At 42.9% G+C, this 60948-nt stretch overlaps 2 protein-coding genes and 1 long non-coding RNA gene across 7 annotated transcripts in view; 2 read left to right on the top strand and 1 right to left on the bottom strand.

Annotated features, from left to right (window-relative positions):
* Nucleotides 1-2181: 2181 nt before the first annotated feature.
* Nucleotides 2182-10739, bottom strand: HIGD1A (HIG1 hypoxia inducible domain family member 1A). 2 transcript variants are annotated; one of them, XM_032408869.1, is made up of 5 exons: nt 10602-10732; nt 8164-8252; nt 4872-4986; nt 4093-4227; nt 2182-3200 (listed from the first exon to the last, which is right to left on the bottom strand). In XM_032408869.1, exons 3-5 carry the CDS (start codon nt 4966-4968, stop codon nt 3151-3153), a joined length of 282 nt encoding a protein of 93 aa, XP_032264760.1. In that variant the 5' UTR covers nt 4969-4986; nt 8164-8252; nt 10602-10732; the 3' UTR covers nt 2182-3150. The 2 variants fall into 2 exon arrangements, with proteins under 2 accessions (XP_032264760.1, XP_032264761.1); XM_032408870.1 differs by lacking the exon at nt 8164-8252 and having other exon boundaries at nt 10602-10739.
* A 3413-nt stretch (nt 10740-14152) lies between these two features.
* Nucleotides 14153-17130, top strand: LOC116635112. The gene is made up of 3 exons (XR_004300106.1): nt 14153-14191; nt 14330-14373; nt 15183-17130. It is a non-coding gene; the product is annotated as an uncharacterized LOC116635112 (long non-coding RNA).
* A 37215-nt stretch (nt 17131-54345) lies between these two features.
* Nucleotides 54346-60948, top strand: part of ACKR2 (atypical chemokine receptor 2) — an 11387-nt gene continuing 4784 nt past the window's right edge. Inside the window, exons 1-2 of one of the 4 annotated variants that reach the window (XM_032409222.1) lie at nt 54391-54429; nt 59996-60079. The gene's annotated coding sequence lies outside the window, so the exon portion shown is untranslated. Of the gene's footprint in view, nt 54458-54602; nt 54711-59995; nt 60080-60948 lie in introns of those variants that run through there. The other 3 variants (XM_032409223.1, XM_032409221.1, XM_032409224.1) reach the window with 3 other exon arrangements.

Below are 60948 nucleotides of genomic sequence, written 5' to 3'. Positions count from 1 at the left end.
GTAGTTTTCCATGGTATGGATATGCCAGTTTATTTAACCACTTACCCATTGGAAGACTTCTGGGTTGTTTCCAGTTTGGGGATATTATGAATAAAGCTGATATGAACATTTATTTATTTATTTACCAGGTTCCTCTGAGACGACCAAGTGGACACTGAACTCCAACCTAGAATCATTTATCACTGCTGAATTTGGAAAAAATTTTCTAACATTTACCTTGCTAAAAGCTAATTCCTTATTTCAAACAGAATCAGGTATATAAATAATAATTGGCAGTTCTATCATTTGACACAGGAGAACTTTAAAATACTTTATATTCATTCAGCTTTGTTCTGGCCTAGTAAGTATGTTACAACGGGCTTTAGATTTACATGGAGATAGAGCCTAAATTACAAGTTCCTGAAAACTCTCCAAGTAGCATTTCCTCAACTGTGAGGCAAGAGGCTTGCCGGGACTGATCCTCTACTCCAAAATCCTGACGGGGAAGCAGTGTACTTTGAAGATTTCAGTTCCAACTCTTACCACCAGATGTCACTGTTGCTCATCAGAAATAGGGAACCTCCAGTGACAGACTCATGAATGTAAAAAAACAAAACCTACTTCTTCCAATTAAACAAATATTTATTGAATATTTATATGAGCCAGGCACTAGTGCCAGGTGCTTTGGATGAAAAAGATCATCATGGCCTCAAAGATACTAGAGGAGACATGGAAGCAATCACACACCAATGCCCCAGTAACATATAACATTAAGCCAAGGAATCAAACTCTCAGTGAAAATCAACATACCATCTCTTTAAGGTACAACATTGCTTCCTGAGGGATACTTTCTCTGACTCCAACCCTCGATTAAGTCCGCCCGCTGGATGTTACTGCTGCTACCTATACCTAGCATTCAACCAGCTTTTCTATAATCACTTAATGACGGCCTTCCCTGCTGGACTGTCAGTTGTGAGGACAGGGCCCTCACACCGGCCCTGCTGCTTTCCCAAGCTTACCACAGTACCGACGGAAGTAGCGGTCATTTGCTGAGTTTACTTATGCATCAGGTGCTATGACAGGCTCCTTACAGTCACCACTACATTTTATCTTCCCAATGACCCTTAGCCACTGATACTGTCCCTATCTTACAGATGAGGAAGCCATGGCTACTTGACTAGTAGGTGGCAGAACTGTGAACCCAGGACTGACTTAATAACATGTAATATCACATTCACCTGAGCCACTTTTAAGAATTTCCATTATCTGATGCCAATCTATTCATCCAGCTAATTTACCACTCTCTTCCTTGAATGAGCAACCCCACCCTTAGTAACATAATGCTCAGTACCCTTTCAACACTTCACTTTTGTTTGGCCTATCCTCTGGCATTGGTCTAGATCAACTTCTCTCAAATGAGTAATTTAGTTTAACAAATCAATAATGTAGTCATCCATTAGAACAACAATTTTCTGAAAATTGTTCCCAAATTTGTTCTACAGAAGGCTTATCCTTCATGAAACAATTGTTGGGACTGCCTACCAGGATCTCCTATCAGGTCTACTGGAACCTGAGAAAATAGTTCCTAGTAATAGCTTTATTTTTAAAGCACTTTTCAAACTCATATAATGACCTATAAGCTATATAGGACTGTAGAAATTACCTAGCTCGACTTCTCATTTTATAGCTAAGATTGAGAAAACTTGGATTTGATCCAAGTTATAAAGTCAGTGGTGAGTCAAGACCATGCTGTAACCTCCTGCCTAATTTTATTAATATATGGTAATTGCTGCCACTCCAGTATTAATTTCACAAAGGCCAACACTGCTAATACCTGTTAGCATCTACGACTTGACTGCCCAGGTTCCAGTCCCAAACCTACACCCCTCTCTAGCTATGTGATCCTGGGTTAGATATTTACACTGTTCATGCCTCAGCCTCCTCCTCTGTTAAATAAGGATCATAGTTCCTACCTCTTAGGGTTGTTAGGAAATCCAAATGACATTATACATGAAAAGCACTTAGAATAGTGTGTGGCACATAGTAAATACTCAATAGATACTATTATTCCTATTTGATAAATATTCTTTAACCATAGTTCCTACCAAAGGTACAAAACATTCTCTCTCTTCTTGGAACTTAATCCTTGTGTTACTTTGAGGAATGATTGATTTTTTCCAAACGGAAATAAATACAAGGCAATTGATGTGTTCACTGACTTTACTAACACTACATTTACCATGTTATCACCATGGAATGTAAATTCAGGTTAGACAAGAAAATTTCACAAGTGTAATAAAGCATTCTGGAGTATACCAAAGTTTGTGTATAATGTCTGACCAAACCACCTTGCTGATGAATCATTAATCACTTCAATTATAGGTAATTTGTTAACATTTATGATTCTTACAGAGAAAATAAACGAACTTCATACATTTAAAAAGTTTTTCATCTAACCTTTGCATTAGTATTTAAAATACACATTTCTATTTTAAGGTAACATTTAAAAATTATTCTAATACAACAGCAGCATAAATATAACTCTGCAATTACAAAAAAAGCTAAACTGGGATCCACAGTTGAGTTATTCTCACGTTTACAAGTATGATTCTGAAATAAATACTACTTCTAAGCAGCTGTTATCGGCTTTTTTAGGTTTGGTTTAAATACACGTATTTTCGGTTTTGGGGAAGCTTATTATATTATATTCCATGCACTGTTTTGAAAGGGTTAAGAGCCAACCAGCCCTAAAAACTGAAGTACTCAGTCTGCAAAACAGGCAGAAAAAAGTTAAATGGGATTCCTACATAACATCAAAAGCATTCTGCAGCAACTGGGAGTACTCAGAATTGGCAAATTGTCCTCTTTTTAACTGATTTTATCAGAAGAGTTTAAGAAGGAGCATATTTTACCACTATCAAGTACATTTAAAAGTGACATGTTTCTTTTGTTCTAATTTGACTCCGCTGAATGACCTAGCTAGTTAACTGGTCACTAGTAATTTGGTTACCAGGCAAATCAAGCCTGCAAGAAAGGAAGCCAATATTTAAATTACTATGTTATTGTGTGACCCATTCAAATGATTTATTTTCAACATAAACATATAAACTCAGTATGAGATGCCTAGCTAAAGCAAGCACCACCAACAAAACCAAGACAGTTTCTCTTCTTCTAAGGTTTAGGCTTTGCCCAGAATTCCTTATACATGGAATAGCCCATACCTAAAGAAAAAAAAAAATGTATTTAAACATTTAATATTTTCCACGATATTAAGAAAATTGAAAACAGTTCATAAAATAGCTAAAAGTAGCACCCTCCTAGCATGCAATATTTACAAGAGGAACAAGACCCTAGGCTGCTTATACTCTTGCCTTCTTAAACTATTTAAATTTCTGAAATTCTTTTTATATAGGTTCCCAAGCAGCTCAAGGCTAGTATGACTAGTTCAGACTACTGAAATATTTGTTTTAAAGATCAATATTTATCTTACAACTTTAAAAGGAGTCACTCTTGCTATGTAACAATAAGTAAAGTCAACGAATTATAAAGCCAATAAAAGAGTGTAATACCTACATCAAAAAAATCTTTTCCAGGGCACCTGGGTGGCTCAGTCGGTTAAGCATCCGACTCTTGATTTCAGCTCAGGTCATGATCTCAGGGTCCTGAGATCAAGCCCCGTGTTGGGCTCTGCGCTGAGCATGGAGGCTGCTTAAGATTCTCTCTCCCCCTCTCCCTCAGCCTGTCCCACCCCTCTCAGGCTCTCTCTAAAAAAAAACAACAAACTTTTCCACTTCCAAAAATTCAATAAAATAGTAGTCCTATGTCTCTCCCAGATAATGGATCTTACTACCAACCCTATTTACATATCTAGACTCCAGTGAAATTATAAACTCTGTGATGGACAGAATTGCTTTTTCTTTCTTTAAAACAGTGGTAAGATGTATCACAGACAGTAAAACTTTGTCACTACTTGAACTACTAATCCAATTTTTATGTGAAAATAGATGTAAGTGACATTTCAAACTACTTCAAAGTCAGCAAAAAGTATCTACCTTGATTTATAAAGTCTATTAATGGGAATTACAAACTTGAAAATTTCCTCTAAGAACCTACCGAGAGTCATTGCTCCCACAACAAAGCCTTGGGCTGCCACACGCATGTGGATCAGGTGAACAGACATTTTAGTATTTCCCCTGCTCTTCAATTTATATAATCCATATGCAACGATTGCTGCAAACCCCGCCATTCCTGTAAAACAAATAGTCACAAGTATGTCATATGCATGGGGTCAGGGAACCAAGATGACTTTACTATCAATCAGTGTACTTTCTACTATTTTTACAAAGATGTTTCATTGAGACCATTAATTAACTAACATACAAATTGAGTTTTTAATTTTCCCCCTCAAAACCCAAAATCCATAATCGGTAGCAAACAGCAGATTCAGAAAGTTAAGATCATCTTCAAAATGTGGGCTGTGGAGCCAGCAGGTGCTTTAAGAGTGCCAGGGGAACTCCTCCTCTCAGTCCTACTTCCTTCCCTGAAGGGAATCAGGTAACATAGCAGAGACTGTAATAAACCATAACTGTGAGTGTAAGCTTTTTTTTTTTTTGAGTCTTGTGAGTCCTTCTAGCAAATCACTGAGACTGAGGGTGGTCGTGGGGTCCCCCAACACATTCACTGAAATAAGAGTCAATAAACAAAGGCTTCTGAAGACACACAGAAGAATTTTTATAGAGAGAGTTGTATTAAGCCAATCTTACATATTTCAACATATGAACAAAATATATGAAAACAAATGCTTTCAGAATGTGCTTGATGAATGAGTTGACCACACTTCTGAGTTAAAGCTTACAACAGACAGATTATTAGAACATCAACGTCAAACTTACCAATGGGAACAAACGGTGCTTCTCTAGCTTTTCGGATAAGTTTAGATCCCTGATCTTCATCATATGAAGAGAGAGAAACATCTGTGCCGGTTGACATAGTGGCTGAAGAATCCTCCTGAAAGAGAATTTCCAGGAGGTTCTATAATTAAAAGCAACTACTACACTGAACGGCTGGATGTATTTAAAATACTCCTAGTTTCCACATAAATACGTGGTATGTTATCCATGAAGTTTAAAAAGTATATTTTAGAAACTAACTGTATTTTTAACCCACAGCTACTTTTAGGAAGAGTTGTATTTATACCCCCCCCCATTGTTTTGATGTTTATCCCATACAACCAATCCCTTTTTATTTTTATTTATGTTTAAATAGGCTCCACACTCAGCATGGAGCCCAACAAGTGGCTTGAACTCACAACCCTGAGATCAAGAGTCAGAAGCTTAACCGACTGAGCTACTGGGGCACCCCAACCAATTCCTCTTTAGCACCACATCGCCGATAACAGTGAAAGTTTTTTTTTTTAATCAAAATAACTTTTGTCAATTAAAATAGTAGCCATTGATTTTCTGGCTATTTTCACACTTAGTCAGTTTAACTTAACGACTTCACTCAAACCAAACCAATACTCCTTACTGCCTCTTCAAAACATGTTGAATATCCTACTAAACACTTTTGAGTGTAGTTTTTATTGGTTACAACTGAGACTGACTTATCGACTCCAACATGCTACATGGCTTCAGTTCTCACCTTTGAATAGCTTCCCCTATTACATTAATAGTGGCTGTTTTGGGGAAAAGATTACAGCTGTTCTGAATAACCAAAATTTCTACTTAGCTCATTATTTACTTCTTTATAAGAATAAGCTTTTATTGGGGCGCCTGGGTGGCTCAGTCAGTTAAGTGGCTGCCTTCGGCTCAGGTCATGATCTCAGGGTCCTGGGATTGAGCCCCACCATTGGGCTCTCCGCTCAGTCAGCAGCGAGTCTGCTTCTCCCTCTCCCTCTGTAATCTCTCTCGCTCAAATAAATAAAATCTTAAAAAAAAAAGGACAAAGCTTTTATTTTAAACACTATTGCTAGAAATGCCTCTTTTTAAGCATAATTTACGTTCCACTGAACATAATACAGCCTTTTAGTTTAGTTTTTTTTTTTTTTACTTAGGGTTACCATTTTTAACATCACTGCAGCAAAAAAACTGAACAACCCTCAGGGTCTTCTTAATGACTGAGTATCTCCTAAGCTTCAGCTCTACTTTCCCTTACAGAACTTACATTCCCTGGACCTCCCTCTTAAAATTCTCTACCTCCATTCTCCCTTTTTCGGTCATCTCTCTTTACACAGGAAGCTATTTAATAGGTGTTTCATCATAATGAGAAAATAAATTCAGCTTCACCTTAGTCACAATAAATATGTATATACTTCCTTCTTCCCTGAGCGGATTTAAACCGCCAGTAAATGTGATCCATAGATAAAAGGGAGTCAAACACAGTATGTTAAGTGTACAAGTCTGATTAGTGTCAGTTATAATAACTTCAAAAGTCAATTGCCCATCCCACTACCTATATAACATCTTACGTCCACCTCTGGGTTTTTCATGTGCATCATGCATCATACTCCCTTCAATAATAACTCTCATTCAACACTTTGCTATTCCAGGAGTGTTAGTAGTAGGTAACACCCTCAAAGGAAATCCAACTCTAGAGGGAGGCGTAGTGCTTAGTTTGAAAAGTGAAATCATCCTTCTCAGCCCCCATCCCCATTGGGAAGAATCCAATTCTGTTATCTGACAAAGAAAACCTTAATCCAGAGAGTTGTGCAGCATCACACAGCTAAATAAGAGGAAACAGATTCGAACTAGTCTTTCTCTTCTTCTTTTGTACTCCGTTACCTGCTAACTGAATAAACCCCTACTTACTGAGCTTTTATTATATACAAGGTTCAACAAGCTCTAGGTTCAGGATGCTCACTATATATGTGAAGAGTTAAAACAAACACTAAAATAATTAATGGTTAAAAATTAGATCCTTTTTTTTTTTTAAAGGGACAGAATAGAGTATGATTACTTTCAAGAGCATAACAGAGAATGAGAACTGAATTTAGAGTGTGGTATCTTTTAGCTAAAGTAGGTTTGGGAAATATTTGAGACTGGCCTTCAAGAAACTACATAAATGGACTAGATGGAGATATTAAACATTATATTTTAGGTGAGTATATGCTTATTTGTTGCTTTCAAAACTAACCTTAAGCTTCTCAAAGTCATGAGGGTTTATCACAGATCCTCCTTCCACCTTTCTGGCCATGAACCCCATAATCTAATCACATTAAATTTCTTAAAGATGTTCTCTGTACTTCAGTGCCTATGTACAAGCTGATTTCTCTGCCTAACACTTTTCCTCCCTTTTCATCTCCTTCAGACACTTTTTCCTAGCTAACTCCTCTCATTTTTCAGGTTCGTAATTAACTTTCATTGGAAGTCTCCTTTGACTTTCTAAGTATGATCATTGCTTTGATTATGCAGTCTCTAAAATACGCTTTCTCTAAAATAATTCTTTCTTATAAATGCCTGTTCAATTGTCTCTCTTGCTAGAATCCTTGAAGTTAGCAGGCCATACATGTCCTGCTTGTATCTATATCTCCACTGCCTGGCATGATGCTTTGCATGCAGTAAGCATAGCACAAAATATTTGTTGAATAAATTTAAAAATAATCTATTTCAACAATTAAAATTATTGTTAATTTAGGAAAATTTGGTGAAAACAATAACAAGTAAACACATTTGTAGAGTTTAACTGGTCAGTAAGAAAAATGCCAAACTGTAGGTACCTAAGTGCTTATTTAATTTTTATATTTTATTTATGAAAGAAGAAATGATAATTTGAGTAGGTCTTAGTTCCTTGCAACCACAAGAGACAAAACTATTATATAACACAATCCACTTTTTAAAACTAGCACCTTCTTGGGGCACCTGGGTGGCTCAGTCGGTTAAGCGTCTGCCTTCAGCTCAGGTCATGATTCCAGGGTCCTGGGATCGAGCCCCACATCGGGCTCCCTGCTCAGTGGAGAGCCTGCTTCTCCCTCTCCCTCTGCCTGCCTCTCGGCCTACCTGTACTCTCTCTCTGTCAAATAAATAAATAAAATATTTTAAATAAAAAAAATAAAAATAAAACTAGCACCTTCTTTTGCAGATATATGCATGTTTTCTTCCTTTGCCTTAATTATTCCTAAACTAAGAAGTCATTTGGGAATTATCTTTAAAAACAAGAAAGTCAGTGGTCTTTCCTCTAATCTCTCACCTCTGGAGCAGTGTAAATTGTTCAACTGGTCAACGGAGCAGAAGTTTTTTCTCCCTCCTTCAGGAAGGAAGGGGATGGCAATCTCTCTCCTGTATATAAAAGAAGAAAATCCACTCATCTCCATTCCTCACCTATGATAGAGACTCTGAAGTTTGTACGGGTAGGACATTTGATCTGGTTTTGAGAGAGTAATCCTTAGGGTAAGAATAAGGGTGTGGGGGAAACCATGTGGTCATTATTTGCTTTCAGTGGCTAATGATAACCTGTTTCTGATCGAGAACACCTTGTGGCGCATTTAAAGATAAAATTAATAAAGAGGAATATAAAAAGTCCAACACATCACAGATTTATTATACTATACTTCAAATTATATTTTTATACCTAATATACTATATATTCATAACACTCCTTGCATATAAAAATTTGATAATTCTCTTCCTAATTACCATCTGAAAGTTTCCCAAGTATTCATGATTTACAGCCACACAAATTGAAAATGGCTAACTTTTAATGTATCAGGATCAATAACTATGAATCATATAATTTGAGAATAACAACCCAGACAATCCTTGCCAGTAGCCCAATTTTACAGATGGAAAAAGGTTATATGAATTGTTCAACATCAAGAATGTATCTCTGGCAGGGGAGGATTAGAACCCAGATCTCCTGATACATTCCAGAGTTGTTCTGATTGACAACATATTGCCAAAGCATCAATCTTTTGCTGGTAATGTATTTAATCTGAAAAATATTAAAATCCATTCCTTAACAGAAGCCTGCCTTTCTTTCTTTGAATTGTAAAAAATATGCAAGTCATGCCTAAAATTAAATGGAACTTTCTTCCCCAGTGACTTAACTCATCCACCAATTTCAACTGTGCTTTGAACAGATCTTTTTCACTAGCAGGACTTCTAGATTTCCCTTAAATTTTCTCATCTGTCCATAGCAATTGACCCAGATCTCTGCCAAAAAGTTGAACAGGTAGAAAAAGAGGCACCAATGACCAGATGATATTCAAAGCCAATCTGAAAACACTAATTATTCTCTAAACTTAGTAAGATACTACTGCAGACCTTTCCAAATGCATGGGAACCTAGAAAAGATGTCAGGGAAGATGAGCTGCCCAGCATGAGGTGATGTAACAGACTGAAGGATCTTCACAGCCTGTCATTTTGGTCACAGAACTACTAACAGCAAGGACTTCAAATTTTGATTTTCCAATAGTCACCTGTCAGCTTGTTTAAAATGGCTGCAAAGGCCCCACCCTGGAGATTCTGGTTCAGAGGGTCTGGGGCAGGGCCCAAGGAATCTGTATTTTAAGAAGCCCCCTTCAACCGCTTCTGGGGCACAAGAACTAAGAGATGCCCTGGTATTCAGGACTCAAACTTGTGTGTCACGCTGGGACCTGGTGCCTCTTCAATCTGTCTGAACTTTTCCATCCAAACCGGTCAAACTCGAAAGTGCCTGGGTACTTCTGGAAGTATAAATCCTGTGGTGGGGATTACCCGACAGAAGGAACTAGGTGCTGCCCACACCCGTATATAAGAGAGAAAGGCGAGGGCGCCTGGGTGGCTCAGATGGTTAAGCGTCTGCCTTCGGCTCAGGTCATGATCCCAGGGTCCTGGGATCGAGTCCCGCATCGGGCTCCCCGCTAGGCGGGGAGCCGGCTTCTCCCTCTGCCTCTCTCTCTCTGACTCTCATGAATAAATAAATAAAACATTTAAAAAAAAAAGAGAGAGAGAGAAAGGCGAGAAACACTGCCGAATCATTTCAGCTGCTCCCAATTCTAAACCCGCGCTGTTTTCTAATCCCTAACTGGCGGGCTTAGCTTTCTTGAAGAAATTTAAATTCCGTTACAGATGCTTTATACAGGGCCTGGGGCCTTCTTACCTTCCCAGGGTAGGAGGAAACCCGGGGTCGTGGAGAAGAGTAAGGTCGTGTGGTTTTACGCCCTCAACCTTTCGAACCGCCCCCCTCCCTCCCGTGACCTTGTCGGGACTCCAAGGCCGGAGCGCTTGCCCTCCCAACCCTTCCCTCCTCACCCACCGCGCGGGCCCGCTCTCCGGAAGGCTCCCGGCTCCGGGTACTATCCGCGCTACCGGCTCCCTGAGGTCGGCCCCAGCCCCCTCCAAGGCTCTCTCATTACTGCCCCCTCCGCGAGTCTTCCCTCTCGGCCACGATTCACTCCACAAGCTTCTACTTCATCCCCTCACCCGAAAGGCCATCAGACCCCCCAACTTTCCCTGAACCACGAGGTCGGGCCCGAAACGCGCCAATTCCACCTCGCCCCCTTCAACCCGGGCATCTCCCCCCTCCTCCCAGCCCCGCGGACCCCACCACTCCCAAGGCGCTCTCGGCCCAGCCAAGCGCTGCCCGGCTTCTTCCCGCCCCGCGGTCGGGTGTCGTCCGCTCTCATGACTCCCTCAATCTTCACTTACCTACAATGACAGGACTTCGGCTCCAGCTGGTCTCTGGCTCTCTCCCACACTTGTCGTCCAGCCGGCTTCTTCTCGTCCCGCCCACACCTGGCCCTAGCCAATCAGAAGCCAGCGGCCCGCAGGCGAGGGTCCCGGTGGGTGCGTGCGTGTGCGCGATGGATAAGGCGGGTCCCGGATTGGCTGGGGCGACGAGCGCGGTGGGTGGCTCCGCGTCCCCGGCTCTCGCGTAGGGATCTCGTCATGGGTGAGAGTTCATGAGCAGGGCTTCGCGCGAGCGCTCTTCAGCGCCCCTGGCTCCTACCGGGCGGAACCTCGGATTTCTCTCGGCCCTTTCTCCTCGTGCAGCGGCGGCGAGCACCGCGAACGTTGCGTGCTCCGTGCGCGGGTGGGGCGGGGCCGGCCATGAGGGGTTTCGGCCGCAGCCGGCCCTTGGGAGACTCAAGGGAGGACGTTCCTGCCTGCTGGGGCGCCGGCGGCGGTGGGGCGACGGAGCCCTCGTTCCGTTCCGTTCCCCTGGTGGTTATGTGCTGCCGCGAACGTGCGCTGTCGGGCCTCTCGTGGAGCCTTTCTTGGAGTTTACATTGTGGTGAGGGGCAGCCATTGGTCGCAAGCATGGGTTCGCTAGAGGAGACCACCCAGAACGGGGGGGGGGGGGGGCTTCTCTGAGGAAAGAAGTGTCAGCGGCCGCTGGTGACAGTGAACTTCCGGAGACAGAGGCCCCAGGCTCGTTGGTATGACAGATAATTATTCAGTATGGCGAATTGATGCAAAGCATCAACGACAGTGCCATAGGGAATATGTCTGCGACTAAATTACAATCCCTTAGTAGAACCGCGAATTGAGGCATATTGCCAACGCTGTATCACACAGGTTGGAACTAAGTGCCATGGGCTCCGGATTTTGAAAATCTTTTGTCTTATAATTAAGACACATGTAGAAAACATTCATGCTACACTTGATCTTAGCCAGAAGGCCGAGAAGCGATGAAAACATTCATGCTATGGATGATGAATTAAAAACCCCATACCTTGATTATATGGTATGCTTTCAGCTACTTGAAGGCACATATTTTTTCTGGTTCATGCCCATCTCTCCCAGAACACTGTCTTTGGGCTCAGTAGGAGCCCGGTGATGTTAAATGAAGAAGACATAACCGATGCAGTAATTGGAGGGCTGCAAAAATAAGTAGGGATGATCAGGGACTTATTTAGGATAATTAAAATGACAAAAGAGCCTAAGAGACTTGAATATGAAAGCAAGTCATTAATAAGTCCTGTGATTCTGGAAATACAAAGGCTAACATTAGTAGTGAGCATATTCATTCCTGAAGGGGATTTCTATAAATCAAAATAATGTTAGCTAATTTGCTCATTTCCAGAGAATGAGATTTGGGATGAGGGAAACTTGGGTGTTAGCCCCAGGCTGAACACGTAGTAGTCATGACTGAGGGTTTTACTTCTCAAAACTTCACTTTCTTCATTTGTAAAACGGAGATAACAGTGGTGCTGGTTAATGAGGAAATACACGTAGTGTTAGCACAGTGTTTGGCATGAAAGGTGCTTTAGAAGTGCTATTGCTTTAAAAAATTACTGTGCTGTGAATTGTATGGAAAGAGGCAGACTCTGCCCTATTTGTGTGAGAAATTATCTCTTTCTGATTGGTATATAGAAACCAAAATCTTGGTAAATGATAATGATAAATATCTGAAACAATCAGATAATGTAGAAGATTTTTTTATTTTTATTTTTTTTTTTAGATTTTATTTATTTATCTGACAGCACACAAGCAGGGGAAGGTAGAGGGAGAAGCAGGCTCTCCATTGAGCAGGGAGCCTGACATGGGGCTCGATTCCAGGACCCTGTGGATCACCGACAGCCACCCACGTGCTCCTGTAGATTTTTTTAAATAGAAATTATTCTGCTGCCCTTTATTCCATATTGTGTTACAAGAAAAGGACAGTGACAACTGACAAACCATTACATCTTTCATAATGTAGACATAATTGGTAACAAATGTACATCATGTATTATTTCATTCTCCTTACTCTGTCACTTAGAAGTATAATTGATGCAGAAGACATTAAAAAATTATTTGGTTTCTCGTGTATTAAACTAACCCACTTGTAGTTTATGGAAGGGAAGACAGCACAGAAGTATCTGCCTATTTTGTTAATTTCTCCTCTTTAGAGAGCCTTTGTAACTTCTCATGTTCCAAGTAGCAGTCTACACATGATCATATCTACTATAAGAGAAATGGGATTCTAAACTCAGATGTCTTTTTAGGCTGAGGCCCAGCTTAAAGGTACATTACCTTGTACCTTTATCCTTGTATCCTTCTTAAAACTACTTTGTGATCTTTGTGGAATTTTGTCTAAACCAAATGTTAAACCTTTTGAGCAAATTGGTAATATCCGCAGATATTTTTAAAACCAGAGTTAAAAGTCCCCTTCAGCAATCACTGGACATGTATATTGTGTTGGGTACTATACTGGATTTGGAAGTTAAAGACTTAGTCCCTTCTCTGAGATGATTTATAATCTTTTTAGGTAGAAGGAACAGGTATAGAAAAACATCAAAGACAGTTTGTGGTAAGTGCTTTGAATGCAGCTTCAGGTAGATATCCTAGTGAGTGCGCAGTTTCAGAGAAGGCTTCTTGGGACTGGGGCTTGGGTGAGTGAACTTTGAAGAATGATTAGCATGTAAATAAGTTGGGAGACTATTCCAGAAAGAGGAAACAGTGGGCAGAGGAATAGCAGTAGACTATAGGATTGTAGCTCTAGCATGGACAATGAGTGGGGAAAAGGCAAAAAAAAAAAAAAAAAAATTGTGACTAAAGCAGAGTCAGAATAATGGGAAGTAGGTTTAAGCTACATGGGAGAGGACTTTAAACGCTAATTAACTTGCACAGTATTCTATTAGGTGGCCCTTGAAGGTTTTGGAGCAGGATGTTGACAGGAATACATTTGAGGTAATTTGTAGTGAAGTAGAATGGATTAGAAAGGGAATATCAGCATTACTCAGCCAGAAAATTAAAAACTATTCAGTATATAGTTCATTGTATTATTTGTACTGAGTCCACATCCTTTGTCTCAAGGATATGGAAGGAAGGCTGCTACATGCAGGGGCATCATCCCTCTGTCCTCCTGGACAAGGACTACTGCTTTGAAAAAGCAATAATCCTTACAAAGCAATTCCCAGGGAGAACTGTCAAGGCCCAGACCATCATAAAATTCCATGTTAGAGGACTGCCCTGCTGCGCTACTCATAATATTCTACAGTTTTGTACCTTTACACTTTGCAGAGTCATGGAATAGTACTTAAGCTGTTTGTTTTAAATAAAAACTTACCAGACACATTAATAGCATGTTTTAAAGTTTTATTTATTGATTTTTTTTAAGATTTTATTTATTTATTTTGACAGAGAGAGAGAGAGCACAAACAGGGGGAGCAGCGGAGGCAGAGGGAGAAGCAGACTCCCTGCTGAGCCGGGAGCCTGAAGACCCTGGAATCATGACCGGAGCTGAAAGCAGACACTTAACGGACTTAGCCACCCAAGTGCCCCTAAAGTTTTATTTAAAACTAGCCCACAAGGTAGGAGCTAACAAACAAAAGAATCTCCTGTGGCAAACAAAAAAAGAATCTCCTGTGGCAAAAAGTGATTGGGTCCCTCCCTGGACTGATGCAAGTCTTTCAAGAGTTTTGTAAGAAATGCTATTTTTTTTTCCCCAGAAGGAGCAGCTGCTGATCATGTCAGACCACCATGTTCTGCTCGGGTATGACAGTTTCTCTTGTTCACAACTTACACATTTCAGAACGTTAAGTCTGAGGTACCTAGTCCATCGCTCTGCCCTTTAGGAAGTATAGTTCTAAAATGCAATCTCAGAACTCTCCAGAGGGAGGAAAGTCACAACCACCTTTTAAATTTTATGAGGGGCAGTATAATAGTGTTTAAGACCACAGACTCTCGAGCTTGCTTTGCTGCTTACAAGCTATGTGATACTGAGCAAGTTACTTAATCATTCTATGCCTCAGTTTCTGCATTTGTACAATAATAGGACCTACATAATAGGACTCTGGGGAGGCTCAAATGATATGTAAAACTGCAACATTGCCTGGCATATATAATAAGTGCATATATGTTAATTATTATGACATTTCTGGTTTTGTTTTTGTGTGTGAATTCCTGTCAGTTCAGCTTATCTAAGCTGTAAACACAACTAATAGTTTCACTTGTGTGTATGTGTTTGCGTGGTTTCCATTTTTAAAAGTCTTTTGGTTACAGAGGATTTGCATAAAAATCATAAGTATAAGATGCACACAACCAGACTTTAGGAGAGCAGAAGCAAGGAACTATCAGATGCCTTTCATCTCTTCGGTTGACACTGTCTCCTACTTTTATATCATTGGTTTCATTCAACCATGTAAAATATTTTTCCTATTAGTAATCAATATGGCAGTAGGATTTGTGTGTTTAGATAGTGATATTTTCTGTAGTGAACAAACATATTATACTTTAAACGTTTTAGTCTTGAATTGATTTTTCCACTAATGCACTTAGTATTATTTGTTATTGTTGTTCCAGGCAGGAACATTCTTCTTAACAAGTATCAAGGGGAAAAAAATGTGGTGGAGTGGAAGGAGTGGAAGTCCCCCCAGGATTGCTACATGCATGTAGTCAAAAGACATGGATTTGAATGCTGACTTGAATGCTTCTTAACATTATGACCTTAAACAAGTTACTTAGCCTGTTGGAACCTCAACTTTTCATCAACAAAATGGAGATATTAATAGGTACCTGATAGGGTTACACTGTGTGATCTAAATAACCCTATATAAGATACCAAGAACAGTGCATGGAACATAATAGACACTCATGAGTTCCCCTCTCTAAACTAGCCCCCTTCCTCTTCCTGCCATATTCCTAAGCAGTAACCAGCAAAGCATCTTAAATTACTTCTCTAGACCTCTAAGTTTCCTGAACCATGCTACTAAGTCATCCTTTTATTTATCTTTGCTCAGCCTCACCTTTCATTCCCCTACTAACCATTTCCACAGAGAGCACTGAGAACTTCTCTCACCTGTCCCTTTGCCCCCACCTCTGGACTTACCTGCATCCACCTCAGTCATTTCTCCTGGTCTTGGGCGCCTTTCTCCCACTGAACACCAATCACCCCTGTACTGGATTCCATCATTTCTTGCCACCTCAGCTGTCAACTGTTTGCTCTCTCATCTGTAATTTTGCTTGTTCTCTCTTGTTATAGGCTTCTCATACCCAAGATTCTTCTACTTATAAAAAGCCCCTTCGTAGCTTCTTAATCTTTTCTGTAGTTATTGCTCTATTTTCTCTCACCCTGGCTTGGGAGAAAAAAAGTATATATACATATTATTTCCACATCACTCTTTGCTTGACCCACTGGTTTCTATTCCTGTCACACTACTAAGACTACAATAGTGAAGGACATCATTCAGTGGATATAATTCAGTTTCTCCGCACATATATGACTTGACTACCATACTTGATACCACAAATCTTCTCTTGACACCTTTCTTTTGGTTCTTGCAATCTGGCCATTCTTTCTTAGTTCCTATCACTGAATTCACTTCCTCTGTCCCTTAAATGTTGGTGTTTTCCCTGATTCTGTTCTCACACTTTCCTTCTTACTCTCTTTTCTCCTCTTGGGATGATCTCACGTACCCTCATGGTTTTTCATTCTCATCTATATACTGATGCTCTCTTGTCCTCTCTCTGCCTGAGCCCTAGAACTCTAGATTTAATTGTGTGTTGGACGTCTCTACCTCAGTAGTCCACAGATTCCACAACATGTCCATAAATGAATTAATCATGTCTCTCCTCTCCTTCCCCCTACTCTGGACACTCCCCTCCTGATAAGCCTATACTTTCTCCTAAATTCCCTGACTTGGTTTGTGGAACAGCTATCCATCCCATTAACCAAATATGAAACCTGGATAAATCCTTCGTTGACACAACTTCCTCCTTTCTCCACATCCAGCCAGTGACATCTGAGCAGAGAACTGAATGACGGGCCAGCCCTATGAAGCTCTGGGGGGGAATATTTAAGGCAGAGATGAGACTCTGCCTTTACTGTCATAGTAATGTGCTCTGACCAAACTGGCCCAGGTTTGCCTGACTCCTGTATGCAGTGATGTTAAGAGGATTATTTATACAGGAAAGCTCTTAAACAGATCAAATAAGGAAATGCATTTACATCATCTAAGGGTGGAACACAAGACTGTTTTCACTGACAATATTTTCAAACAAAAAGCTGCGAGGTTGTCACTAAAAAATGGATCTTAGATTCATTGCAGCTCCTCAAATTCCTTTTTTGTTCTTTGGGGGAGGGAGCAGGGGAGATGGGCAGGTGGGGTGGGCAGGCACAGACCTCCCCTAACTTAGCTTTATCTCCCCTGCCTATTGGCTTTGTTTTGAAGACACTCGGATTTGGGATTAACAACACAATCATTCCTTCTTAAAAATTTATATAATTTTATATTCCATATATTTTGTTATTAAATATGCCCTTTAATAGAAAATATTCAGTTTTGTGTTTTATATCCTGATTTTTTAAATTAGAAAACTTATAATCTTATATAATCTATATAACTAAAAAGATTGCCTTATTTTTATGATCTGTATTTTGCACAGATATGGAACTAGGTTATACGAAAACACAATTGATTACTGGAAGCAAAAGCTTTCTATTTATCATAGGCAAATAGCTCTTTCCATCAGAAAGGATAAACGTGATCTCCCTGGGCTCCCTCCCTAGCTGCTTGCTGGCACTTGATACGATGTTGAGTACTGTGGTTATATGTGAACGTTGGGTTGCCAGCACCGTGGCAGCAGAGCCTCTGTTACAGGGATCTTTGTATCGCCCACGGCGCTAGCCTAGTGGTGTCCTGCACATAGGAGGCCTCCAGTAAGTACTGGCTGAATGACTCAAGGTTGTCTCTTTGCAGAGGTGAGTACCTGAGTTCAGTGACACGGGCTGCATTTCAGCTACTGGGGCTGCAGTAGCCAGGCGCGGCCTGTGGGCTCCTATGGCTTCTGAATTCTCTTGGTCACCCACCCTTTACACAGTCGTCCTGTCACAGCCCCCCTCGCTTCTCCCCCACTGCCTTGGATACTGATTGCCTCTCTGCTTCCCCTCACTCTGTCTCTCTCTCAACAATGATTTAGGGCTATTTTTATAGTCTGCTAATTCTCTGAGAATGAGGTGCCTCTTTTGGGAGCCACTGCCATCTTCAATGGCACTGCAAATAGGTTTTTGTTGACTGATCTCCAGGCTCTCCAAGTCATTTTGCCCTCACCCTGATTACAAGGCACCATCTGTTTGCCTCGATGGCTTAATGAATCAAGGGCTCATAAATGTATCCGATATCTAAAATGATCCAAATCACAGTGAGGACAGGATAATGGTCTCCTTCACCAGAGATGGATGGACAATTACTTTTATAGCTTTGCAGAAAAACGGATATGCAGACACTTCACCCAAATTGGTGGCCCTGAGTTACTCTCCCTGTGCTGATGCTTCTGCTCAGGGACAGGAACCTGCCTGCCCTGTTTCAAGAGACACAAGAAGAGAAAGATTATCTGTCTGACCCAAGTTCACTCAGTGAATCAGCAGTCAAGTACTAGCCATAGTCCTTCTGCCACTTTGGTTTATAAGGGTCAGAAGAATTTTTCAAGCATGAAGAATATTAGAATAACCATTAAAAATGTGAGCTAGTAACCTTGGCCTGTTGCCTAGTGTAATACGGCTGTTCAGAGGGAAATCCTGTGCAGTGAGACAGCTGATTGTGGTGGTGTGTACTACACAGTGATTTCTGTAGAAATTGGGTGGGTTGTTAAGTAGTTTTAAAAGATTTATTACCACTTCTGGCTGATTTGTTCTTACAGTTAGCTGAGATCTGGAATCCTTGTGATCCATGGGGTACAGTGAGTGAGTTGTCTCTGACCTCCCTATTACCTGCAAGTATCTCACACCAGAAGCAAGCAGAGCTACATGCAGCTGCCCAAACAGCCTGCTCTATCCCGACACATGCTCTGTGCCTACCATTCTCTAGGCACACTGCTATGCTCTCGACACATTCATGTCTCTGATCATGAAAGCGGCTCTAACACGTAAATATTGCTATACCCATTTTACACATGAGGAACCTGAGGATCAGCATAATTAGCTTGCTAGAGTTTCCATAGAGGCAGAGGCAGGATTTCAACCCATTCCTGTTTAGCTCATGCTCTTTCTAGAATGCTCCATTGCCTTGCAATGCTCTTTTCCTCTGCCTGTTCTTATTCTGAGTCTAACCTTCTGTTTCCCTGTCAGAATCCTTATCAATCACAAGTGTTTTTTGAAATATAAAAATATATGTGTGTGGGCGCCTGGGTGGCTCAGTCAGTTGAGCCTCTGCCTTCGGCTTGGGTCATGATCTCAGGGTCCTGGGATGGAGCCCCATGTCAGGCTCTCTGCTCAGCGGGGAGTCTGCTCCTCCCTCTCACTCTCCCTCTGTGCTCTCTCTCTCAAATAAATAAATAAAATCTTTAAAATATATATATGTGTGTGTGTGTGTATATACACAAACACAATGTGCTTTCATATCTATATGCCTATATAGTTAGATGTAGGTATTTATAGGCAGATATAGATATAAATAGATATATAGATATAAATAAATAAATGAGGAAAGATAAACCCCTCAAATGTTAATGGTCATTTTATCTGAGTAGTAGAATAATTTATGATTTTCATTTCTTCTTTGTGTTTTTCCATACTTCTCAAACTAAATATTACTGTGATCAGGAAGGAGTTTTTTAAATCTTTCACATGCTTTCAAGTTCATATGCTACTGCCTTTGTGAGTAAAATCTTTCCCAATCTCCTGCTACTTCTTCCTCTTTTGAAACACACTCCCTTTCCCCAGCACTTTGTATTGTCTTGGGACATTTCTAGCATTTTGCTTTGTATTCTGTGTAACCTCAGTTTCCCAAGGCCCCACAAACTCATAGAGTGGAAGAGTCAGGGAGGCACAGTAATGATAAAAATGGTAATTAACAGACTAGTTCTTGCTCCAGTCTGCACCCTCATGAAGGCTAGAATCTTCCTGCTGTACCTACCATCCCAGACTTTGGTCTCTTCCCATCCCTGCAGTCTTGGCTGTGTCTCCTCCACACTGCTGTTCCTGTGACATGAGTCAGCCATCATGCTCAGTCTGCTGTTTGTGTGTGATGCTGTCCCCTCGCCTATCATTCAGTACCAAGCTAGGCCCCGTTATTCCATCAGGCCTCACATGGGCCAGGCTATGCCTCTACTCTCCATCACTTTACTAAAGTGGGACCATCTCTTCCCACCCAGGTTGTACTTTTTAAAAGTTATCCCCCTTTCCCTCATGTTCTTAATCTCTGATAAAACCTATTGCATGATGACTCATGTTTTCCTGCTTCTTAATGTACCCCCTCCCCTGTCCCCTTGCCTATAAGAACTTGCACTAAGATTAGGTCAGGAGTCAGCTTAATCGGGCCCAATCCTTCCCAGGGGCCCCATACAGAAGGGTGAATAACTGCTCTCTCTCCTCTGGGAGATCAAGGTGTGATTTCATTCTGTAATTTATTCAAGTGTCTCCCTCCTGGGTACCTTGTTAGACTTCATCTCACCAGTCATTCCCTTTCCAGGGAGGCCTGTCTGCGGCTCTCAGGACTGGAAGCTGGTGACCTGCTCTGACGAGCCATGCTTGGATAGATGAGCACAACCAACCCTGCTTGGGCTGTCAGTACACTGTGCCCTCTTCTAAGCTTCTCCATTAGCTTCTAAGACCCTTAGAGAGGAGCCGAGGACCATTCAACTTGTACACTCTGAAGCTGCTAGCACGGTTGCATAGGATGGCAAGAGCTCCATTAATTTTTGTGGAATGCATTACTGAAATCTATTCAATTTTGTGCTCTGCTTTTCTCCCTTATTATCACAGCAAACAACCAGATAAAGGTGATTAGTCCCACTTTGTTCTATATGAAGTATATCACACTGATTCTGATTTTGTGACATATTTGAGTTTTAAAACATTGAGATATAATTCACACACTGTAAAATTTACCCCTTTAAACTTTATAGTTCAGTGGTTTTTAATATATTCAAGGAAGTTGTATAACCATCACCACATCACTGCTATCTGATTCCAGAACAATATTCCATCATGCCAAATACGGGTGACATTCTTTATCACTCCCCGTTACCCTCCCTACCCCAGATCCCTCCAATAACCACCAGTCTCTTTTCTTTCTCTATAGATTTGCCTGTTCTGGACATTTCATAAAAATGGAATCATAGGACATGTGGACTTTTGTGTCTGGTTTCACTTAGCACAATGTTTTCAAGGTTCATACATGTTGTAGCATGAATAGGTGTTTCATTACTTTTTAATGGCTAAATAATATTCCACTGCATGGATATTCCACATTTTTGTTTATCCATTCATCAATTGATGAACATTTGGATTGTTTCTTCTTTCTGGCTATTATTAATAAAGTTGTTGGGAACACTCATGTACATGTTTTTTTTTTTCCTCAGGACATATGATTGCAATTTTGGGGGGTATATGCCTAGGCGGATCATATGGTAACTTTATGTTTTAACTTTTTAAGGAACTGCCAAATTGTTTTCTTTTTTTTTTTTTAAGATTTTATTTATTTATTTGACAGAGAGATAGAGAGAGAGCCCAGATAGGCAGAGTGGAAGGCAGAGGGAGAAACAGGCTCTCTGCTGAGCAGAGAGCCTGATGCGGGGCTCGATCCCAGGGCCCTGGGATCATGACCTGAGCTGAAGGCAGACACTTAACCAACTGAGCCACTCAGGCACCCCTAGGAACTGCCAAATTGTTTTCTAAAGTAGCTGCATCATTTTACATTCCCAGAAGCAATGCATGAGGGTTCCAGTTTCTTCACATCTACACCAACACATGTTATCATCCTTCTTTTGATTATAACTATCCCAGTGGGTGTGAAGTGGTATCTCATTGTGGTTTTAATTTGCATTTCCCTGATGGCTAATAATGTTGAGTTTCTTTTCATGTGTTCACTGGTCATTTGTTATTTGGGGGGGAAAATGTCTATCTAGTTTACTGCATATTTTTCTCATGTGTTAGAGGGTGAGGGAGGAACAGTAAAGTATCCTTCAGATTGATACTGGTAATTTGTGCCCTTCCCATACCAGCAAAAGGCCTATGTAATCTATTTGCCAGTGAGACACAGGGCATGTAATCTGCCCAGTATGCCCGGGGGTATTGGCACAACAGCCCTTGCCTGAGGTGGCATTGGGGGCAGTTTGTCAACAACTCGTAAGTTGGAATATTTAAAAGGCAAATGTAATCTTTTTACTATTTCCCAAGTAGTTTGGGGACCTCAATGCCCTGATTTACAGTGGACCCATGCTACTGCATCAGACAGAGTCAGCTTTCCCTCCAGCAGAAGGGCTCTTGCCCAGGCTAGTGCATCTACTTCATGATTGCCTGGCAGTGTGGGTGGGGAGTGAGCGGACACGTGCCATACTTGGACAGCTGCATCAGGTTTAGTGTTTACACCCCAAATATCTTTCCAGAGGTCTGCTCCCCACAGGGCTCTATTTAATATAGCCCAGCTTCCTTTGTGCCATTGCAGCATCCACGTTGTCAGCCCTTTCCACACTGCCCAGCTGTCAGTAGCCAAATTGCAAATCGGTGGGCATGGGTTCATGTGTCAACACCATCCATAACACTCTCAACTCTGCCCACTGACTACTTTGTTTAGTTCCTTCTTCAAACCAAAGTACATCAGAATCTAGTTGGATGGCAGAGGAACGCCTAATAGGCAGGTTTCCCTGGCATCTGCCATCAGTATACCATGTGTCCTCTGCAGGTGAGCCTACGCCTTCCTTTGCTTGGGGGTGGGGAGGCATAATGTCAGCAACTTCTGGAAGTTGGGCTGAGTTGACATACGTGACCAGCCCTTGTAATGAGCGTAGTTCGTGAGATAGCGGGCCGGTATCTTAAGTGCTCCTATGCTGTAGGTAAGTGTGCCATTTTTGTAAGGTGCTTACCTGGGCACAGGCACACTTATATTAGCTGAACATGTCCTTAATCCATCCTCCTATCAGCAGAGAGGTTCATATCACCGCTGGCAGGTCAGCAGTCAGTCCTTTCCTGTGTTGTGGCACAAGATAGACAGCACCTGGTTTCTTTTAAATTTCTTGAGACTTGTTTTATGGCCTAAGATGGTCTGTCCTGGAGAATGCTTCATGTGCACTTGAGAAGAATATGCATTCTGCAGTCATTGAGTGGAGTGTTCTACTTATCTGAGTTTTTAGTTATTCACTTTTCACCTGTTAAAACACTAATCATCCTTTGAGTCCCAGTCCAAAGGATCTCATCTGTCAAGTCTTCCTTAATACATCTTACCAGCTAAAAATGTACAGTTTCCTTGTTTGAACTTCCGTCACCCATAACTGTGGTATATGGGTAGGCCAACACCCATAACAGTGTTATAAATTCTGTTATTACAAGTCAGTCTTGCTAAACTCTGATGTTTGGGTTTCTTTTGTGTAGGGACCATGTCTTAACTTTATCTCCATATCCCTGAAACCTTACTTCTAGTAGTAACTTTAAAGCATGCCATTGAAAGGATGAAACAATATGGTGGCTATTGAACCCCTCTTAAATGCTAAGCTCTAGGCTATATACTGTAGAGACTAGAGCAGAAGAAATGCAGTGTGCTCTGCCTCTGGAGAACCTGAAGCTTAGTTAAGAAGACTGCACCTACACGAGAAACCTTTGACACAGAATCTGACCAAGTGCCAAGACAAGGGCTCTAGGAGTTTGGGCTTGTCCTCTTTGTCTCTCTCCATGCATAGGAAAGAGTCTCATAGAGTTTTGAGGTTGGAACAACCATCCGGACTGCTGATTTCCAGCCATCGGTCAGCGTAGAATCCTCAGGCAGCTGGTCATCCAGCTTAGACATGCCTCCACTTAGACACTCTCACCCACAGAGAGAGGCCTCTACACTCCCCCCTCAGGACTTGATGATGGTTGTTTGCCAACTTTGGGCAGTGAGAGAAAATCAGATTGCTTTTTAGTTAGATGTATGTACCTTTCAATCTTTGCCATAGAAGAAACTATAAGCCTGAAAGAAGGCACGTAAAGTCAACAAGGAAAGGAAAGAGCTCTCATCAAAAGCTTGAATCCCCCATCCAAGTACTAACCAGGCCTGATCCTGCTTAGCTTCTGAGATCAGACGAGATCAGGCACGTTCAGGGTGGTATGGCCTTGGGGACAGTATGTGCTATGGTGAGCGCTGTGAATTGTGTAAGACTATTGAATCACAGACCTGTACCTCTGAAACAAATAATGCATTATATGTTAAAAAAAAAAAAAAGAAGAAGAAGAAGATAGCAGGAGGGGAAGAATGAAGGGGGGGAAATCGGAGGGGGAGACGAACCATGAAAGACTATGGACTCTGAAAAACAAACAGGGTTCTAGAGGGGAGGAGGGTGGGGGGATGGGTTAGCCTGGCAATGGGTATTAAGGAGGGCACGTTCTGCATGGAGCACTGGGTGTTATATGCAAACAATGAGTCATGGAACACTACATCAAAAACTAATGATGTAATGTATGGTGATTAACATAACATAATAAAAAAAAAGAAGACTTTAATGAGCTAAAAATGATCTTAAAAAAAAAGCTTGAATCCCAGTAGGATAGGTCAAAGGATACTTACATGCTGACTTAGCTAAGGAAAGTCAGATCAAGTTCATCCTGAGAGGATCACATTTGGGGGGAACAAAATGAATTATTTTGAGGCCTGTTATCCTCCTAGAGCCCACATGTATGTGAATGTTCTGGGAAGGTCTGATGGTATGAGATTTGGAGAGGTGAATTCATTCCACATACCAGTTAGACATTTTATTCTATCTAATTCAGGATAAAGACTGATAATTTCTGGGGCTAAGCAGATATTCCTGGAGGTTTCTTGTCAGGAATGCAGTGTGATAAAGAAGGTTTTCAAGCCAGAATGTAAAACTCTTCTCTAGTAATCTTTGAAAATAGAATTCTATTAGGAGATAAAAGTATATTATGAAGTACAATACTTGCAATTTTGGTGGAGCAAGTTAAATAAAGCAGGAGGATAATACAAGGGCTGGCCTACAGTTGTATATAATAGTGGACAAAATGAATGGTATCTTTATCACAGTCATGGTCCCATTGATTGACAGCCACTGAACCATCTGATGTTGGAAAGTTAGAGAAGGGACAGAGCAGGTCTTCTGGTGGGTAACAGACGTGGACAGGGTAGAAGAGAAGAGATGAGGTCAGTGAGAGGACCATAGGGGTTAGAATGTATAAGATATACTGTGACCGATGCAAAGTACCCAGAAAGCTGCGAACCCGGGCTTTGTAGAGGCAACACACAGAAAATTGCTGTCTCTGTGTCCACCTAGGTGTGTCAGGACTCTTTATAGCTTTCAAACAGATTAGCTAACTACGTGCAAATAAATCACCCACATGACTCCTTGTGCTCCAGGCAATAGCTCCTATTGAATTGATGACTAAGGCAATCCATCTATGACTTACCAGAAATTCTCTTCCCAAGGAGGCCAGGGGAGAAAATGGGTGTGGGGGCCAGGAATGATGGGCAATTCTGGGTGGCAATTCTGGGTGGGCCAGAGTGAGTCACCTTCCCCAGGGCTAATAATACCAGAGACCAGGCCAAAGGCTTTTGCCTCTGCTGCTCATTCTCTTCACCTTTTCCCCAAATCCTGACCCGGTCAGCTCTTTGACTTTTTTGATTCAGCCCTGGAACTGCAACCGCTTTAACTTTATAGATAGGGACCCTGAGGCCCAGAGAGGAGAAGGGATTTACCCTAATTCCCATAACGCATGGATTTCAGAGTTGAGAGTAGAGGGCCTCCTGACTACCAGCCCCTTGCACTCTGTCCGCTGCCACATGACTTACCTCTTTGAGTCTTTTCCCCATTGTGCCAACTGAGAAGCAAAAAGGACATAGACAGGACATGGCAGAAACTTGAAGGGGTTATCCCTCAACCGTAGTGTCCATGGAATAGGAGGAGTTTGGGAGCAGAGGCTCATCTTCTGTGACCCTATTCTCAAGGGAACAGCTAGTTTCAAGTCACATTTTCTAAAATGTAAACTCTGGAAAAAAATAAAATGTAGACTCTGAACTAACAAACTCTGTGATGCTTTCATCGATTCTAGTATTTTTCTGAACAAATATTGGGATCTCTTTTCAAAGTTTTGTTTTCAGTACTCCCCCAAATAGCTTTTTAAAAAATAATAACTTTTTTATCCAGGTATAATTAACGTAGAGTGTTTATCAGTTTCAAGTGCACAATATAGTGATTCAACAATTCTATACTAACTGCTCATCATGGTAAGTGTACTCTTAATCCCCTTCACCTGTTTCACCCATCCTCCCACCCCCTCCCCTCTGGCGACCACCCATTCTCTGTATTCAAGTTTTTTCAAGTTTGGTATCTTACAACAAGGTCCATATTGCTCTCCCCTGATAAATGTCATCTTTCCTGCCTGAACGTCCCCAAGGCCTCTCTTCCTCCAGTGACCACAGAGCAACCCTGGAGGGGCTTTAGGTTGAATCCAGTATCAGAGGAAGCATGTAATTTCCATATGTAAAGAACTGGAGGTGCTGGTCTCACTCTGGCTGATGAGTGAGACCACACTCCTCTGCAGTGAGGTCCCTACAAAATCTTGCCTTTAAATCTTTTCTGTACCCCCTTCCCCCAATAATCTGGCATAGTCCACAAAGTATGGAGCAACACAGACTCCAAGAAGAGCTGAGGTGTAATGCAGGATGAGACAAGTGCCCGCTAGTGAGACCCCTTAATGTCTTAGTGTCGTTTCCTCCTCTGGGCTTCTCGGAGCCTTCCACTCCGGGGGATGCTGCGTCTAAGTTCCATCTCTGGGCTGGGTTTCTTTTCAGAAAGGCATTGTTGTTTCAGGCAAGCATCATAAGCTAAACCTGGCTATGTAACTGTTTGACTATCTGGCCTTTGTTGTACCCTTCAGCTCTCAGACCCCTCAAAATCAGGTGTACCTATTTCTCTCCGTAGGCTAGATAATTGTTCTATGGATGCTCTTGTCTGGGTCAGGAAGGGAACTCCAACTTCCCCCATATCAGTTAATTTTAAACACTTTGGTTCCTCTTATGTATAATTAAGGATTGGTGTATCAGAGATGACCTAAAACTTCTAAGATTGATCCTGGGACCATAATTTCCTGAAATGTTTAAGGAAAAAAAAAAGATATTCTCATCATGGCCAGATTGAGTCAGAGATCTATCTGTGAGAAAAGGAGGCTTAAAAAGTAAAAGCCTAAATCCTTAATTGCCACCCAGAAGTTATAACACCCATTAAGGATATTGGTAAAAGTCTTCTCTGGAAAGTCTTTTATGTACCTGAACAAAGTGATAGCAAAAGATCAAGCCCTCCTACCTTTAGAGGAGGTGTGCCAGTTATCACTTAACACCTCCTCATTCCAGATCCATCCTTCATTGCCTTGCTTTGGATACTAGGACATTTCTTCACCAGGAGGCTCAACGCTGAGCTTTATCAGTAGGGCGTGCTGGAGGGCAAATTTCATCTACATAAGCAGGTGGTTTCTAGGTTCTGCCTACTAGCACGCCAGCTGTGGGGGCGTCCTGCTTGCCAGCCAAGGCCCACAGTTTACTGCCTGTCGGCCTCAGCTGCTGACTGTGTACCAGTTCTGGCCCAGGCAATCCAGTGAACTTCTCTGCCATAGGGTGGCCAGTGGCCCCAGTCACACCCTCTCCATGAGGTCTGTGTCCCAGCCTTAGGGAGGGGCTCCCACCTCTTCCAAGTTGGTTCCTTTGGTTACCCTCCCTCTGCTTTAGGATATTCTTTGAAGTTCTCTTCTATTCCCTCCTAGTAGTTAGTTCCCCTTTATAGTTAATAATTCTTTATATTAAACTGTCCCTGCTCAAATTACTGTGGTTATTGTCTCCTGAATGTCCTTTCATGGGCCTTGATGCTGAAAATGTAATTACTAGTAAACAACAGTACCCACTTAGGTCAAGATTTTGATAAATTCAAAGTTAACTGAACATGTGAAAATACATGGGTCCTAATATTATTAGAAACTACACAAAATGGGTCAGAATGAGTTTTATTCAGCCAGAAAACATATCTATGAGTATTACACTTAGAATTCGTATTAAATAATTATGTGGTTTAATGGTAGTGAAATAAAGCTCTTACAAAACTTTGGAGACGATGATTTCTGGAATAAGAGAGCAGATTCTCCCTTTTCCTCGAGTAGCATTGGCACCTAGAACATTCAAATAGCAGAAAGCCTCCATCTTTTAAGACCTTAGGACAGTTAACTGTTAGATATCCAGTGCCATCAAATTGGAAAAAACCTCACCAATCCGTCTGTCAGATAAAGGAATTCCATTGCCACCCACAGAACGTGTATGAGTGACTCTAGACCAGGACTGTCCAATGGAAATAGATGGTGGACCACAAAAGTAATTTAAAATTTTCTAATGGTCACATTAAAAAAAAAAAGAGAGAGAGAAACAGGTGAAATTAAATTTAATTATATACTCAACCCAAAATATTGAAATATTGTCAAGATAATAATCATTATTAAATTATTAATTAATATTAAATTGTTAATAAGATATTGACATTCTTTTTTTTGTACCAAGTCTTTGAAATCTGATGTGTGCTTTATACTGGGAGCACTTCTCAGTGTAGACTATTCAGATTCCAAGGACTCAATAGCTGCATACGGCTAGTGGCCCCTCTCTTGGACAGTGTAACTCCAGAACATGGTTTGACCATCATGGGAGGTCATGGGAGCAACTTCATGGGAGCAACTCTTTGGGACACAGTTTTTTTTTTTTTTTTTTTTTTAAATAGGGGCTCCTGGGTGGCTCAGTTGGTTAAGTGTGATACTCTTGATTTCAGCTTAAGTCATGATCTCAGCAGAACACAGATTTTTTTATTTTAAGATGAAATCTTGCTAAATTATTCTTAATATTAAAACATCTAAGATACCTTTGGATTCCTAGTATTTATACGTCTAGGGTATTGGATTTACAAGTATGAATTTCTACCCAGAAAGTTTTGTTTATTTAAAGTCAAAGCAGTTGAAGTGCATAAAGGGAAATGCTTGAGATGAAGCAGTCCACTATGTAAAGTGGAAGCACCCTCTTCCAGTCCCTAGCCCCTTGTCACTTTCCATTGTAAGAACAACCACAGAGCCTACAAAATGGGGCCCCAATAAAGAAAAGCTGCCTGGACACTAACAGGTTGCTATCCTGTCTTATCTATTTATAGCTTCCACCGAGACTGGCGACTTATGTTTCCCAAGTCCCTCCTCCCCTCCCTGCTCATCAGAGCCAGCATCTTAGCATACAATTGGATGAAGGAGAATGATAGAATAAAAAATGCAGGCATGCACCTGGGTTTTGCAATGTATTGGTTTTTCACTGTGTGCACTGCCTTTCTTCTGCCACTGGTAATGCGGGAAAGCACCCTAGAAGCCATGTCCCAGCGTTCGGCACATCCACTGGGTGAGAGCTGTTATGCTTATTCTTTGGGTAGCCTTGTGGCGACCCCTACTGGAAGGCAGATGCTACCACAATCAGAACTCCAAAAATGCATTACTTCCTGGGAAAAAGATACTCATATCTAAACTCAGACTAATGTTCTCATTTTATGGGACAACTTTTCCAACATATGTATAAATTACGAACCACACATCCCTCCCAACTTCCAAAGCTCTGATGAAATAGAAGCAAAACTATGGCACTAAGCAAAACTATATAAAACTTTCAACAAGTGGGCTTTATGTGGCCTGAGGCTCTACTAAGGATCAAGGTTAAGGGGTTCTGGGTGGCTCTGTCGGTTAAGCATCTGCCTTTGGCTCACGTCATGGTCCCAGGGTTCTGGGATCGAGCCCCACATCGGGCTCCTTGCTCAGTGGGAAGCCTTCTTCTTCCTCTCCCTCTGCCTGCCACTCCCCTGCTTGTGGTCATGCGCGCTCTCTCTCTCTGTCAAATAAATAAATAAAATCTTAAAAAAAAAAAAAAGATGAACTCAAATGCTACAATTCTACAATCCACCAGATTTTGGGACTCAGCCCATTTCAGTATTATTATCTAGCTGGCATTCCAATAGTGTCATTCCAACCCTGAGGACTTTCTTAGTTGTCTTTTGCTTCCTTATTATCAAGTACTCATGTCCTGGGTTCCTTTGCAGCCCAGGCCACACTGGACTCCATATAGTGCATATGTTCTAGCAGGATATGAAAAAGAATTTCAAGAAAGAACCCAGTTGGAAGGAGTCCTATGACATCTTCTTGACCATCCCCACAGCTGCATGGGGCTCTAGATGATCCTTGAGGATACAAGAGTGACAAGCCACAACTATATCAAAATCGGTAGCAAACAAGGTAAATCTGTTTAATAGAGACCCCAGAGCCCTGTGGAAGCTTTATCCTAGAAAGGAAAAGGGGTTGCTGGGTGGCATCCAAGATGGACTAAGTGAAGACCACAAGGAAGTTTTGTAGGACATATGGAGAGGCCAGATAAATAACCTCAAGTCTAGTCCATAAAGTGGGAGACTGCTGGTCTAATATTAGGATTCTTAAGTCCTCACCTTGCTTACCACCATAGTTTACTGCTGCATATCAGGAAGATCCTTCTTCCCTGTCCCTTTCCACCATAGCTCTCTCCTTCAAATGTCTTTTGCAGTGGTGACCCATGGCCACCCAGTAGTTGGTACACACAGATTTTAGCATTGTCTATAAAGTTCTTGGCTATATCTTTGGGACGCAATGTGCTAGATACTAAAAATCCCCCCACCTAAAGACTAACTGCCTAAGACATGGATCCTCCCTGACATAGTATGTGTGTGTTGGTCAGCTGCTTTGGAAAATAAAGAACTCCTCATCTTTTTGGAACATTTGGTTTTATATCCTTTTTCTAGCTCTAATCCTTGGAGCTGGGATTTTTGAACTAGAGAGGCCCATTGTAAAACCTGTGGGGATTCTGGAACAAGGCCTACTGCAACTAAGGATGCCACTGGGGCTCTACAAACCAAGGAGTTGTCTCTTGCCTCTGTAAAGGAAGAATAAAATAGCTCAGGAATTTTAGCTGTGATGACTCAAAGTAGATAGAAAAAGAAACCCATAAAATTAAAGAAGTATTCCAGTTTCTTCACTTTATAAGAGAGGAATAGTACATCAGTTGGTTCAGGTAGATCCTGGACATTGGTGGACAATTATTAAAAGTTATTAAGTACAAATGAATTATCCTGATTGCAAGATGAACTTTTATGTATTTGTTATGCTACTTAGGGTTTGCTTGTCATATTACATTAAATAAACCTCACTCCCACTTCTTAATTTTTGAAAGATGAAACACATGAGCCTCTGAGGAGCAGAGGAACAAAGCCAAGGTTATACGAAATTATTTATAGTCTAAAAGGACATATTTATGACCTATTAAATATATACTGTGGATGTACATCTATCAAAGGGAGGATGCAAAAAGGAAAGCAGCTCCCATCATCTCCAGAATCTCATGTCATTTATTCTGAAAGATAAATTCTGAATTAGCATGAATCTTTAGCACTGACTCCATGCACAGAAAATATGACCCTCCTTATATAGCTTAAATGTTTTACTACAAGTAAACTATGACCTTTTTCAAAATGTACATTATCAGAGCCCCCTTGTAAATGGCCTTCTGAAGTTTGCTAATATAGGTTTATCAATCATAGGCCTAAATATAAAACTAAAAATTATAAAATTTCTAGAAGAAAACACAAGAGAAAATCTTTGTGACTTTAGGGTAAGCAAAGATTTCTTAGATAAGACACAAAAAGTACAATCTATAAAAGAAAAAAATAAATTCTTTGGACTTCACAAAAATTAAGAACTCTGCTCTTCAAAAGATACTGTTAAGACAATGGAAACTAGGAAAAAATATTTACAAATCATATACCTGATAAAGAACTTGTATCCATGATCTATAAAGAGCCCTGCAGGGGTGCCTGCATGGCTCAGTTGGTTAAGCATCTGACTCTTGATCTCAGCTCACATCTTGATCTCAGGGTCATGAGTTCAAGCCCTGTGTTGATCTACACCCACTGTGGAGCCTACTTAAAAAAAAATTTTTTTTTTAAAGAGCCCTCTATAGCAAGAATAAGAAGACAAACAGCTCAAAAATTTTTTTAATGTTAAAAAAGTTTGAAAAGACACTTCACCAAAGAAGATATATGAATGGTAAGTAAGCATATGAAAATATGTTCAATATCATTAGTTTTTAAGCAAATGCAAATTAAAACCACAATGAAATACTACTTCACATTTACTGGAATGGCTAAAAGTAAAGACTGACCATACCAAGTACTTAGGAGGATGTAGAACAATTGGAACTCTCATATATTGCTGGTGGAAATTCAAAATGGTACAGCCACTTTTGGAAAACAGATTTCCTGGTTTCTTACACAGTTAAACATATACTTACCATATAACCCAGCCATTCCATTCCTAGTATTTACCCAAGTGAAATGAAACAAAAACCCGCATAATATTGTTTATAGAATCTTTATTTGTAATCACACACACACACAAAAACTGGAAACAAACCAAATGTCCTTCAGCTGTGGAGTGGATAAACATCCGTAAGTGCATCCATAAGTGTTGTTAGAGAGAATGTAATTTGGTACAATCACTTTGAAAAACTGTTCCACAGTGTTTACCAAAGTCAAACATATATCGCAGCAATTGCACTGCTAGAGACCCAATAGAAATGCATAATATATTTGCCAAAAGGCTTATACCAGGATGTTCATGGCAGTACTACTTGTAATAACCCTGTGATAGCCTAACTCCATTTTTTATGTTTGACCACTGATAGCCTTCAAGCCCATCACTCTCTTTTTCCTTCCTGCTCCACACCTGAACATGCTGCTAAGAAAAAACCCAGGTTTCCTAGGTGTGGGTGGGAATCCAAGCCACACAAACCCCAGCCTGTGGAAGAGGGAGTCTTCATCCGGACCTCCTACACCCCAAACCACTATAAAAACCAGAGCCACTTGCCCCTTCTACTCAAGCCAAACAGACTGGCTTGAGTGTTGTCTGTGCTCTCCCCCGAAAGCCTCACTATGTGAGTAATAAATCTCTCAGACCCTCTGGGTGAGTGTATTGTGTCACCGGTCTCCAGCTCCAAACAAACTTTGGGTGGGTGGATACCACCCTCCACGGAGCAACAACAAAGCAAAGCTCAAAGTAGAAACTATTCAAATGCCCAGTCACCAGATAAACGGATAAATAAATTATTGCATAATCACCCAATGGAACTTATATGGCAATGAGAATAAATGAACTATTTCATGTAATCTTATAAACATAATGTTTAACAAAAGAAACCAACACAAAAGAATATATTATTGTATTATTATAATTATAATTTTTTAATTTGAGTGTAGTTGACACAATGTTACATTATTTTCAAGTGTAAAACATGTATTGAAAGTTCAACTTCTCTCTACATTATGCTATGCTAACTACAAATATAGCTACTTTCTGTCACCATACAACACTATCACAGTACCATTGACTTTATTCCCTATGCTGCGCCTCTTATTTCTGTGATTTACTCATTCCATAAGACTGGAAGACTGGATCTCCCCCTCCTCTTCACCCATTTTGCCCATCCTCCACTCCCCTGCTCTCTGGCAACCATCAGTTCTCTGTATTTATACGTCTGATTCTGCTTTTTGTTTGTTTATTCATTTGTTTCATTTTCTAGATTCCACATATGAGTGAAATCATATGATATTTGTCTTTCTCAGTCTGACTTATTTCACTTAGCATAATACCCTCTAGATCCATCCATGTTCTCACAAATGGCAAGATCTCATCCTTCTTTATGGCTACCTAATATTCTATTGTGTGTGTATACATGTATAAACACATACCATATCTTTCTATCCATTTGTCTATCAATGCACAATTAGATTACTTCCATATTAAGGCTATTGTAAATAATGCTGCAATAATAATGCTGCATAAAGCTTTTCAAATTAGTGTTTTCATTTTCTTTGAGTAAATGCTCAGTAGTGGAATTACTGGATCATATGGTATTTCTATTTTAATTTTTAAAAAAGATTTTATTTATTTATTTGAGAGAGAGAGCATGAGTGGGGGAGCAGAGGAAAAGGGAGAGGGAGAAGCAGACTCCCTGCTGAGCAGGGACCCCAGTGCGGGGCTCCATCCCAGGACCCCGAGATCATGACCTGAGCTGAAGACAGACACTTAATCAACTGAGCCACCCAGGTGTCCCTCTATTTTAATTTTTTGAGGAGACTCTATATAGTTTTCCATAGTGGCTGCACCAATTTACATTCCAACGAACAGTGCATGAGGGTTCCTTTTTCTCCACATCGTTGCAACACTTGTTATTTCTTGTCTTTTTTATTTTAGCCATTCTGCCTGGTGTGAAGGGATACCTCACTGGGTTTTGACTTGCATTTCCCTGATGACGAGTGATGCTGAGCATCTTTTCTATTGGCCATTTGTATGTCTTCTTTGGAAAAATATCTATTCAGTAGCTTGCCTTTTTGTTTTGTTGATAGTTTCCCTTGCTGTGCAAAAGCTTTTTATTTTGATGTAGTCCTAACAGTTTATTTTTGCTTTTGTTTCCCTTGCCTCAGAAGCCATATGTAGAAAAATGTTGCTACAGCCAATGTCAGAGAAATTACTGCCTGTGCTCTCTTCTAGGATTTTTATGGTTTCAGGTCTCACTTTTAGGTCTTTAATCCATTTTGAGTTTATTTATGTGAATAGTGTTAGAAAGTAGTTCGGTCTCATTCTTTTGCATGGAGCTCTCCAGTTTTCCCAGCACCATTTATTGAAGAGACTGTCTTTCCCCCATTGTATATTCTTGCCTCCTTTGTCATACTTCAATTGACCATGTAATTGTGGGTTTATTTCTGGGCTCTCTATTCTGTTCTATTGAGCTGTGTGTCTGTTTTTGTGCCAGTACCATACTGTCTTGATTACTACAGCTTTGTAGTATATCTTGAAAGCTGGCATTGTGATACCTCCAGCTTTGTTCTGCTTTCTCAAGATTCCTTAAGCTACTTGGGGTGTTTGTGGTTCTATACAAATTTTAGGTTATTTGTCCTAGTTCTGTGAAAAATGCTATTGGTATTTTGATAAGGAATCTGTTGATTGCTTTGCTCAGTATGGACATTTTAACAATATTCACTCTTCCAATCATGAGCATGGAATATCTTTCCATTTGTGTCATCTTCAATTTCTAAGAATATATTCTTTATGACTACATTTAAATAAAGTGTAAGAGAAGGCAAAATTAACCTATGTTAAAAGTCAGGATATGCCTGTGTGGCTCAGTCGGTTAAGCGACTGCCTTCGGCTCAGGTCATGATCCCATGGCACCCTGCTCAGCGAGGGGCCTGCTTCTCCCTCTCCCTCTGCGGCTCCCCCTGCCTGTACTCTCCTGCTCTCTCTCTGTCAAATAAATAAATAAAATCTTTAAAAAATAAATAAAAAATATAAAAGGATAGTCACCACCATTCTTAGAGTAGTAGATTACTGGAAAGGAGCACAAAGTGGGTGCTTTTCTGAATGTCAGGCTCAATTTGGAAAAGAAAAAAAAAAAAGCAGGGCGAGGTGAGGGAATGTTCTCAGCTGAATGAAGGGTTCTGTCTCTGCCCCTTGGGCTGAAGGCTTAAGAGTGTGAACCAGCCCCACCCAGTGGACAAATGTGGATATGCATGTCAATGCTTAAAAGAGGGAGATGACAGGCCTCTCCTGGGCGCCTCATTGTGTCAGCCAATTTTGGGAGTGGGATGAAGAATTTGGGCTCAGAAATGGGATAGAGTATGTCATAAGAGTCTGAAGTCAGCCTTTCTGTCCTGCTACAGAAATCTTAGCTCAGCCAGTCTGAGGGGGACAAATGACTTCTCTGATGGAAGAGGTAGGAAACCCAGGGAAAGGTAGACCCTCTCCCAGCTGAGGGCTCTCCTATCCCCAGGCTTTGTCTGCCCCACCAGGCAGTCGGCGCTGGGTTTGGACATCAGCTTTACTCAGGTACGAGATGCTAATCCAGTAAGATAGGTAGTGATCCCCATTCTAGAAGTAAGGGAGCTGAGGCCCAGGTAATTTGGCTTGTAAATGGTAGAATTAAGGTTTGAACCCAGGTCTGTCTGGCTCCAAACTCAGCCCTAAATCATGATTCTCTATGTAGTGACTTAACCTCCTTTGTGCCATGGCTCCCTCTGGCAGTCTGGTGAAGCCTACGGGCCCATCTCAGAATAATGTTTTAAAAATCATAAAATGAGGATGCCTGGGTGGCTCAGATGGTTGAGTGTCTGCCTTCAGCTCAGGTCATGATCCCGGGGTCCTGGGATTGAGTCCTGCATCGGGCTCCTGGCTCAGTGGAGAGCCTGCTTCTCCCTTTGCCTCTCCCCCTGCTCATGCTCTCTCTGTCTCTCTCTCTCTATCTCTGTGTCTCAAATGAATAAATAAAATCTTTTAATAAAATACAAAGAAAAATAAAATGAAGTACGTAAGGGGGGTGGGGAGGGAAAAAAAGAAAAAACTATGTAAGATTAACAATCCTATTGAAATTTCTAGGAGCTGCTGATCCTGTTAAAATACAGATACCATGATATTTTTTAGATTGTGGCATGGTATGCGTTATCTATGTGTTTCTTTATTAATGTCTTAAATTACAAGTGGGTCTGCAACAACCAGAATTTCCAGAAAGTGATGAGTGTAAATATTTTGAGTTGTCTGCTCCACCACTGGTGATGTGAAATAAAACTATCAATGGCTTTACTAGTGACAAGTCATGCATCACATTCCATTTGAAGGAAATGCTGAATTTCCATCAGAGGTCAATGAAAATAAGGATCTAATCTTGTTCTTATCTAGGTACATGGACCTCCTGCATACTAGGCTGAGTCCCCTGGGGATCTGTGGATCGCAGGTTAAGACTACCTGATTCTGTTGCCTCTGATTCATCTCCCCTTCCCCCTGACTATTCCCAGGGCTTCATTGGAAACCAGCCTATGAGCTGATAACTTGCGAAGCAAAGATCACAGGGCCTAACAGACACTTACTGAAGGCCTGCAACGCCTCAAACAGGTTGCTGGACGCAGAAACACACAGGGAATAAGATGCAGCCTTCCTTTTAAGAAGCCCCCAGCCTGGTAGAGGCAGTATCCCCAAGGAGTTTATGATTAACCTCCAAATGAGTTAAACAGGCAGGAATTGAACGCTTTGGGGACAGAGGAAGAACAATCCTATGGACTGAGCAGTCTAGGAAGTTCTGGAAGAGGCAACAGTGCAATGGTCAGGCACACAGGCTCTGTTGTCAGGTGGCCTGGGTTCAAAACTTGGCTCCATCACTTCCTAGCTATGGGCAAGTCTACTTGATCTCTCCATACCTCAATTTCCTCATCTGTAAAATGGGGTGAGCTTAATACTTCCTAGAGCTGGTGTGAGGATCAATGAGTTTAAATGCTGTTAGCCATGATAATAGTACTGATTATCGTTGGATAGGTGGACAGACGGAAGGGATGAAACCTCTCTGGGGTTAGGGACAGCTTGAGCTATACAGAGGCTAAGAATTTTTTCTGGTGAAAGGAGCAGGCCAGGGAGGGCTACTGGCTGAATGATTTAAGGTGAAACACAGAAGACATGTTTTATTTTCATAATTGTGTTTTTGTTTTATTTTGCACTGTGGAATAGCATCAAAGCTTTGATTTTACCAATAGTACTCCATAAGATAGGGCTAGGGTGAGAATTTAAGCTTCAAAAAAGTGATGAATTGATTTACAGAGAATATTCATACAATAATACATAGTCCAGGTGGTACAGGGATATGGCAAAAAAAGGGAACATGGTGGCAAAAAATGTGAAAGTGCCTGGTTTGAATCACTGGGTTGGGAAATAGGAATCACTTTCCATTTGAGAGGCTGTCCTGGTTCAGCCCAGCAATCCCTGTAGCCCTGAATGGGACACAGGGGCTGACGGTAAATACACAGTATTTAGGAAAAGCTCAGCAGTACTGTCCACACCCTTGTATTTCTGGATACACTTAAGGGCAATATTTCATATCGTAGGTTACCACCCAGAAGCAGGTTGTGAAATCAGCTAATGGGTCATGTCCGGCATTTAGAAAATATGAAACAGAACAGAATAGAAAATATCAAAGCATATTGTGGGTAGTTTGGGTAATTATTATTTTGTGAAGCTTATGCAATGGACTTCCAGGTAAAATGCATTTCCTCCAGTGGGTTACAGGCAAAAGCGTTTGCTCAGTGGAAACAGGCCTGGCTTCTAGACCAAGTTCTGCTCCTGCCCTGCTGTCTAGATAGGCGTTCCCCTACCCTCAGAGCCTTGGAAGCAGATTAACTTTGCCGGGTGGCTAACTGAGATGTGAAAGTGCTATTTATTCTCGGGGTTCTGTTTTAGCCACAGTGTTCTTGAGCCTATCTATATGTCCAGAGCCCTCTACTTCGGAGGGATTGAGTTCTCCGGGAGGGAGGACTGGGATCAGGCCAAATAGATGCCTAAGGTTTTCAATGTCACCTTCCTGATCTCAGCCAGATGTTCCTCTTTTCAGATTTTCAGCTCACACCCAGGTCTTCTGCTTCCAAACATTCCATCACATTTCCAGTTACAGCATTTCCTTATCTCCCATGGTTTCCTCATTTTGTGGCCACACTTCCCACTCTAATGTGCAATATCTGGGTGCAGCGTGTATTCATCCTGAAACAGCCTCTGCTGTTGTCCTGGCCCGCCTCTTCCAGCACCAGCTATCCTGCGGAACCAGAAGAGGCAGAGGGTCCTCTGTAGATCTCCAGCGGTTCAGCTCCCAGATTTGGTTTCGCAGTTTTCTCCCATTGACGCTCCCTAAGGGTAGTTGGGTGGTGATTCGAGAGGGCAATCCTTAGATAGAGTAGGTGGATAACTGTGTTAGCAGCCCCTGAAACAAAGATTGGAATGTAAATTTTAGTTTGGTCTACATGAAATTGCCATTTTTATAAGTCAAAGAAGTCAACCATTGACAATGTCATGTGATGTAAGTAGGAGTTTATTTCGGAGACACAGGAAGGAGAGTGGGGAAGTGAGGTTGGTGGGGGAGGGAAGGCCGCCAATAAAGAGTGTGTTACTCCTTTTACCCTGTGGGTACTGGAGCTCCATCCCACTGAGAAACTCGGGGTAGTATAGAGCACACACCTCAGACTTATTCTACTTTAGGGGCTAGGGAGGTGGGGGTAGTTCTGTACCAACTCACCCCAGTCATTTGTTGAGGAGGCTTGAGGGGCTGGGGGCCACGCTGCTGGGCAGGGGCCAAACAGGCTTTGTTAGCCAGAGCAGGCCCTCAGACGAAGCAGGGTGGGTATTGCCAGTGGGAAGTCGGCAGCATATGCTGAGCAGGGGAGGGAGAGTATAGGACGACCTCCACCGGAGCCTGCTGCAGAAGCTATGCCCCTGGACTCTCAAAGTGCCACTAGCTCTTGGCCACACACTCAAGTATACAAGAAAACATGGTCATATTTTTCTAGAACAACTTATTTTCTGTTTTGAGGCCCTAATCCACAGGATATTGAAAAACAAGTCTCTGTCACTGTGAGGGTCACCCATTTCCCAGAATAACATCAGTTCTATGATTCAGTCAGTGCCAAGGTTCAAGCAGGCATTGTGCCACCTGGTCTTTGGTGGCATCTGTCCATGTGGACATTCACTTAGACATCATTTCCTGCCTTCCTGTTGCTCACCAGCTGCATCTGTCCACACTCAGTATGACCCACTGGTACCGTCAGCCCCAGCAGGACATTGATTATGTCACTTGATTGCTTCTGTGCCAGGTGAGGGCATGGGCCTGTGGCCCTACTCATCTTGGACTCACCATTACCATATATTTCTGCCTCGGACCCTGTAAATCCCAGGACTCTGGCTGGGAGGCAGAGCGCAGAGTCTCCTAATGTCTAGACTGACTTGCTTCTCTCAGACCTCTCTTCTCCCCAGCCTGGGAAATAATGTTTTAGATGGATATAGGATAGAAAGGAAGGCTTAATGTCCTTGAACTCCTGTACTCAAATACAAGGAAAAATTGGAAGACCTTTTCTGAGGTCTGGCTGTTTGAGTGGAGGGAAGGTCAATATGGGGAAGCATCAATTAACATTTCAGAAATGCCCCACCCCCATGACCAATGCAGTGTGATCACTGCCTCTTCCATACCCGCTCCCTCTACTACTCATCACCCTTTATGTTCATTATAGCTGTGTAATCGAGGAGGGAGAGTTGCCATTTTTTAAAAAGATATAATTTATTTATTTGAGAGAGAGAGAGCAAGCAGGGGGAGGGTCAGAGGCAGAAGGGGAAGCAGACTCCCCACTGAGCAGGGAGCCCAATGCAGGACTGGATCCCAGGACCCTGAAATCACGACCTAAACCAAAGGCAGATGCTTAACCGACTGAGCCGCTCAGGCACCCCAGAAAGTTAACATTTTAAACAAGGCAGGGGTTCTTAACTTGAAGGTCCATGATCTAATTCAGGGAACCGTAAATTTGGTAGGAAGAAAATTTACATTTTTATTTTCATTTACCTCTAACAAAATTGACATCTCCTTAAATCATGAATGTAGGCATACTTCAGGACTTCATCACAGGTATCTTGAAACACTGTTTATACTCACCACTGTCATCAGAGTTGTAAGATCCCCTGCTAGTTCTTTTGAAATGTGTTAATAACAATATATTCCTGTATCATAAATGTGTTTTTTAAAATATTTTAATAATTGTATTTCAGAATAATGTTTTAACTTTTTATTTTAAGGTAAAATTATCTTAATTATAAACATGAATTTTAAGAAATAATTCAGACAGGTCCTGTATAGCTTTCACCCAGTTTCTCCCCATGTAACATCTTGCAAAACTATAGTACAATATCACAACCAGGAAACTGACATTGATACAGTCCCCCTCCTTGATTCTGATCTCACCAGTTTTATGTGCACTCATGTGTGTGTGTGTGTGTGGGGGGTGTATTTAGTTCCATGCGGTTTTATCTCATGTGTAGATTTGTGTGACTATGACAACAGTTCTATCACCACAAGGATCCCTCATGCTGTTCTTTCATAGTCAGACACTTACCATCCTCTCCCTTCCCTAAACCCTGGCATCCACTAATCTGTTCTCCCTCTCTATAATTTTTGTCATTTCAAAAATGTTATGTAAAGGAATCTATACCTTTTTGAGGTTTGCGTACTTTCAAAAGTAGATAACCTTTTGAGATTGGCTTGTTTTCATTCTGTATAATTCTCTTAAGATCAATCCAAATTGTCGTGTAGATAATAGTTTGTTCCTTTTTGTTCTTGAGTAGTGTTCCACGGTAAGCATGTACCTAATTTATTTAACCACTTCCCCCAAATGTCCCCCAGACACTTGGATTGTTTCCAATTCTGAGGTATAATTGGTTTTTAACATATTTTGTTTTATGTTTTTAAAAATATTATTCTGAGAGAGAGTCTGAGGCTTTGCTACACTGCCCAAGGGGCCCACTGGCACAAAAATGTAGTTCTAAGGGGGAGGAGGACTATGTATTTCCACATTACCCTTCTCCCCATAGGGACTGGGTGGGAATGGGGCATGGGTGGGGGAGGTGTTTCAACAATCTGTGCTGCTGGGTAAAACCTGAGGCAGGTGGTGTCTGTCACCGCAGTGAGTCACTGAGCTGATCTTCACTGTAATGAAGGGAGTGCCTCTGTGGGAAGGAGACTCAGCGACTGAGAAGGGACCGGAAGAGAGGGGCCCAGGCACAGGGCAACTTGAAACCCAACCAGGGCCCCAAACCTAAGGAATATCTGTCATGCTCATAAAGGACTTGTGCGTGATCCTGAGGAGACAAGGTCCCCGGGCTGAGTCCCATACCTGGATCTGCAGGTTTAAGGAACAGCTGGGGGAGATGAGCTGTAAGTGGGCTGGAGAGTTCAAGGATGCAAAGACTCAGAGCTAGAATGACTGTGACAGTACAAGCTGCTGGGAGTTTTAGTGGGGGCAGCCTCCTGCTAGGCACAAGCCCATTTCATTCCTTTTCAAAGAACCAGATGACCTCAGCTGGCCCTGAGCTACACTTGACTTCACCTGTGAGAATCTTTCTTTGGTTGGAGGAGTCAGGTCACACACTCTGATGACCACCAAACCTCCTTTCCCCCAAGAGTAGCCCCCTAACTGGGGTGTTTTGGGTAGAATTTGTGCTATCTCCTGATTTTTATGCCCAGTTCTGTGTGACCTTGACAGGAGTCTGGTAACTAAGTGCCAAGGAATGCTAGTAGCTAAGAACCCATTCAGGAGGAAGATGCTGCAGAAAGATCAGGGGTGCACCAGAGTCTGCAGGAGGAGACCATAAGTCATCAAAGGTAAACCAGCCACCGTTGTACAACCACTAAAGAATGAATGGGCCTTGACGCTGAGCATCAGTGGCTGCTCACCTCACAAGAAGGGCAACAACCTGAAAGTACGTGCCCCTTGAGGGATGAACAGCACCACCCGTGAAGTATCAAAGCTGAATTGATCAGACCTCCAACTTCCAATTTACAGAAAAACACGAGGGCAGAGAAACGTGCTCAACACCACCACAAGGATGCAATCAGCACAATCCAGACCATGGGAAACCTGACATACAGGGCAAAAAACCAGTTTCTTCAATAAATAAGTTTTGAGGAAAAGCAAAAAGACAGAGGTGGAGAAGGAACCTATAGGTTTAAAAAGACAATATACATCAGCCATTCACAGTGTATGGACCTTATTTGGATCCTGGTCCAAACAAATAAACTGTAAAGGGAAAAAGTTATGAGATTAGTGACTGGATACTTGATGATATTAAAGAATTAGTGTTAACTTTTGACAATGATCAAAGTCCTTATCTTTTAAAGGCACATATCAAATATTTATGGATTACCTGACATGATGTCTGATGTTTGCTTCAAAATAATACAGGAAGGGATAAGTGGGTGGATGTGTACGTGAAAAAGACTGGCCACTGGTTGGTAATTGAAGCTGGATGATGGTTGCATGGGAGATCATTATACTATCTTGGTATTTTGGGGGGACTGTTTGAAAAATACCATAATAAACAACTTAGCAAGGAGGGGAGAACATCTGGATTCAGAAGGGAGATGTCGTCAACCAACTGGCTGGGGGCCAAGGTTGAGAGTGGGGAGTCATGCTGCCTGGCCCTGGGACAGACACTTAGGGAGGGCCTCCTGGGTGGACAGATGGGATGAAAGGGTGAAGGAATAGTCAGGCAAACCTTTCTCTCATTTCTCAACTATTGATTAGCAGTCAGCTTTCCAAGACCTTTGAAAAGGAATGAAATGGGTTTGTGCCTAGCAGTTTAAAAGAAAGTAATATCAGAACTTGGGAAGATGGCAGAGTAGTAGGGAGACCCTGAACTTGCCTTGTCCTTTGAATATAGCTAGATCAACATTCATCTACTTTTTAACAACTAGGAAGACGATCTGAGAATTAAAGAAACAATCTGCACAGTTGGAGGGAGAGAACATGGCAAATGTGACACTTATCTTGACAAACAAAGCATACCTACTTAAAGGTCCAAACACTCCACACTACAAGCAAGGAGGAACTTTGTAGAAGAAGGCCCAGTGGGAAAGAGCAGCCAAAACACAACAGCAGAGTGTACACAGCATGCACCAGAAACACTTCTTGAAGTTTTTGTTGTTATTGTTGTTGTTACTGCTATTTTTGCTGGGTTTTTTTTTCCTTTATTTCCTCCTGTCTTTTCTGGAAATAATGACTAGACAGGGAAATTCACCCCAAAAGAAAGAACAGGAGGTAATACCCACTACCAGGGATTTAATCAATATGGTTATAAGTGAAATGTCTGAACTAGAGTTTAAAACAACAATTATAAAGATATTAGCTGGGCTTGAAAAAAAACCATAGAAGACACTAGAGAATCCCTTACTGTAGAAATAAAAGAACTAAAATCTAATCAGGCTGATATTAAAAATGCTATTACCGAGATGAAGTCACAAATGGGCTTTAACAGCAAGGATAAATGAGGCAGAAGAGAGAGTCAGTGATATAGAACACAAAATAATGGAAAATAAGGAAGCTGAAAAGGATAAAGACAACCACTGGATCACGAAGGGAGACTTTGAGAACTCAGCAATTCCATAAAACAAAATAATATCTGGATAATGAGGGTCCCAGAAGATGAATAATGGCAGAGAGGGACAGAAGGTTTATTTGAACAAATTATAGCTGAGAACTTCCCTATTTGGGGAGGAAACAGGTATTTAAGTCCACAGAGAACCCCCCTGTCAAAATCAATTAAAATAGGTCAACATCTTGACATATAACAGTGAAACTTGCAAATTTCAAAAATAAAGAGAAAATCCTGAAAGCAGCTCAGGACAAGAGGTCCTTAACGTACAAGTGCAGAAACATAAGCCTGGCAGGAGATCTGTCCATAGAGACCTGGTAGGCCAGAAAAGACTGGCATGATATATTTAATGTGCTAAATGGGAAAAATATGCAGCCCAGAATACTTTAGCCAGCAAGGCTGTCATTCAGAATAGAAGGAGAATAAAGAATTTCCAGGACAAACAAAAAGTAAAGGAATTTGTGAACACTAAACCAGCCCTGCAAGAAATGTTAAAGGGGATCATTTGAGCAAAGAGAGAGCCCAAACAAAGACCAAAAATGTCAGAGACAATCTACAGGAACAGTGACTTTACAGGTAATACAATGGTACTAATTTCAGATCTTTCAATAATTACTCTGAATGTAAACGGACTAAATGCTCCAATCAAAAGACATAGGGTATCAGAATGGATAAAAAATCAAGACTCATTGATATGCTGCTTACAAGAGATGCATTTTAGACCCAAAGACACCTCGAGATTGAAAGTGAGGGGGTGGAGAACTATTTATCATGCCAATGGACATCAAAAGAAAGCTGAAGTAGCCATCCTTATATCAGACAAACTAGAATTTAAACCAAAGACTATACTAAGAAATGAAGAAGGACACTATGTCATAATAAAAGGGTCTATCCCTTTTGTTTATAAATATTATAAATATTTATGCCCCTAACTTGGGAGCAGCCAAATATATAAACCAATTAATAACAAAATTAAAGAAACACATTGAGGGGTGCCTGGGTGGCTCAGTCAGCTGAGTATCTGCCTTCGGTTCAGGTCATGACCCCAGGGTCCTGGGGTGGAGCCCTGTGTGGTGGACTCCCTGCTCAGCGGGGAATCTGCTTCTCCTTCATCCCTCTGCTCTTCCCCACCTCCCCATCTTGTGCTCTCTCTCTTGCTCGCTCTTTCTTTCTCAAATAAATAAATCTTTAAAAAAATAAAGAAAAACATTGATAATAATACAATAATAGTAGGGGACTTTAACATCCCAGGCACACCAATGGATAGAACATGTAAACAGAAGATCAATACGGAAACAAGAACTTTGAATAACACACTGGATCAGATGGACTTAACAGATATATTCAGAGCATTTCATCCTAAAGCAGCAGAATACACATTCTTTCGAATGCATGGAACATTCTCCAGAATAGATCACATACTGGGTCACAAATCATGTCTCAACTGGTACAAAAAGATTGAGATTAGCCCATGCATATTTTCAGATCACAGTGCTTAAAACTTGAAGTCAACTACAAGGAAAAAATCTGGAAGGACCACAAATACATGGAGGTTAAAGAGCATCCTACTAAAGAATGAGTGGGTCAACCAGGACATTAAAGAAGAATTTTAAAAATACATGAAGCAAATGAAAATGAAAACACGACAGTTCAGAACCTTTGAGATGAAGCAAAGGTGGTCCTAAGAGGGAAGTATATAGCAATACAGGTCTTTCTCAAGAAACCAGAAAAGTCTCAAATACACAACTTAACCTTACACCTAATGGAGCTGGAAAAAGAACAGCAAATAAAGCCTAAATCCAGCAGAAGAGAAATAATAAAGATTAGAGCAGAAATCAATGATCTAGAAATCAAAAAAACAGATCAATGAAACTAGGAGCTTCTTCTTTGAAAGAATTAGTAAGATCAATAAACCACTAACCAGACTTATCAAAAAGAAAAGAGAAAGAACCCAAATAAATGAAATCATGAACAAGAGAGGAGAGATCACAACCAACACTGAAGAAATACAAAGAATTATAAGAGGATATTATGAGCAATTATATGCCAACAACTTAGGCAATCTGGAAGAAATGGATGCATTCCTAGAAACATATAAACTACCAAAACTGAAACAGGAAGAAACAGAAACCCTGAACAGACCCATAATCAGCAAAGAAATTGAATCAGTAATCAAAAAAGTCTCCCAACAAACAAAAGTCCAGGGCCGAATGGCTTCCCAGTGGAATTCTATCAAACATTTAAAGAAGAATTAATACCTATCCTTCTGTAACTGTTTCAAAAAAAATAGAAATGGAAGGAAAACTTCCAAACTCATTCTATGAGGCCAGCATTAACAAACCAGACAAAAAACCCCACTAAAAAGAATTACAGATCAATATCCCTATGAACATGGATGCAAAAATTCTCACTAAGATACTAGCTAATAGGATCCAAACAGTATATTAAAAGGATGATTCACCACAACCAAGTGGGATTTATTCCTGGGCTGCAAGGGTGGTTCAGTATCTATAATCAATCAGTGTGATACCCCACATTAATAAAAGAAAGGACAAAAGCCATATGATCCTCTCAATAGATGCAGAAAAAGCATTTGACAAAATATAGCATCCTTTCTTGATAAAAGCTCTCTACCATGTAGGGATAGAAGGAACATACCTCAATATCATAAAAGCCATATATGAAAAACCCACAGCGAATATCATCTTCAACAGGGAAAAACTGAGAGCATTCCCCCTAAGGTTAAGAACACGACAGGGATGTCCACTCTCACCACTGTTTTTCAACATAATACTGGAAGTCCTAGCCTCAGCAGTCAGACAACATGAAGAAATAAAAGAATCCAAAAGCAGCAAAGAAGTCAAACTTTAACTCTTCACAGACAACATGATACTCTATGTAGAAAACCCAAAAGACTCCAGCAAAAAATTGCTAGAACTGATACAGGAATTCAGCAAAATGGCAAGATATAAAGTCAATGCACAGAAGTCAGTTGTAGCGATGAAGCAGAAGAAAGAGAAATCAAGGAATTGATCCCATTTACAATTGCACCAAAAACCACAAGATACCTAGGAATAAACCTAACCAAAGACGTAAAAGATCTGTACTCTGAAAACTATAGAACACTTATGAAGGAAATTGAGGAAGACACAAAGAAGTGGAAAAACATTCCATGCTCATGGATTGGAAGGACAAATATTGTGAAAATGTCTATGCTACGCAAAGCAGTCTACACATTCAATGCATCCCTATCAAAATACCATTTACATTTTTCACACAGCTGAAACAAACAATCCTAAAATTTGTATGGAACCAGAAAAGACCCCGAATGGTCAAAGGAATGTTGAAAAAGAAAACCAAAACTGGAGACATCACAATTCTGGACATCAAGCTGTATTACAAAGCTGTAATCATCAAGACAGTATGGTACTGGCAAAAAAACAGACACATAGATCAATGGAACAGAATAGAGAACCCAGAAATGGACCCACAACTGTATGGTCAACTAATCTTTGACAAAGCAGGAAAGAATATCCAATGGAAAAAAGACAATCTCTTCAACAAATGGTGTTGGGAAAATTGGATATCCACATGCAGAAGAATGAAACTGGACCACTTTCTTATACCATACACAAGAATAAACTCAAAATGGATGAAAGACCTAAGTGTGAGATAGGAATCCGTCAAAATCCTAGAGGACAATGCAGGCAACAACCTCTTTGACCTTGGCCACAGCAACTTCTTGCTAGACACGTCTCCAAAGGCAAGAAAAACAAAAGCAAAAATGAACTATTGGGACTTCATCAGGATAAAAATATTTTGCACAGCAAAGGAAAGAGTCAATAAAACTAAAAGGCAACCTACAGAATGGGAGAAGATATTTGCAAATGACATATCAGATAAAGGGCTAGTATCCAAAATCTATAAAGAACTTACCAAATTCAACACCCAAAAAACAAAAAATCCAATCAAGAAATGGGCAGAAGACATAAATAGACTTTTCTCCAAAGAAGATATACAAATGGCCAACAGAACACATGAGAAAATGCTCAATATCACTTGGCATCAGGGAAATACAAATCAAAACCACGATGAGATACCACCTCACACCAGTCAGAATGGTTAAATTAACAACTCAAGAAACAACAGATATTGGTGAGGATGTGGAGAAAAGAGAACCCTCTTACACTATTGGTGGGAATGCAAACTGGTGCAATCACTCTGGAAAACAGTATGGAGCTTCCTCAAAAAGTTAAAAGTAGAACTACCCTATGACCCAACAATTGCACCAACTGGGTATTTATCCAAAGGTTACAAACATAGTGATTTGAAGGGGCACTTGCACCCCAATGTTTATAGCAGCAACGTCCACAATAGCCAAAATATGGAAAGAGTCCAGATGTCCATTGACAGATGAATGGATAAAGAGGATGTGGTATAGATATACAATGGAATAATCCTCAGCCATCTAAAAGAATGAAATCTTGCCATTTGCAACGACATGGAACTAGAGCGTATTATGCTAAGCCAAATAAGTCAGTCAGAGAAATACAAATGCCATATGCTTTCACTCATATGTGGAATTTAAGAAACAAAACAGATGATTATAGGGGAAGGGAAGGAAAAATAAAGTAAGACAAAAACAGAGCAGGCAAACCATAAGAGACTCTAAACTATAGGGAACAAACTTAGAGTGGCTGGAGGGAAGGAGGGTGGGGGATGGGATAATCGGGTGATGGGCATTAAGGAGGGCACTTGATGGAATGAACACTGGGTGTTATACGCAACCGATGAATCACTGAATTCTATCCCTGAAACTAATAATACAGTATATGTTAATTAAATTGAATTTAAATAAAAAAATTTTAAAAAGAAAGGAATATCAGAGGAATGGAATTGACTGCGGAGAGCTGACAGCTCAGCCTGTTCATGCCACCCACTTACTTCCAGGCTCAGCTGTAAGCACCAATTGCCATATGTTGTCTTCTTTACCTGACAGTGTGCCCAGCTGCTTCTATTTGCTGTCCCTGATCTCAGGCTGGCTGGGCATCATGTGTTCCCAGTAGCACAGACACCTGTCCTCCTGGGCAGAGTCCCAGAGCCAACAACAGGGTGTCAAAGCTTAAGGAATATGGACGTCATCCAGGCCAACCCCATACAACTGCTCTACAGATGCGGAAACCGAGCCCCAGAGAAACCCCAGGGACAGGAGTCTGTGTACAAAAAGCACTGGGACCAGTCTTAGATAAGAGTAGGTGATTCTTGGGAAGGCTTTCTACATAGAAACATGCATTCCCTCAATAAATTTTTACTGAGTGTCTGCTGTGTTAACCACCGGCTGGGCTATGGTGTGAGAGATCCTCAGATGAATGAAAAATAACTTCTGTCCTGGAATAGCTAACTGAGATCTGAGTTGGAGGGGTTGGGGAGTAGGAAGGAGAAAAGAATTAAAGAGAATATTCACATACATTGTGGACAAGAGAGCACTGGTATGGGAGCAAGAAGGCCCTGGTGACTCCTATCAGCTATGTGTTTCCGGGCCAGTGACTTGCCGTCTCTGAGCCTTGGCAACCTTGTCTACAAAATGGGTATGATAACCTCAGCTTTGCCTAACCCACAGAGAAGACATCTGGAGAACTCTAACGTGTAATATGTGGTTGAAGATATTTTAATAAATGAATAAATACATTGATTGCAAACAAATATATTTGTACCAAGGCAAGGGACTGGTACATGGTGGGAAGGTTACACACGCCCTCCCTCCCTCCGCTGAAAGCAGCCCCCTCCCAAAGCCCTGAACACAACACACTGGGCAGAGGTACAAAAGGAGAGACAGGCTGGGTGGCTAGAAGGGATCAGCTGGTGGGGGCGGCACAGAAAGAGGAAATGGAAGAGGTGAGATGAGCAAAATTTCCTTCCTGTTGTGCCGTCAATGGAGCATGATAGGAAGAATTTGGTCTGGCGCGAGATTCTGGCACGACATCTATTCAACGTGAGTAAACATGGGCTTTACCAGAACTTCTAAATTGGGGGGCAAGTTTGCAGCTTAGAAATTCCAACTTGGAGACCCTAGAGAGAGTCCAAGCCCAGTCATGGGCTTGGCCCACAAGGGGATGAAGTTTGCCCAAGGAAGACAGAGAAATAGAGAGAAAGAGATGGAGAGTGAGGCAGAGTGGGAGGCAGGGCCAAACTGGCGCTCTTCCATGAGAACGCCAGCTTGTCAAGTGCTGGCCGGGCTATGCCAGCAAATCACCTCCCGGCCCTCCGGCTTGGGCTCCGTGTGAGTAGTGCCAGGCACTCTGCGTGCAGGTGAACAAAACCTCTGGCTATGAGGAATTTGCAGTCTAGCAGGGAGACAGACTTGCCCCTGAACAATATTTCCCCTACGGACTCAGGAAGCTCAAAGCAGGGCATCACGGATGCCTGGAGAGACTGGGGAAGCTTCTGGGGGGAGATGGGCCTGGAGTAGCTGGTGGAGGACAGGAAGGGTCAGGCTGCCGGCAAAAGCTTCACAGATTCAAGTCCTTGGCTGACAATAGAAGCAGGTGTTTTGAAAATGTGATGTCACTTTTTGCTGTGATAGTAGATGTGTCCAACGTGTTAAAATTGTGTGTTAGGAGCGTGTGAGAGCAGTATGTATTTTAGGATCTCTATTCTGAAGTTGAAGCAACATGGCATCCTGTAGGAGAGGGCCCTGTGCATCCTGGCTGCCTGGCTTCAGGGGCTGGGGTCTGCACCCTTCCCAGGGCGAATCATCCTTGCACATCTTAAAGAGCAAGAAGATGAGTTCAGAGCCTTCTCCTCCCAGCCCACGTCAACATGGGCAAGTCCCTCTTGTCCTTAAGTAGTCTCTCTTGCTGCGGTGCCCTGCTCTCTCTGCTTTGGCTACTCTTGGGACCCGTGGAGAACAGCTGGGAACTAAACCCTCTGCATCAAAGAATATGGTCAAGTGCTGCCCAGCTGTCTGCCGCCTGACTTCTCGGCTACTATCCCAGCAGCTGGGCAGAGAAGAGCGGGTCAAGAAGGAAAAACGCAGGACACATGAGGTGGTCGGCTGGTGCTGCTACTGGGTCAGGACTGGGGTGGGTCTATGGAAGGCAGGGTGAATTATGGAAGAGCCTACCTGGCCAGGCTCAGCCCTTCCTGGAACTCCCTGACCCTGGAACCGTGACTGACTTCCTCTGGCTGGAACCTGTTCATTCCAGGAGGATCCAGCCTTTGCTGGGAAAATGCCTCAGTGAATTCCCCAGAAACCTGGCCATCGGTGCAAGGGCTGTGAACCTCCACAACTGGCCCTGCACACCAGGGAGTAGGTGTCTGAGGGGCTGTGGCTGGAAATTCAGCTCAAGAGGAAGCAGATGGGCTGAGGTATTTCGAAAGAGGATGAGACAATTTGAACAGCAAAATCAATGATGATAATAATGGAATAAAATTAATACTCATGAGTCCATACCGATACACATAAATAAATTGAGAGAAGGGCCAACTCTTTTTTATGGTAAAGCCCAATTAGTAAATGTAAAAAGAATGATGGAAGTTGTGAGAGTGATTTGCTGGGGTAAGAGGTTTTAGCTTCCTGAGCTGGAATTTTTGACGTAGGCATAAAAACTGGTGTCATTTTGTAAAGTTTCTGGATAAAAGACTGGGGAGGAGAGTCTTGCAGGTTTTGGCATAGCTCCACAGAGTAATTGTTACTGGTCCTGGCAGAGGCGAAGCCAGGGTTCCAGCCCTGCCAGGGTTACCACTCGGGCAACTAGTTTGAGCAACGCACAGCGGTTCCTCCCTTTCTGGCTCCAAGCGTGGCTGTGCAGCCGATGGAAATGCACACAACTTTTCTGTGCACGGCACCTCTGGACGCCCGGCTGCAACTCTGGTCACGCCTGAGGAAAGCACAGCTCTGGCAGAAAAGCAAGATGAAGACCCGCTGGAAGATCCAAAACTTCATTTGAATATTGAGGAATTAAACAAGGACTTTATGGTGAAAAGCAAGGAACTCTACGACTCTCTCATGAGTTGCCATTGGCAGCCCTTGGATATAGTTCACTCTAAAATCCCAGATGAGTCCCCAAGAAGCATGAGGTTCATTAAGCTACCCAACTGTCATATTAGTTGCCTCCTGTTTTGTTTTTAAAGATTTTATTTGTTTTCTCAAGACAGAGAGAGAGAGAGAGCGCGCGCGCGTACGCGCGTGCGCGTGCTAGTGTGGGGAGGGGCAGAGGGAGGGGAAGAAGCAGGCTCCCAGCTGAGCAGGGACCTCCATGCAGGGCTCCATCCCATGACCCTGAGATCAAGACCTGAGCCAAAGGCAGACGCTTAACCGGCTGAGCCACCCAGGCACCCCTGTTTTTGTTTTTGATAAAAAAAAAATCTCCCGGGGCGCCTGGGTGGCTCAGCCATTTAGCGTCTGCCTTAGGCTCAGGTCATGATCCCAGGGTCCTGGAATCGAGCCCCGCATCGGGTTCTTTGCTTGGCAGGGAAGCCTGCTTCTCCCTCTCCCACTCCCCCTGCTTGTGTTCCCTCTCTCGCTGTCTCTCTCTGTCAAAAAATAAATAAAAATCTTTAATTAAAAAAAAAATCTCCCAGGAATGTACTGGATTCTCTATGTAAATAAATACAAGTCTTCAGGACTTAAATGTGACTGATGTGATAAAATGCAATGTAAATAAACTTTACCAGCACACACACACACACACACACAAGAATTATGGAAATAGAAAATCACTGTTTGGCAAACAATACAGTAAAAATTGTCAGCATCATCAATGAATGTTAATATTAGTGGGCAAAAGTTGATAAGAATGAGTATTTGCATAATCTCAAAGTACCTCCCCACAAGATGCTTTTTAATTACAAAGGAATAAATAGTAATTTTACAGTGGAAAAACCTGTCAGACACCATCTTACCAGGTAATTAAAGTTAACATCGCCAGTAATGAGATGTATTGAAATCATATACCTCTGGTATAATGCACTGAGAAGGACACAACATCACTTCTGTGATGCTCCTGCCTAAAACACATAACTGTAATTTAATCTTGAAGAAGCATCAAACCAAAAGTTAGGGATATTCTACATTCCTCTTCAAAACTATCAAGGTCATGCAAGACAAAGCAAGACTGAGGAACTGCCCCAGAAATGGAGAGACTAAGGAGCCACAACAATCAAATGCAATGTGGGAGTCTGCTTCAGATCTTGGACCAGAGCAAGGACATTAGTGAGACAGTTGGTGACATTTGAATAAGGTCTGTAGAATGGTATTGAGTCAATGTTACTTTCTTGGTTTAGATCATTATACTGTGGTTCTGTGGTTCACATTAGGGGAAACTGGCTGACAGGTGTATAGAAATTCTGTGCACAATTTTTGCAAGTCTAAAAATTATCTTAAAATAAAAAGTTTGAACAAGGTTGGGGGGGGTGATGAGGAAAGAGCCTAGGTTCTAGAACTTAGCTGTTATAATTCTCTTGAGAGACTTAATACAGAATGGAAGACAAGCCAATCTTAAAAGGTTATCCATCCCCAGGATGGAACCAGGGCTCTATGGCTCCTGTTGGGCATCTCCTTATTCTTTATCCTCCCTGTTGATAACCAGCATCAAGAGACTTGGAGACCCACCCACTTGGAAGGTCCTCTGCTCCCCTCTCTTGGAGTGAGAACCCATCACAGCTTGACCTCCACGCTAGGTGGCCTGTGGACCCCAGGGAAAGGCAGATGTTGAAGTCCGTGTCCACCTCTCTGGGGACATTTAGTTCTCATGGTGGCTGTCCGAGGAAGGCAGCGTCCCCACCCCCAATACAGATCTGAACACCAAGGCGCAGAGAGGTGAAGCCACCTTCTCTAGATCACACATAGGTACGCACAGAGCCAGAGTTAAGCCCGGCACTGTGTGACTCCAATGCCAGGGCCTGTGACCACCTGGCATTATTCTGTTACTGCTTAATTCAGGTACAGACAGCAGGCATTGACCAAGCACCTGCTGTGTATCAGGCTGGTAGTGGGATTGGAGGGGGAGGTGGCTGAGACATTGCCCCCAGACCACAGGTGCGGTCCTGGCAGAGAAGTACCCTCATACTGGCAAGCATATGGCAAGCAGAATGTCACACACACACACACACACACACACACACACACACACACACACACAGAGTCAGTGAGTTTCTGCTCTTGCCTGGCCCTAGGTTCAGGCTGGTGGGTCAAGTATGGTCCTTGCCCTGGGAGTTCCTGACCTAGGAGGAGAGCAGACAAATAATCAGGCAGAGATACATGCTGCGATGCAGGTGGCAGAGGGAGAAGGGTGGGGGAAGGGGGAAGATGGTTTGGAAAGTCTAGGAGATGAGAATCGTGCTGACACTCTGGGGAGGCAGACACAGCTCTGCTTGGTGGGAGTTATGGCCAGAGGAGATGTGGGGGAGGATGGTAGTAAGATCATGCTGGAGAGGTGTCTGAGATCGATGCAGCTGGCTGGAGTTGGGAAAAGCTGCCTAGCAAAGGCCTGAAGGTCCGGACTGGAGCTGTTCATCTCCTTGGCCCAGCTGCCTGGGAACTGGTCCAGAGAGGTGTGGTTGGGGACGCGTGTTTTCCGAAGTTAGTAGATTGTCTTTGGGTGGGGGGGAGTTGCTCCTTAATGAGGGGCGGTCGTTTGGGCTTGACTCGTTTCCAGGGAGGGAAATAGGCTGGGGCAGGCGCAAAGGGATGCTTTGTTCCGGAATAAAGCGGGATGTGTGCAGGGCCGATCCAGAGAGGGCGAAATACTCATACTCTCTCTGCACTTCTCTGAGGAAGCAGGATCCAGGAGCTGCTGCTCTCCTCCTGGGTGAGGTTGGACACCCCTCGGCAAGTGGGTCTGGCTCTGGGAGGTTATGGCCATGGCTGGAGTGGGGTGGGCCCTACCCACGGGCTGCAGGGAGAGACTGGGTCCGGTGGCTTAGAGAGTGGCCACAGGTGTGGGGAGAGAGAAGTGTGAACCGGTCAGGGTGGAGCATTCTCTTTAGGGCAACTCTTAGAGCAGTTGCCTCAGCAGCCGGGGAGTGAGGCTGTCTGCTGACCGCATCCCCCTTGACTCCCGCTCTGAGAATCTGCTCTGTGGATTCTGAAAGTCCCTGAGAGTTGGTATCAGACAACTGACCTCAGGCATTCCCTTTCCTCCCTGGGCCTCGGGTTCCCCAGCGGAGACAGATGAGATGGTCTTTAAACCAACCCCCCAGCTCTCTGGTCTTCTTTTGCACACATCCACATGCTCTCCTTGTGCCCCCTGGTCCTCTCTTGTTACCCCCTGCCCAGGTCCTCAGCTCCCTCCTTCTGCCCCAGACAGTCTCAGGATTTTCTCTTATCTATCCCGGGCTAAGCCAAGTGTTATTTGGGGGCCTGGAAGGGAACCGATAGTTATGGCACTCATTTAATTACTAGAAAAACTCCAGGAAGGAGACATTTTATAGGTAAGGCTCAGAGAGGTTAGGCAATTTGCCCAGGGTGACTCAGCCATTAAGAAGTGGACTAATCTATTCTGTCTATTCTTCCATGCTGCACCATGCTGAGTGTCCCACCCTCCCTGAGGGTAGTGGAGGTGATGACTGTATTTCATTTTGAGCCAAGCATAATGCTGAAATATAAATGCAAGGAGCTCTCGTGGTAAGAGTTCAGGCAACAATGAGAGAGACAAAGGAGATAAAAGCAAAAACAATTCAGGAAAGACATGGCAATCATACCTGCTTCTGCAGCAGCTCCTTCAAGAGTTGGGCTCTAAAACCACTTCGTTTTTATTAACTGAAATAAGCTTTGGGAGGAGGGGTTGCCTTGTGATTTTATCAATGTCGCAAACATCCCCAGTCCCTGATAAGAGCCAGGAAACATTAAGTAATGTGGGGTCCCAGGGAGCATGGGGAGCAGGCGGGCCTCACATCTCCCAGGGAGCAGGAGGAAACTTCAAAGGCCCTCATGCCCTGCAGGGGACTGGACAAACCACTCTTCCAGCCAGGCTCTGTGATTCCACAAATCCAGGGGGGTTTAGTGCAGTGGACGGAGCTCTGGACATGAAAACAGACAAGATACACCAAAACATTCCCAAAGATTATTCCTGGAGGCAATTAGCCTCTTTTCTATTTTTTTCCCCTTATATTTCCGCATTTTACATTGCGCAATATTATTTTTGTAATCAGGAAAAATATATGTTAAAAAAAATAAAGAGAAAAGGAGAGTGTGCCACGGTCCAGGGCTCTGCAGTTCGAGGCTCTAAGGTCAGCTCTGCCTGATTTGTGGTGTGGCTCTGGGCTTCCTGAGAAACCATGGAGGTAACACCTGCTGCCTCTAACAAGGGACCCAGGAGGACTTGCAAGGACCAGGCTATAAGAGTCTGGGGAAGCGTGGAGCCCTGTGTAAATGTCAGGACCCGTTACTATTGTTTTCATTGTGTTTTATACATCACAATGAGTCCAAATGCAAGGCTTCTCATAGTGGACCATGAAGAGGGTAGCTGTCCATCCCGTGAGTCTGAGGTCAGGGCTCCCAGCAGTGGAGCTCCCCGCATATGGTCCAGGGCTCTGGCTCTGGATCCGCTGCAGGGACTCTGTTTCTGACCCTGTAGCACACTTGCTGAGTGGCCTTGGGCAGATTAGTCCCCCTCTCTGAGCCTCAGTTCCTCATTTGTAAAGTGGGAGTGGTAATAGTGCTTGTCTCACAAGGTTGTTGTGAGCAGTGAGTACATGAATACACAGAAAGCTTGGCAGAGGGGACTACAACTGGCTTGTTATTTTCTCTGAGAGGCAGTATGACTCAGTGTTTAAGAGCATGGACTCTGGGAGGGGCGCCTGGGGGGTGCATTCGGTTAAGCGTCCGACTCTTGGTTTCGGCTCAGGTCATAATTTCAGGGTTGTGAGATTGAGCCAGGCCCCATGGTGGGTTCCACGCTCAGCGTGGAGTCTGCTTGAGATTCTCTCCCTCTCCCTCTCCTTCTGCCCCTCTCCCTATGCTCGCTCTCTCTCTCTCAAAATAAATACATAGATAAAATCTTTAAAAAAAATCTGGGTTTCAATTCCTGGATCTACTAGTCACTTGCTGTGTGATCTTGGGCCAGTTCCCTAACCTCTCTGTGCTTCAGTGTCATCAGCTATAAAATGGGGCTGATAATAGTATTTAACTTCTATAACTTCTGTAAGGTAAATGTGAGGATTGAGTAAGTCAATACATGTAAAACTCCTTGCCCCAGCACCCAGCACACCGTCAGGGCTCTATGATGTTAGCTGTTAAAATGATTGCCTGCGATTTACTCCTCACAAAATTCTTTGCTGTGAGTGCTATTTATTTTATGGGCGAGAAGACAGCAAGTCAAGAGCTCCAGGACGGAAGCCTTGACTTTGTGTTAGGGCTGGCAGGGCCCGAAGTTCAAGCCCAAGGGCATCCCAAACCAAGCAGTGAAGCAGAGACCCGGCTCTGCCCCGAGTAGGTTGTTCATGAGTTCTCTCCCAGTGTGCTATTCCTGAGGCACCAAACTTCTTCCTTCGGGGCCTCCTTGTGTGGCTCGCCTTTCCTTTCCCTGTTGTTCATTCACGTACCATCAGCCCCCCAGCCTCTTCCATTCAGGCACCCCAAGCAACAACTGCAGCCTGGTCTCCTGTCACTTCATCTCTAGTCCCCATCCTTCACCCTTGTCTTTTAATGAGCTAGCTCAGACTCAGCCTGCGTTCAAATCCCAGCTCTGTGACTTACTAGCTGTGTGGCCTCGGGCAAGTTCCTTAGGCTCTCTGTGACGAATTTTCCTCCTATATAAAATGGAGATGATAATAGCACCTGCATCAGGGTGGTATTGCCAGGATGAAATGAATGGATGCATGCCGAGTTCTGAGAACAGAGCCTGGCCCAACCTAAGTGCTACGGAAGTGGTGGGTGTTTGTCACCGTTGTTGCTGTAATTGTCATATACGCAGTAGAGTTGAACATCTGGTGTTTTCTCAAACCCCCGGGGCGGTGGGGAAATAGAGTGATCCCCAGCTGTTACCAGTTCACCCAAAGGCAAGTATTCTTCTACCTATGTCCCAAGGCCGGAGCACTTTCCACAGCCAGACACTGCAGTCAGAGAGGGCGTCACTTCAGAGCTCCTTGCTTCAATTTTTCCAGCCACAGCGAGGCCAGAAACGCAGAATGGTAAAACCAGATTTATAGGCGGAGGGGGCCCATCCCAAGCTGAGCCAGGGTGGAGTCCAGGCCTTGGGACTCCATCTCCACCCCAGTCCTCGCAGAGCCTCCTGGGGAGGGGAGCCTCCTGAGGGAGGAAGCTGGGGGTGGCCAGAGGGCACATCCTGTGACATTGGTCCAGGGAGGCTGTGCCAACTGGAGACAGCACTTGAACATGGCTCCAGGAGAGCAGTGGGCTGGACGTGCTCCACGGCTCGGGGCTCCCAAGGCCACTGCGGCACGCTGGCCTGGGCTGGGGAGAGGCCCCACACAAGGAGGGTCTTGGCTCTGCTGTGTCCAGGGCACAAGTGGGGGGCTGGCAGAAAACCAGGCAAGGGAAAAATGAGGCGTGAGAAGAAGGGATGAAAAGAGGTGACAGTGCTGATTAAGTCCATGGTCACTTGTTGAATTCCTCTCAGATGCCAGCCCTGCGCTAGTGAGTTCCAACCTCTGCCTCGCAGAGGGGGCGAGCCACTCTCAAAAGGGGACTCCGCCCAAGGAGCCAGGCTCCATGACTGAGGAGTGACCTTCTGCAAGTGCTGGGGGTTGGGGCAGGAGTTACACCAGCCTAGCGGCCTGGGCAGCCTTCTGGGAAGGGAGAATTTGGGTTGCATTTTAAAGGGTATGATTTCCAAATTGTAAGGAGGCCAGCATAATTTTTGTTCACTAGAAGTGATCTCAGATGTTATTCTTGGTTTTACATTTTGAAAGCTGGTGTGGCTTTTTGGGGTAACCTTTGAGCTTGTTTATTTGTTCACTAGTCACAGCTGCACTGTAGACAGCACACTCAGTATGGCCAGGCCACAGGGAACCTGCACGGGCCCCTGTCCCCAAGGTCTCTTGGCTGGGGAGGAGGGCAGCTCCGGCACCGATGTGGCAGGTCGAGGAGGAAAGGTGATGGAGACACAGACAAGGACAGAGGGAAATGGGCAGGGGTAGGTCAGGCTTCATGGGGTCTTGATCAGGGGTATGCCAGTAAAGGTTTAATAACCAGCTCTCAGGGATGGGGGTGGGGATGGGGAGCACATGCAAGAAGGAGAGGAAGCTCCAATTTGTAGCATTTGCCATGGTGTAAATATCCCCACCATGACCAGTTTCAAGCTACCAACTTAACATCCCCAAATGCAGAACTGGTTAATATCATGAGCGTTTGTTGGATGCCTCCCAGATGTTGCATAACTGGCTCTCACAAGCCTGTGGGAGCTGCTTCAGCATATTAATGACTTTGGATATTTTCTCCACTGGTTACTAAGGTCAGAAGTCCCGCTACCAGAGGCTCGTTCTTCAACTTCAGGTTTGGCCATACTGAAAAGTGGAGCTAGAGGGAAAGGGTCACCAGTGCTACCTTATATCGTTGGGGCCATCCAATTCTGGGTCCCTCATTTGCTGACCTGAAGCTGGGGGCAATGGGACTCCACTGATTCCAAGCCTCAGTTTCCTCATCTAGAAAATGGGAATCATAATAGTATTGCTTCCCAGAACTATGGTGAGGATTAAAGGAGAAAATTACACCTGTGTGGTCAGCTCATGGAAGGAGCTCAACTAACATGGCTGCCTTCCTGCCTAGATGGATGTAGTGATATCCTCTCCCTTGTTGCCTCGACTGTGACTTCTCTGAGAGGCCTAGGGAGGGGAGCCCTAGATCCTCAGGCGGGGGCATTACTCTTCATCCAGAGATTCTTGCTGAGTCAAAGCTGGAGCCAGCCCAGGCCAGCAGCTTCAGGAAGTCACAAAGAGGATGATGTTACTGCTCCAGAGACAAGCTGTAGTTTGCCTTTGTGCCCTTGGCTTCATTGTCGGGGAAGCTCTGCTCACCTCACCCTTGTTTTCCCTCCTCTTTAAATCCTCCCTCTCCGTATAGTTCCCTAGATTCCCCCAAAGGTTCCACTGCAGAACTTCATACTGCTAATTCGTACTAGCATGTAAATAGCTGATACTCTCATTTATTCCTCTCAAGGTATTGCTGGATAAACCAAATGAATTCAGGCATAAGGAAAAGTGAACACAAAAAAGAAAAACCCGAGTGAGTCCAGAGGGACAGGTAGGTGTGAGTTGACAGGGACCTGAAGGGCAGTCAGGAGCATGGGGTTCATGGTCTCAGAGTTCAAAGCGACCTGGAAAGATTCCCAGAGTGAACGGTCAGGAGGCCAGAGGGCCCAAGAGGGAAGGGAACAGTGTTCCAGGTGGAAGGAGCCTTGTAAAGGTGACCTGGGCCAGCCTGGACCCTAACCTCTGGCTTTGATCAAAACGATCATCAGACTTGGTTGTTTGTTAAAGCAGGGACTTTGAGAACCCAGGTCAGAATCAATGTCAGTAATGCTGGACCAGAAGAGCCAGTGTTTAATTAGTGATAACTTCTGATTAATAATCCCTAATCAGGTCCAAGTGCAGAAGAGCACTCCCTCCTCCCAACCCCAGTAGCTCATGGACTCCAACACCAGCCAGGCCCCTTACTGTTGCCCAGGAAAGGGAGGGGCTCAGGGAAAGGAGACCCCAGATGCACAGGACCAGGAAAGGAAGGCACAAGGCAAAGTTCCTGAGGCCAGTCCAGAGCCCAACCCTAGATAAAGCCACCCAGGCTGAGCTCCTAGGTAGGGCTAGAGCATGTGTGTGATTTTCCCCAACATTTGGCAGATGCCATTTAATAGGAGTCCAAGGGTGGTACAGAGGTTCAATGAGTAGGAAGACTCTGGGGTTTCCCTGGGAGATGTTCTGTCTCAGCAGCATTGTATATTTCCATCAGCTGTGAGGTCCCAGTGTCATGGATATAGGATGGGTCCACTGAGGGCCTGAGTCAACATTTCTTTCAGAGTTCTACCTGGGAAAAAAAAGAGACAAAACTTCTACCAGGAAGGATTGGGGCAAATGTTTGCAATGTAAAAGCTAAATCCTTACCATATAAAACCACTT

Source organism: Phoca vitulina, unplaced genomic scaffold (assembly GCF_004348235.1).
Source record: "Phoca vitulina isolate PV1807 unplaced genomic scaffold, GSC_HSeal_1.0 scaffold10, whole genome shotgun sequence".
Classification (NCBI taxonomy): domain Eukaryota; kingdom Metazoa; phylum Chordata; class Mammalia; order Carnivora; family Phocidae; genus Phoca; species Phoca vitulina.
Note: the sequence above shows the minus strand (reverse complement) of the source record. Positions and strands in the feature narration are given on the sequence as shown.

Coding starts and splice junctions, on each gene's coding strand:
- HIGD1A (XM_032408870.1), bottom strand. CDS start 4,968: ATGTCAACCGGCACAGATGTTTCTCTCTCTTCATATGATGAAGATCAG. Junction 4,228..4,871: donor AGCACCGTTTGTTCCCATTG/GTAAGTTTGACG, acceptor TTTGTTTTACAG/GAATGGCGGGGTTTGCAGCA. Junction 3,201..4,092: donor TGTGGGAGCAATGACTCTCG/GTAGGTTCTTAG, acceptor TTTTTTCTTTAG/GTATGGGCTATTCCATGTAT.